The sequence below is a fragment of the Pelecanus crispus genome, chromosome 5, assembly GCF_030463565.1.
Source record: "Pelecanus crispus isolate bPelCri1 chromosome 5, bPelCri1.pri, whole genome shotgun sequence".
In the NCBI taxonomy this organism is placed as follows: domain Eukaryota; kingdom Metazoa; phylum Chordata; class Aves; order Pelecaniformes; family Pelecanidae; genus Pelecanus; species Pelecanus crispus.
In genome coordinates this window covers 70,501,707-70,573,566 of record NC_134647.1, presented here as the reverse complement: position 1 = coordinate 70,573,566, position 71,860 = coordinate 70,501,707, and the positions used below count along the sequence as shown (strand labels likewise).

Sequence of the window (71,860 nt, the reverse complement as noted above, 5' to 3'; positions counted from 1 at the left end):
CTCTTAGGGATGCTTTTTCCTTGCAGTTGGTTGCACTGCCTAGAAAATCAAGCAGGAGAGTGAGGAGCACAAGGCAAAATGAATACAGACAGCCTTGGGGCACACGCAGTGCCAGGGTAAAGGAGAAGGTGGTTGGAAGAGTGAAAGAGGAGGCAGGCCAAATGCTTACTGAGTGCAATTATTTTAATGGGTCTGTCTTTTCCAAATTCCACATTGCACACATGTTAAGTAGTAATTTAAAAAAAAAGACTCACACCAGAAACTCTGACTTGGAGCACAAGAAACTCTCCCTGTCTCCTGCTACACAAGGAGGCACAAGATTCACAACATTAGTCACAGCTGATCACGGAGGTGGACAGACAGACAGACACAGAAATCCCAAAAGACAGAAAAAGGCAAAAGCAGGGCACTCATGCTTCAGAAGGCAGCAGATGTTCCCATGGCCACCTTGCCGTGCAGGCAGGCGGCTGGGGTCACAGCTTGGTGTATAGACCCACCGCACCAGGCGATCAGCATCTTGCCAGTCCTACACCTCTGCTTTCCCAGGTGCCATCTCTGGTGGTTGTCATCTCTTAGGTCCCAAGGGCATCAGCTCCCAGAGCAACACCAGCTTTACGGCAACCTGTGTGTGCAGCACAGGATGCGCCAGGTCCCAGGGCGGTGTTGGGGTTCCCTGTATGGTACTGGCTGTGATACCACAATGCAAGTGTGAACCACACTAAACTCCTAGCTGACCCTCAAAGTCCTGCTTCTGCCCCTGTTCATGCCCAAGGGGCCTTTGCCTTCAGCTTCTATGGCATCTGTCACTGTATTATCCATCACTGGTAGCATTTCACAGTGCAGCTGCAATAAGGAGTGATTCTAGTACACACACTCCAGACTTGGTTTTCAGGCTTTCAGTGAGTAGGGGAAGGAGTTGTATAGTTACCACTTGATTTTACTATTTTTTTGGCTCCAAGCGCTCAAAGAAAAGTGCTGCAGGAACCATATTCACGTGGGCAATGCCGCTAAGGGACTTCCAGCCTGTTGCATGCTATTCCAAGAGCCTGGTGAGCCAGCAGCCTGGGAATCAAACCTACATCAGCAAGCTATTCTGTTTAATTGCTACAGCAATCACTGGCAGGCAAAAATCACAGGATCCTTTTGTTCGGTACAGCAGTTCCTGCGTGCCAAAAGTCAACCAGTGCTGGAGGCAGAGCTCACCCATGAAAATGAGCTCTAAAGGAGATCATGCAGAGATCAGACCATACAGACTCATCCACCTTCAAGCAATCTCCAGACTCAGGCGTGCTAATACCAACGCTGCTGCTTGGCAATGTGTTCATTTTTAAAGCAGCTTTAAGCAGAGTTGGGAGCCGGTACTTTCCCTCCCACACAGGCAGGGAGCTGAGCAGTAGCACAATTAAATGATTTTCCCAGGACCTGGAGGCTGTACCAAAGACTTAATCCCACATCTTCCCAGGCCAACACAAACATTCTTCTCCTGGGCCTGCTTCTGCCCCTCCTAGCCAGTAGATCATCCCCGCTAAAATCACACTGATGCAATTCCTTGATGTAGAAGAAGCTGTTCAAGGCAGCAAACTGTTGGAGCACTCAAAGAGGACCCACATGAAGACAGAGTGTTTGATTTCCTCTCATCAAGGAATGAAATTCAAGCTCATCCTACCTGAGCTCATGAAGGGGCCATCAGCTGCACAGTGGCTCCTGAGAGCAACCAGGACACGTCATGCATGGACTGTACAGCACGGTGGCTCTTCTCTCCAGCTCCCCCATGACCCCACATGCCATCACTTAACCCAGCACACCAGCCATACAGCCCTCACACCCTGGCCATGCAGAGGTCTGCTGGTGGCTCAGCGAGCCTTGGCCATGTCACAACCTCTCCCTCTCTTCCAGTGTTTCCCCTTCAGCCTGTCATGTTTCCTTCAGTCATCTCTTTCCTATGGTACTTCACATCTCTTGTAGACAGAGATGACTGAAGGAAACATGACAAAGGCCCCAAAAAACCTGAGTGGTGGTGGTGGGGCACAGACTGTTTGCTGACCCTTCTAACCTGGGAACTTGGGGCATCAAAGAGAATTAATAGAGTGCAGGATGAAAATAAGCCAAGGACAGAGAACTTTACAGCCTCTCATTAAACTGTGCAACTCCCTGCTGCAGGATCACAAATGATGAAAGTTGACAGACATTCAAGGTGCAAATGGATTATTTCATGAAGAAGAAATCCATTCAGGGCTACTAAATACAGGCACCACTTCCAGCTCAGGAAGCTCCCAAGCAATAGTGCATTGGGGACTGGGAGAGCATTTTGGGCAAGCAATACCCTGGTTTTGCCCTGTCTTTATGCTCTTCTCCAGATCTTGCTCTTGGACTTGTCAGAAATGAGTTGCTGGGCCTTTGGAATGAGCTCGTATGGTCACTCTTGTGTCCGTATGACTTCCTAGTCACTCAAAGTCTCAGGAGCCCCATTTCACATATAGGATTTCCATAAACAGAGAACCTACGTAGCTGTCCCTACTCAAAATCCACTCTCCTGCTGCTGCCTGCACACACACACTGTTCTTCCCTAGCCCAGCTGTCCTTCCCCACACCAGTCCCACATCTCAAAAAGCATGTGAACAGCCCCTACAGGAGTCAGAGCAAAGGCCGATTAGCACAGCACTCTCTTCCCAGCTGGTGTCGCCCAGGGAAGAACACAAAGCCTTTGCAGCAATAATCCATCAGATCGGGGTCTTTCCGAGGCAGAGGTGGTGTCTTTGCATTGAAAAGCTCTTGATAAATTCTCTTCTGCAAACTCATTGCATGGCTTTGCAAGCCCATGAGCATATTGAGAAGCCAGTTTCCTGCAGCAAGGAGATCCATCCACTCCTGATTGCCCACTCTGTGTAACGAATCTCACAGCCACTTCAGGGAAGGAGATACAGTCACCATCTTCCAGCACAGCTATACTGAAGCCCATAGAGTTATTTGCCCCTTGCCCCAAGCTGATGTGTGTCCCATCCCTTCCACAAAAAGATGGAAAGGAAGCTGCCTAGCACTCAGTGTATAATCATTGCCCAAATACTTCCTTTGCAGCCCTGCCAATCTCTGGTTACTCCCAGAGTTTGTCCCCAAGGATTCAGCCTGGCTGACCTTCCAAGATATGCAATGCACTGAACAGCACAGCTGCAGCTCAACCTGATTAAAACAAGAGGAAAATACCAGTGCTAGGTGCGATCCTTGTGAGTCGTTGTCTCTTACAACAGGTGGTAAAGTCCCCTAAATGAAGGCAAGACAGGGAAAGGATTTTCAACAGAGGGGAGATTATTTCACACTGCTTTTTCAATAGCAAACACATAGCTTTGTCCCTACTGCCAAGAAGTCTGGCACTAAAAATGCTGAAATCTTCTTGTGACTGAGTGGCAGCAAGCTGTAATTTACTGCATTCCTGCTTCTTCTACGTTCAAGAATTGCTTCACTTCTGAGAAGAAAGAGTTGTCATTTGTCAGCCCCATGTAGCCCCTCCTTCCAGCCATCACATTTCCATGTTACACTAGACAAATTAATTCATTCCCCTCTTCCTATCTGCTCCCCAGAAAAGCTGGTCTATTCCCAGAAACTGAAGGTCATCCTTTCACAGCAACATCATTATGAATTTTCTTTTTAAAGCCATGTGATGGGCGTGTTCCTGTCAGCAATAATCTCGAATTTTTCTGCTGTTGCATCCACCTCCTTTAAATTCATTCAGAGAGACCTGTCTGTCTGCTGGCTTTTCACAAGCACCTTCCCCACACCTCTGACCGATGGTACATCATGAATTTCCAGCCCACCTGTTGCAGCATCTGGCTGGCTGCTAACAAAAGCTCTGCCTGGCTTTAGGATGCAGCCAGGTCCCTGGGTAAGTTGAGCTGTATTGCCTCTCCTCCTGGGGTGTACTTGGCCACTGGCCCATTGCTATCCATGGTGAAGAGCTTGCAAGTCTTTGCGTTCTCATGAACTGGTGTGGACTTTTTCGAGGAGATGGGGGAATTTGTGGGGCTCAGCTGAACAGCGGTGGTATCCTGCACCGTGTGCTCACTAGTTTCAATTTCAAAGGCTGTGTTGCCAGGTTTGATGAGCCCAATGTTGGAACCTGGTTTGGATTTCCTGGCCCCACGAGCTGGGGGCCTCCGGCTGCAGATGCAGCAGGCACCAAAGAACGTGAAGGCCACCACCAGCAAGATGGGTCCAATGATGATGGGAGGGTTGTTCATGGGGAGGAAGGTCCCAAAGGCAAATGCTCCCACTAAAGTGATGTTGATCCCTGCTAGCATGATGCAAAGTCCACAAGCACAACAGAGAGCAGGGGAGGGGAGGCCTTGAGGTCGTGTCTTTTTCTGGATGGGTTTCTGGGACAAAGAGGCACTGCTCTTTTCACTGAACATGTTGAGATGAGTCTCAGAGGTCACTTCAGTTCTCACGGGGTGTACACTGTGTTGAGAAGGCTAGTTCTGGTCTCCTGCTGCCTTGAAATCCCTGGAGAGGAACAGAAAAGCATGCAGCTGTTAAAGTAATGAACCAAAGGCACATTTCCACCACCATTCATGGTGACCAGCATCTTCTCTGGGTTTGCTGGTACCAATAATTAAGTACAAATCCAAGCCTGCTCTCAAGTCTGGACTCTCCCTGTCCATGGTGGCCACATGCAGTCAGCCTCAGGCTGGAGCACTGAGCCCAGTGTGCTCAATGCCCTTTGCCATCCAGACGGATGACGCCCAAGTGAATCTGAGCATGTGATGGCCCAGAGCCTATGCTTGGCTCTGCCTAGAGTCTGAGCCACAGTACAGCATTACAGCAGTGTGGCTGGACAGACAGACCCACTTCATGAAATCAGATGTTTCTCGCATGGGTTTGAGACTTGCTGCATCCATCTCTTGACGCTCCCTCTACTCCGTCCACCCTTCCCTTAAAATACAGGTTCTTCAGGACAGGCAATATGTCCTGCAGCCCATTTTGGCAATAGCTGGTCTCACAGTGTTTGTCATCATGCACACAACACCTGCCCAAAATAACAACAGACCCCAGTACTGCTGTGAACATCCCTCACTGCAATGTGAGTGCAATATATTCTTGGATGGGTAAAGGTCCCAAACTGTAACAGAAAGTGGGACTCTTAGCTCCAAATCTCAGTTGTCCAGTAATTTAAACTAGTCATCCAGGTTGGCTTTCTAGCCAGTGCAGCATAAAAGGTCCCAGAAGATGATTCAGAACATCCCAAAAAGATGTCCACAATGGGGGGCTGAGCTGCCTACCCCTCCTCTCCCCTCCCTCCCCAACCTTGGAGATGACTTGAGCTGTTAACAGTTAGATGCTCAGTGAAACAAACTCCACCTACAAATACTGAATGACTTGCCGTCAGTCGCAGAAGTCTATGATAAAATGCAGTAAGTGTGGGTGTTTTGCCTGGTGGACCATGTTTTCTACCATGCATTACACCACGTTTGGTGTGATCACAGTGGATCCCATAGAAAGGGGCAGGGAAGCTTGTTTGCCTCAGCAACTGTAAAACCAAACTTGTATAAGGTTCGTGCATAGGCAACACCGGCTCCTGGATGCAGGCTCATGGAAACTGAGACGATGAAGCTGGAAAAAAGCCTGAGTGGGGATCTGCCTAGGACCCAAGGCAGGAACACAGAGCCCTGACTGACAACAGCAGCTTCTCCATGGAGGAGATTATTGGATGTGATAAGAGTTGGCTTTGTGTTCACTGTACTTTGCTGGGAAACCAAATTGCCAGAAGCCAAATTGCCAGCAATTTGCTGGTGATGCCTTTGATTTTACAGGCAGGAGAGCATTTCTCTTCCCAGCCTGATTGCAAACAATAGCGGTCTGCTCGCTCCTACTCCCTTGCCTGGCTCCCTAGCTTCTTCCCTCCTCTGCTGTCAAATCACCTTCAGAAGGGTTGCCAGGGTAAAACTGCTACTGCATAGGTTTCTACTGCAAGAGCCAAGAATCACTGTTGTGCTATTAACACTCTGCAGCCACTAAATTAAAAAAAAAAAAACAACCCACCAAACTATCACCCATCACCCTGAAACATGCCAGTGGGATCAGCCGGGCATTTTCAACATGTTTCCCAGGTTATAAAATTTTCCCGCACCTCCAGCTGAGGCAAAGCTCTCTGCTGCTCTACCCGGTGTCATATCGCATTTCCTTGGCTTGGGCTTTTGTTCAGACCTGAATGAAGTGCAGCAGTTAACTTTCAGTGAAGTTCCTATTCAGTGAGACATCAGCTGGAGCTGACAGGGACAGGCACATGGAAGGATTAAATCCTTCCTCATCTGGGGATGCCTGACTGGGGAGGAGTCTCTCTGCAGGCAAAGATTTTTCAGGGGAACTAAGAGCGTGCAAGAGAGAAAGAGCATTTTCTCCATTAGCCAGGCTAACAAATACGCATGTTTCTCCAGCAGTGTCCTTTTGTTCTGCCTGGGAACCCTGGCACGTTGATGTGAGCTGGAGCCCTGATTCTGCCTCCTTCACCATCCCTGGACCAGCAGCAAAACATCTTCTGGTTAAAGACACACACACACTGTTTTCAGCCCAGCTCTTATGGATGCCAGTCTGAATCTTTGGCACACAGAGGCTGCAGATACCCCAGTGTGGCTCTTGCCCTCGGTTTGCCTTACACCTTCCTGCTGCAAAGTGCTCAGCAGGGAAATACATGGTTCCTTGTGGTTAAATCATATCGCAGATTCACTCCACCAGGTTTCTCCCTCCTGACTCCTCAGCACTTACCTGCTCCCACCCTGCAAGTATTGCCCTCCTGGGAGAGCCAGGCAGCTATCACACCTGCTGGGCTCTAGCGGGATGCACAAACAAGCCGGCTGCCTCTGCTCCTAGGCAAAGCAGAGACTAGAGGTCATGCTCCTGCTGAGATTTTCAAGTGGAGCTTCAACCCGTTGCCCATCACATCTGTCAGCAGTCACCTGTAGTCACTCCAAAGAGACCAGGCTGGTTTCTGGCTGCTTTCAAGGTCGCAGTGATATCGCCCAGCACAGTCCCTGGTAGGTCATTTTCTCCGCCTGGCAATTTTTGTTCATTGTTAACAGCTCCATGAGCGTAGGGGGTTAAACTTGTGCAAAATTGTCACTGGACCTGCCCAGGCTGTAACAGGGGAGGATGGAGGCAAGAGGGTTTGTTCAGGCACCATTGGCAATGATAAATCAGGGCAGCCCATCCAAGGACAACTCACCCCAGCAGATAAAAGAGAACCACAGATCCACTCTGGAAGGATAAATGACATGAGAGAATGACCCAGATGGGCTCAGGGTGGGTACAGTCACCATCAGCTTCCCAGGCATTCATGACCGCTTCCCAGAAGGACAGGGGACCAGATCTACAGTACAGAAATAGGGATGTGGCACATAAGGATGGAGACCTCTCACCCTGCAGCTTGACAGTAGGAGGCACTGGCTTCTCCTTGGGCCACCCTAGGACAGGCAGACAGCTCCCAGGTTGTGCCAAGGGACTGGTCAGGCAACAGCAGCTACCTGCCTCCTGGCAAGTGAAGAGGGAAGAAAGAAAGTTTGCAAATAAACCGCTGTGGCTAAAGCAGTGATGAGTAGCTTGTCAGGAGTCATCATCCTAGGAGTCCTGTTGGGTTGGGTGTCTGGGAAGGCATCAGTATCAGCCTGCACAAAAGGTCAGAGACTAGAGCAGGCAGTGTGACAAAACCCAGGGTCCTGGACCTCCTCAGATACATCTGCGACTGTAAAACATGCATCTGTCAGTTTAAAAGGCCAGGTCTAACACAAGGGCCATGACACTGCCCGAAGAGTGAAGCTGTAACAACATGAATCCAAGAGTTTGTGCTGCACACCCTTAGGTGGGGAATAAAAGCACCTGGGGGTGACAGAGGGAGCAAGCCACCGAACCTGCTGAGATGACATCAAAGAAAAACACAGAGAGCCAAATCTGCCTCATCCACATTATGTATATGGAGATATACCCAGACCCGTGGGACAGAGCTAGCTGGAGAGGTCAAAAATAGAGCCAGGGTTGAGATGTCATTTAAACTGTGTGAGCAATTCTGGGGCTTGTCACACCCTTTCTATAGCTGCACCTTAAGGGTTCTGGCCATGCTATGTCCAAGACAAAATTTCTTTTCCATCCTCTTTGCTTGGAGCACCTACATGTGGTAATGGACCTTTCCCAGTAGAAAGCAATGGAGTCTTTGGAGAGTCTAAGGGGAACCCTGCCTGGAGTGGGGACCTCTCCCATCAGCTTGGGGACAGAAGACCTTGGAAGACAGTGATATCACAGGGCTAGGACATGACCTGTGCACGCACCACAGGGTAACCAACAGTACGTAGAAAACAGCATGTTTGGACTGGGAACATTTAGAAAGTGGATTACTGTTTACTCTTGTCTTGATCTCCATATAAAACATCAGGGATTATATACAGGGGATTCCTGTTGTAAAACCAGATGAAATAAGGATGAGAAAGCCAGCTGAGCAGTAGAGGATAAAGCAAAAACCAAATCAAAGTCACAGAATGTCTTACACCATCCTCTACCTGATAAGACTCTGCAGTAACACAAAGTCCATCTTTATTCTGATTGCCATGTACAACAGAAGCATCTTTGTTCTCCTGTCATCGCCTAGAGCACAGGCTGATGCTGTGGGGCAAAGGGTCCCTCTCCATCCCCTTTGCAATTACAAGAACTCACTGATGTGGGTCAGCTCCCACTGCTGACCTACCTGAAGATATCTGGCAGCTTTTACCTTCCACTTCAGCCAAGTTAATGGGTTAAAAAATTTCCAACTTTCCAGCCAAATTATCCTGTCCAAAATGACCAACTTCCTTTCCATCAGGAGTGGAAAAAGTTCTCTTTGGGCTCTCTGTGTGAAACAGGTTCTTTTCTTATCAGTTGGAGTCTAGGTTTCCTCTCCAAACATTTCAGCTTGAAATGCATTATTGCCAAGCACCGCCACACAAAAAAAAAAAAGCTGCATATCCAAGCTAGAGTGATGGAAATCTAGAGGCTACAGTGATTCCTTCAAGGGGAATGAATATCCATCCCTCCCTATATTCTCAGGGGGACAAAGAGAGACTTTAATTCAGAGCTCTGAGAGTTCCTAGAGCTCAAAGGGCATGCTGACATATCCAGCCAGCATTTTAGGAGCATCATTTAAAGCCATACCAGCAGCACCAGCAACATGCACAGCTAAGCATGCTTTCCTCTCAGTTGTAGTGAGGGGGATTGATCTGTCATCTTTCCACACTGCCTCACCGCAGCAGCACAGACAAAATATTTGACAGACCCTAGATGAGTCTCCTTTCTAGAGGTGTGATGGCACAGCGAAATAATGACAGTGATCAGCAAACAGAAATTGCAGTCAGACAGCTATAACCACCCCCTGCACACAGGCAGACACAAACACACACGCACGCACGCACCCTTTAGCTATCAGCAGAAGACAAGACTTCTTCCCTGGGCAAGGTGCTGGGAAACTCTCCGGCAGGGTCAGAGAGAGCCTCGGTGTCTGGAAGAGGAGGACACTTACCTGGGCTGGAGCGTGGAGCTGGGAGGGCGATGGAGAGAGTGGGTGCCCCAGGGTCTCCCCTTCACGCTTCAGTCGGGGATGACAAAGCCATGGCTAGTCCCAGCAGGGCCGGGCTGGAAGCCCAGCTGTGCGCCAGGAGAAGGATCTCACATGCCTCCTTCCCTCTCTTCACCGAGCTCGGGAAACTTTGCTAGGGTGCCAGGTGAGCCCCGGGCAGTCGCCGGGAGAGCTCAGCAGGCTCTGTGCGAGCTTGGCCGCCTTCTCCCCACTTTCCTCCTTCCCCTCGGAGGATGCTGTCCTTCTCCTTAGGCAGAAGCGGGTTCCCACGCAGCATCGCTGCCCCGCCGCATCCTCTCCTGCCTCCTCCTCCTCCCGCCCGCGGTCCCAGCAAGGCTCAGCCCCGCCGCCTCCGCGCTGTCCGGCAGGCTCTCGCCCTCTCTCCGCACCTTCTTTTTCTTCTTCCTTTTCTACTTCAAGGCTGCAGCTCCCGCCCCCTTCAGCTGACAGAGATGCCCGGAGCAGAACAGCCCCTTTTTCCCACGGGGGGAGGAAAAACTCCCCTCCGCCGAGGGGCAGCGCCAGCCCCAGCCCCGCTCCGGCGCTCCCCGGGGCGGAGAACAAAGCGGTCGGAGAGGAGGGGGAAAACACAGCCAAATGCCAAGGAATAAGATGCAGGCTCTCCGCTTGCTGCAGAGAGGCAGGGATCTCTTAAACGCAAGAGGTTTGAAACGCACGTTACTAATTTTAAAAAAAAAAAAAATACAACTGGTGTTCGGGTGCCTTTGGATCCTGGAGGGATGCAGGAGTGACTCCTCGGTGGGCGGTCAGCAGTGAGGGGTGCTGAGACAGGACCTCCCAAAGTTGGAAACATTCGGGGTGTGGGAGCTGGGAAATCAAAACAAAAAACCTGTCCTCAGATGCAAAACTATTGTTTTAACGTGGCAATCAGATCTCAGGTACGCGTAAAGGTACTTACTCTAAAAACAGGCCTGATGCTAGACCCTGTTGCAAGCATAGCCAAGATCTTAGCTCCCACGTTAAGAAGCCAATCACTGTCTGTTTGCAGAGTTGGTGACCACAGGAAACAAGGCAAACTGCAAGTTGTGCACTGGATGGAGTATAGGTAATCCTTCCACAGCTTAAGCAGTGCTGACGCTCGCATGCCCTCATCTGCTCTCCATGCCCACACTGCTGTAACCAGCCTGGATGCTGCCAGTGGCAACTGAACAGAGGCTCTTCTCCAGCTTATTGCAGAAGAATCCTATACGAATCGGACTGGAGCTGATTGAACATGAATCATGCTCCCCTCTTTTGTAAATTATTGCTTTCATGATCTCTAGAGAGACAGAAGGAGAAAGGTAACATAGAGATGGTAAAAAACAAAGGTCAAAGAGAGAAATCACTGAAGAGGAATGAACACTTAACTTCTCTCCATTCTCCAGGCACTACTCCAGCCTGAGTATTCTTAATACAGCAGCATCTTCTACTGCATCATATTGCATTTCACCTTACAGGTCATCCTAGAAATTCAGGCAAAAACAAGCTTTGCAGAAAGGGGTTTGGCCTATGTTGAGGAAGACAACTCTGTTTTCTCCTTAGCTTGGGTAATGCTAACAGGAGACTGAATGACTTGAGCAAGATGGCAGGAGGGTATCAGAAAAGCAGTGCTGATCAGATATGTTGACTCCCTGGCCTTCTAGAAAGAAGTAACCAGGAAATCTCATTTCAGACCTTTCCAGAGTGCAGCATCTCCTCTAGGGATTCCCTGGCCCTGTAACATGAGGTTCAAAATGGCTCAGTGTACTCATCCCTACCAGAAAAGTGATGGGAGAGTGCACGATGGAAGATTTTCTGGAGAAAATCTCCACATGGCACATCTGAGAGAGACAGTTCCACATGTGGCAGGACTGGTGTTTAGTGTTTGCTGACTGTTGCTGGGTAGAAACCGGGGTGGCTGAACTCATTCTTGGTGTGGCTCCATAGAGATCATTGGAAACAGCCCTGTAAGCCGTGTTTATTTAGGAACAGTGGCTGTCAGAGGGAAAGAGACCGCCAGGGTCATTGATTCAAGTCCCCTGCTATCACGTTGTATAATAGCATTCATAAAGTGCTCAAGCTCCAAAGGGGGCCAATTAATACCGAATGACCTGTGAGCTGTTCCCTAATTGCACAAGGCAGTGATGAAGAGGGCTGCGCCTACTTCAGGTTGGCTGTTGCATGGCTCTCCATCACACTTTCTGCTTAATGGTCCATAAACCCAATAAAAAGTCTTTACTGAAACATTACATATTTAGGGCTCCACTGAAGCAATAATTCTGATTTTCACATATGTGGCCCTGACAACCTGGCAGACTGCATTCACATGATTAAAACAACTGCTAATTCAAGAACTAAAATTAAAGGCTAGATTTCCCACTGGTATAAATCAGAGCAGATTCATTGCCCTGCAGAGCTTTGATAGCTTATGAGCATTCATGATTTGCCAAGGGGGTTTTGCCAGGCTGATGGCTCCTAATTTCAAATGTGCCAGGAACTGGGAAGCACTGCCTTCTTTAGAGGCAAGATCCCAACCCTCAGCTGAACTAGAAATGATATTCCTCTAGGAGAAGCTGTTTGTTCCCAGCTTCTGCTGAATTCAGACATTAGCTTAAGTCAGACATTTCTGAATGAGAGTCAAAATTGCCTGCCTGCCTTTTCCCATTGTCAGTTCCTGACTCTGGTTTACATTACTAAGCAATCTAGCTCCAGCACTCTTGCACCCACAAAGGCTGGGCTTCAGTGTCACCACCTCCTGGTCCAAAGCAGGTCAGGCTGGTGACTACTATGTGTGAAGCCCTTAGATATCACGCTGGTTTTGTGGGGTTTTGCTCCGCAAGAATGACTGAAAAAAGGTGGGAAGAGTACGGATGATCCATGCTTTCATAGAGGTTTCAATGGATTTTGGTTGGGACTAACACTGGTGTGAAAGTGCATGAGCAGCATCCATGTTTACGAGAACAGCAGCACGCCAACAGCCCAATTCCTCAGCACAACAGGACCAAAAAGCAGCAACCCATGATGCTGCCCGCTGAACCATACCCATCACACAAGGAGCATGTGCAAGACAGAATACCTGGAAGTTTATGATCCAGTAAGATCATTAGACAAAGGTCACTGCAGAAACATCCTCCTGCAGATTTCCACGAGGTCTCCAGAACTGGGCACCTCTCTGTGCATTTACATTCTAATTGCCTCTTGTCCTGGTTTCGGCTGGTATAGAGTTAATTTTCTTCCTAGTAGCAGGCATAGTGCTGTGTTTTGGATTATTTAGTAGGAGAAGAATGTTGATAACACGCTGATGTTTTTAGTTGTTGCTGAATACTGCTTATGCTAGTCAAGGACTTTTCAGCTTCCCATGCTCTGCCAGGTGCACAAGAAACTGGGAGGGGGCACAGCCGGAATAGTTGATCCAAACTGGCCAAAGGGCTATTCCATACCATATGATGTCATGCTCAGTACATAAACTGGGGGGGGGTTGGCCGGGGAGCAGCGATCGCTGCTCGGGAACTGGCTGGGTATCGGTCGGCGGGTGGTAAGCAATTGCACTGTGCATCACTTGCTTTGTATATTGCTATTACTATTATTATTATATTGTTATTATTATTATTTTACTTTATTTTATCTCAATTCTTAAACTGTTCTTATCTCAGCCCAGCAGTGTTTCTCACTCTTACTCCTCCGATTCTCTCCCCCATCCCATCGGGGTAGAGGGAGTGAGCGAGCGGCTGCGTGGTGCTTAGTTGCTGGCAGGGGCTAAACCACGACACCTCTTAAGCGAAGGAAACGCCAGTCTCAATCTGTTGTTGCTCCAAATCAATTCTAAACGCCACCACATCTATATGAAAGTTTGCACTACAGCAGGGTCCAGGTCTGTCTCATGGCTCTGTGCTCTGTGCTGCCTCTGGCAATTCAGAAGGGGGCAAGGCCAATTTCTGCAGCAATGTTTACCTTTCTATAACATCAAGTACAGAAAGAAGGAGGTAAAAAAGAAATTAGTATTTGCCATTCCTAGAGGCAGCTGTGAAATTACTGTGCAGGAGATTTAAACCCACAAAGGAGACACCTCCTTGTACAGTGTGTAATTAAAATCACAGGACTCTGCCATGGAGATCAACAGTATTAATGTGCTCAGACCCAGAACACAGACACAACTGGACCTGTGAAACACAACAGACCAGCTGCAGCTTCTGGCTCACAGTGTCCCTATGTTTCTGATCGCTGGGAATGGCCTGAGGGACAAAGCTTGTTCTAGGTTTGCCACGGTCCTCATAATCTAAGCCTCTGCTATTGACAGCTGTTAAGGCAGAATAATAGGTAAGGTAGATTTTTTTCACCTGCTCCCATATGACTGTTCTGATGTCAGGGATGAAGCTTTTGTTGTTTCTGAATGTAGACAAAAACCGGCTTTTCTGATCAGAGAGACTTGGCAGCCACACTTCACGCCCAGTCTCCCTCAGGACAACTGCAATGTCCAACTTACTCACTGCATCTCAGCAGGGATGGTTCCTACTTTTACTCTGCTCTTCCCAGGAGCTTTCTCATCATGCACAGCACTGCCTTCATGACCTAAAGCATCTGGGCCTGCTGTTCCCAGATTTGTTAGCAGATGCTCCCATCCCCATACCTGCTCATGCCGTACACCGAACCACTTCGGAGCAGGGGTCAATTAACCTCCAATTAACCATTTTAGCTGAAGACTGTAGGCAGAATACCTGTATTTCCTCATCAGGTTGCATCTCCTCAGTGTGCTGGCAGCCTCTCACCATATGCCTGTAGAGCACTCAGCCCAGCTGAATCCACCAAGCCCCTCCTTTCAAAGAGCTGTGACCTGACATGGACCTAACCTCTCCTGCATGATCCACTCATGCCCAGACTCCTGCACACAGTCATGAGGAAGCTGAAATCAGAAGAGGACACTGGTGGGAGATAGACCGAGAAAGGTGTAAAGAGTTAGCTTCATGCCACATTGCTTGGGATTTGGGCCCTGGACAGAATGGGGGTCTCAGCTAGGCAGTCAGTGGGTACCATCAGCCTGACTTCCAGCATCATTAAAGCTTTGCCTCTATCCTCTGATCAGATGATCTACTTCCATAACACCTTTGTGGCCTGGGTTTTTTTTAATAATCTAGACATAATTTTTGCCCCTTCACACAAACAAAAAAAAAAAAGGTTTCCAGATGTTCAAACATGTTTCTCCTTCCTATGACACCCTCTGAAAATACTGAGCTGAAGAAAGCTAGACAGGAGACATCTGTGCAAGTGGCTGTCCTGTTACACAAACAGTACAGTAATTTTTTTATGAAGCTTTCTCAAACAGGAGGAAATCAGCAGGTCAGTTATCAGCAAGGGGCAAATATTTTTAATTACCTTGCAGGGAGGATTATATCTCCTGTGTTTAATTCTCAAAGGTTCCTACTGGCAAACTAATTAGCAAGCAGCTTCACTGGAAAAGCAGGTCTGAAGTTATGTGGCTTTATTAATCCAGGAGGCAAACACCCAGTTCATTCTCCTCTGTCACATTGTGGTCCTCTCTGCTAGCCAGATCAGACCAAAGGATAGTTGATCTGGAAGAGACAAAAACATGTAGTGTGCCCATCAGCAACTCTACCTCGTGATTTCAAATGCAGTTCATCAGAGACCTCAGTGTTATGTCGTCGTCTTTAAAAGAAGTGCTGGTAGAGATTTTTAGCTAAAGGGTTGTTGGCTCCTCATAAACTGAAATCAGAGTGTGCATTATATATTATACTTTATACACTGTATGTTACATATTACTTATACATAGGGTTTGTGTGGCAAGGTTTTGGGAGCTGGGGGGATACTGGGGTGGCTTCTGTGAGAAGCTGCTAGAAGCTGCCCCCATGTCCGATAGAGCCAATGCCAGCCGGCTCCAAGATGGACCCGCTGCTGGCCAAGGCCGAGACCATCAGGGACAGTGGTAGTATGTCTGGGATAACATATTTAAGGAGGGGAGGAAAAAAAAAAAATCCCTGTGCAACTGCAGCCAGAGAGAGGAGTAAGAATATGTGAGAGAAACAACTCCGCAGACACCAAGGTCAGTGGAGAAGGAGGGGAAGGAGGTGTTCCAGGCACTGGAGCAGAGATTCCCCTGCAACCCATGGAGGTTAATGGTGGAGCAGATATCCACCTGCAGCCCATGGACGACCCCAAGCCAGAGCAGGTGGATGCCCAGAGGCTATGCCTCTGTGGGAAGCCCGTGCTCCCGGAAGGACCTGTGGACCCACAGAGAGAGGAGCCCACACTGGAGCAAGTTTGCTGGCAGGACTTGTGATCCCTGTGGGGGACCCATGCTGGAGCAGTCTATTCCTGAAAGGCTGCACCCTGTGGAAGGGACCGACGCTGGAGCAGTTTGTGAAGAACGGCAGCCCATGGGAAGGACCCATGTTGGAGAGGTTCATGGAGAACTGCAGCCTGTGGGAGGGACCCCACGCTGGAGCAGGGGAAGAGTGTGAGGAGTCCTCCCCCTGAGGAGGAAGGAGTGGCAGAGAGAATGTGTGATGAACTGACCGCAACCCCCATTTCCTAGCCCTCTGTGCTGCTGGGGAGGAGGAGGTAGAGAAATTGGGAGTGAAGTTAAGTCTGGGAAGAAGGGAGGGGTGGAGGGAAAGTGAAGGTTTTTTTAAGATTTAGTTTTTATTTCTCATTACCCTACTCTGATTTGATTGGTAATAAATTAAACTAATTTCCCCAAGTCGAGTCTGTTTTGCTCATGACGGTAACTGGTGAATGATCTCTCCCTGTCCTTATCTTGACCCACAAGGTTTTTGTTATATTTTCTCTTCCCTGTCCAGTTGAGGAGGGGGAGTGATAGACTGGCTTTGGTGGGCACCAAATGGTGAATTTAAGGATGTTTCTGAGGATGGGATTTAGGTGGCATCATAAACCAGCAGCAGTGAACTGGGCTTTTGATCATGAGGAAAACAAGAAATGATGGAATCTGAAAGGAAATAACAACCAAATGTCACATCCTCTCTGAATCCAATTCTGGTGGCTTAGCCCAAAGCACAAGAAAGAGGACAGCCATCTATGCCACCTTCTGACATCAGATAATGTACCACATCAGTTCAGCCTTGGGAACCAAGTGGTTCATTGGCCTGCCCACAGTGTCTTCCTGTCCGTCCAGCCACTGAAGTATCCCCTTCTGAGGAAGATACTGTTGCCCAGCTGAGCCATGGGCGATATCAGAGGCTGATTGCAAGCATGCTCTTAGGTGCCTCAAGTGCAAATACGTTCATTTCACTCATCCTCATGGGGAAAAGCAGCCACATGGTGACTTAGACCATCAAAATCTATTTCCCAGTGGAGGCAGGCTAAGCTAGTTACTACAGGTAAAATGATGGATTAGCTTTCCACATCTTCATGATTTCACTGTTTTCAATGGTGTCCTCATTCAACCTGGCCCTGGACATGGAGACCAAAACCCCTTTGGAACAGATCTGACGTTACTTTGTGAGCCAGCAAGAAGAGACTTAGATTGTGCCTGCTACATCCACCTGATGGTCAACTTGTAGCATGCCAGACCACAAGAGAAACTAATTACCATCAGCATGAATCACATTACTCTAGCCAGTTTGGATTCCTGGAAAAACTAGCTTTGAGGGATGTCAGACTCAATATTATGAACAGATGGTGTTTCTGTCTGAAAAGGAGACATGTCCTTGATCAGACTGTCACTGCTCAGGGTGCCAATGCTCTTATTTCTCACCCAGCACTCTTCACCCAAGGTCTGATGCTTTACATGGCAACACACAGTCTACAGTGATGATTAAGACCTAGAAATACAGCTAGTGCTGAAAAGCAAGGTCAGGGTGAGGTGGTTCATGTCCTTCAAAATGTCTAACACCATGGACACAGATGAGATCTCTTGAAAGTTTTTGTGGCTTGCAAAAACTCTTGGGCCCCTCATGGCTCAATCTGCAGTGCAACAGCAGAACACCTCACAAGGTGGAGTCCTTAACTCTTCAGAGCAGCAAAATAAGCAAGACTTAAGTGAAAATTAAAGATCAGAATTGGGAGTCCGTATTTGTCCTTATGTGAAGGTCTGGAAACATTTCAATGGTACCCTATCCCCTCAACTGCATGGTGCATAAAAAAACCCAGACTATTTGCACCCTTCTGTGGTTTAGCCAGATCTGACATAATTTCATGAAAGTTGTTGCAGTGACTTCAGTGAGCTGTGGACAAGGTCTGTAGGATGTTGCCTTGTGAATATTTACCCTGTGGTAGACAGCAGATGTCTGCGGCCTCCATGTGGGATATCAGGTTATAACATGGCAAAGCACAGATCATTAATCACATCCTTAAATGAAGTGATTATAAGGTCATCACGTCAAACATTGCCTAGCATCATTGTCCCTGCACAAGTTTTATTTTACATAGAGCCTGGGGAAGCATCTGGTTAAAACACTTGACTCCAACTCATTAGCTCTGCTGCAAAGCCTCTCTCCTAATACACTTAATCTTTCTGCCTCTCAGTTCCTACACCACCCTCCCAGTGTCATCACCAAACACAGTGGACAGGTTCTACTCTCCCTCAAAGTACCTGCTGTCAGGATGAATTCAGCTTTCAGACACTGTAGACCAGAGGTGCTCCATTTGTCTACAGCACAGACATGCACATACCCCACACCAGACCCCATAACTACCCACTGGTCCACATGGAGCAACTGCTTCTCACAAGTTTGAGATTAGCTGCATGTGATAGACATCTTTTTGCCTCCAATAGCAGAATCCAGAGGAGGAAAAAAACCCCATGATAATTATGTGCCATGAGAACTAAGGCAGCTCATACATGATTAATTCAGCAGGCTTTGGAATAAGATTCTTAGCAGAAAGCAGTAGTGTGATCATATAATCTTTGAAGAGTTGTATTTGCAGTAGTCGAACAGAGAGGAGAACCCCAAGTCAAACAAGTTTCACCTCCTGCCAAGAGCAGTCATCAGTGTTTGCCCTCAAGACAACCAAACCTTTTCTTTTAAGCAACTGGCACACAACAGAGGCTCCTACTTCACCATGCCATTCACAGACTGACGTGATCCATAAACCAGTGAATTAGGAAACATGCCTCTCTCCTGCAGCACACATCATTTCAGAGACATGCCAGCAGGTGTTGGTGTAGGCGACTTCAGAGCAGTAGGATCTAGATGAGCATCACAAGCCTGTAACTCTGCCAGCAGACAAGAGAAAGCGTTACTCATCTACTACAGCTGGACAACTGATGGGGCAGAACAGGAGCTACAGAGAGGCGCCTTTCTGTAGACAGGTTTTAGAGCTATTTAACTTTAGAAGTCACTGAAATTGCACTATTTGCCTTTCCCCATCCCACATGCAGACAGTGCAAGTACAGGGAAAAGCTGCCTCAACCATCGGTGAGACCCTGCTAACTCCTCTACCTAGCAGACTAAGACCAGGGAAGAATTAAGCATGGAACTCTCAGCTATCATCAACACCAAGATAATGTGAAATTCTGATTAAATCTCACATCCTCTTTAGCCAGACTTGTAGACCTGAGAAATCATAGTGTCATTAGAAGCAGATGTTGGTTTACAGGAGCACTTTTCCAGTACCACAGATGTGGTCAAAGACAGACACCCTTTCCCTCATCACCTTTCAATAGGCTTTTTGTAAGATTCACATTTCACCCCTTCCACAGAAATCAGGGAACAAAGGTGCCAGGTGCTACATAAACACATGGATGTAAGGGATTTTTGTCTCAAAGAGGACAGGGGAATGGTAATACACACATTTGGCAGAGTGGGAAACTGAGGCACAGAGACTATGTCAAGGTGAAGCCCATCCCAAGACCATGGTCAAGACCTGCCTTCCCCAGTCTGGGAGAGGTTTTCCAGGGTTTGTGCATCACTCAGAGACACAGCACAACTGCAAAGTTGCTGTGAACATCCCATCCCGCTGCCCAGGGGACTGGCAGCAATCAGCTGAGCACTCAGTCTCTCTAAGGTCTGCAGAAGATAAGGGCTGCAGTTTTTCTCACTAAATCATTTGTAAAAAGAGAGTAAGGACACTTAACCTGTCTGAGTGAGGAGCCACAGTTTGCCTATTCCTTAGGCAATAGAAGCAGTGCCTAGAATTACTTGCCACTATTTTAAGCAAATAGGAAAAAAATAGTCTGTGTATCCAACATCCTGAAGATCAAACCGTGCAATAAACAAAGCAGCAACTCAGGCTGAAGGTAGGAAACAGGCTGGGAGAGAAAGTCTGGCCAGTGCTGATTTGACTGGGGGAGGTGGTTAGTGCTACAGCAAACTACTGGGGAAAGATCTGCAGGACCTAATGAAGCCAGGGCTGATGTGCAACCATTTTCTCATGCCCAGCAAGTGAGAGACTGCCCCAAAACTACTGCAATGCGTTTGGATATAGGATGAACTCATCAGCTGTTTTCTGAAAAGCCTGAGAAGCTGCAAACAATGATTAAGAAAGAAAAATAAACAAGCCAAACAACTGGAAAGACCTTGGATGAGTGTTTCTGTGACTGTTTAAAAGGAGTAAAATGGTCTCCTCTGAACACAGTGTTCCCCCTCATCCCTCACATATGCTCTTTAGTTGATCATTAATTTCTCTAAAAAAGGACAAGCATTCCCCCTGCTTTCTGGTCAGAAGAGGACTGAAATTTCCCCATTTGCTCAGAGAAAGGGATTGGGATCAGAGCTTCTGCTCAGCATTCATTTGCAATTCTGACCTGCTGCTAATTGCATTCCCTGGCCATGCAGTCCCTGCCCAGCCAGCACAGAGTTTAACTCCACCGAAGAAACCCACTTCTTACTGACTGTCACTGGATTCCCTGCGGATTTGGTTTTCTCAGCTCTTCTCAGGATCTGGGAAAGATGTTCACAAGTGATGAGCCCATGGCATAACCTCTCACCAGCCACCAGCTCAGCCGCAGCTGCTGACTGCACACAGTCCCACCCCCTTCCAATTATGAACTGAATTGTGTTAGCAGCACCACACAGTAATTTTACCCTGTGATCAGAGCAGGCTGGGAGCATACACAGAGCCAGCTCTAGAGATTCAGCTAACAAGGGGCACCTCATTAAGTACCTCAGGGAGAGCTTTCAGCTAATGTGTTTTCCTTCACACTCAAGATGGGCCTGGAGCATTCACACTGGCTGCTGAAAGGAGCCCGCTCACAACCACTAACTCATTAAGTGCAGTAACTCAATGACTTGCCATATCTGATGGTCTCTAAATAATTGTGTCCCTTATTGCTCCTTGCTGCTCCCTTAACAAGTTTTCTAGCCATTACTTTGCTGTCATTCTTTCCTCCAATGAAATTACTGGGGGTACTTCTTGTAAGTGCCCCCAGCCTTCCCCCTCTGCTACCCCAGCTGTCAGGCTGCCTACAAGAGAAGCCAGCACTGCTTTGGCAGGGAAGCAGCTCATCCACCACTCTCCAGCATCTTCTCCAATGCCTCCATCCTCCTTACAAGCTCCGCTGTATCGAGGGCATCACATCTTCTCTAACTCCAGGCTTTTACCACCAGCTCGCCCATGGGGAAGCTGATCCCTTAACTATGCCACGGCACTGAATCGCCCTCAAAGAGGGACTGCATCGCTGCACCACAGGACTGCCACTGAAACCGGCGGCAGCGCCAGCATCATCCCTCGGCTCACAGCATCCCTGGGCATAGGAGGTTCACAGGCTCAGCGGGGTGTTTGTCAAGTTTAACTCAATTTTGTGAAGACTGGAGGCAAACTCTCTCCCCATCCCTATCTCACCCAGGAGAAGTCTTCTGTTGGCTCCTCTGCGTGTTTGAATGGGTGCAATTCGATGCTGGGTGGATTGAAAGCGCACTTCTACTTCCCTGTGAGATTTTCTGCTCGCTGCTGGAGCCCTTACAACACCTACTCATCTCAGTGGGAAATGGTATATGCTTCACAGAAAGAGTAAGAAGCCGAAGTACTGAGTATGTGCATTTCTCACACAGTTCTGTGTGCAACTGCAGCTTATTCCTGATTCAATAACATGGTGATCTCAGCTTCTGGAGAGATGGATTAAATCGATGATTAATTTAAAGTAATTTATACCTTTTAACCATTCAAGCATATTTCCCAGGCCTGAGACCTGCAAGCCGCGCTGGATCAATGCCTGGAAATCTATGAGTATTATTTCAGGTGTATTTATCCCCCGTAGCACAGCAACATCCTTGACGCTAAGTTCACCCTTTGGCTCACCCAGAGTGCTGTTTTCTGGCATTTCAGGTCCAGTGTATTCATTTGCTCCCTCCAGGGACCATCCAGCAGGTTTGCGGATGCACAAATGCAGTGTACAGAGAGATGCTTTTCTCATCTAACTTGCCCCTGTGGTTCCTCTGTAGCTGCTCCTGTACAGCCTTAGTCCACTCTCGATAGGGAACCAAGGACCAGTGCCCCCAAGGTCCACAGCTCCCTGCAGGCAAACACTCGAGAGGCTCCTGGAGCAGCCCAGAGGACAACAGGCAGTTTGCAAGCCTTCCCTGTGTTTATCATGCAAAGAGTTTTTGTTGTTTTTTCCTGACCAGGAGATTTTGCTCAGGTCCTGGTGATTACCACACCATCCACGACACAGGAACAGGGATTCCTGCACCAGACAGGCACTGAGAAAAGGTTGTTGTGACTTAGGAAATGAAGAGACATGCCCTTTCCCTCCTACCTCTGCCCTGACTCCCACGTGGCACCTTTGGTATGACACAGTCTCTGCACCTTTCTCACCCCTTCTGCAAAACATGGTTGATTTTGAGCATCTCAGTCTCCCTAGCTCATCTGTTCAGCCATAAATTCTCCTGCTCTGCACCTTGCTCCAAGTCTCCAGCCATGTGAATGACCACAGAAATAGAAATAGCAGCAGAGGGACTGAGTTGACAATGACCCAGTTTTATAGACAACATAAAGTTGACTCTAATACTCCTGAGTGGCAGAAGTGTCCGTGTGGGGAGGGAGTAGCAGAAGACTTGACTGCAGGAGAAATAAAAATTAAAAAATCTAATGCAATAAAATTTTCCCAGATAGCACTTGACTGGCTAGTTATATCACAAGTGGCATGTTTGTTAGAAAGCATTAATAAAACCTGCAGTATAATCCAGAAGGATTCATAGGAAACATTACATAGGAATTTATGGGTTTGCTGCAAAGTTTTATGCTCTCAGTACTGAGGCTCAGTTCTGGAAGACAGACTCTGGGGTAGGCTGAAAGCTCTCCCTGCTCTCCAAAACAGGCAGGAGGAGGAAACTGGGGGGGAGAGAAGCATCTTTTGGGTGGCAGGAGTCTCTGTGCGACTTAGCATTATGCCAGTAAGGTCTCAAGGCATCCGAATTGGCTGCTGGTCCCTCCAAGGCAGAGGGAATTTTCCCACACATTGCTGCAGAGACTCCATGGCCATTGATTCAGATTTTGATCTGGCCTTTTCATTTGCCAGAGCAGAAGCCAAATGGACTTTTGATTTTAGCCCTCCCAACTGTACCCCCAGTCCTTGCGAGAGCAGGAGGCAGGATGGAGGAAGGGCAAGAGCAGAACATGTCTCAGCACAGAGCAGAGATGAACAGACAGAGAAACAAGAGCAGAGTGGGGAGACGCACAAAGGCACATACATGAACAGCACCATGTAAGCCTCACTTTTTAAGAAAACCTGGCCAAAAAATAACTAAGCCCTATTCAGATCCTAGCCAGCTGAACCAAGCAATAGACATGCATCTGCCCAGGCATTTCAGAGCGCTGCTCCTGCAGCACTGCAACTACGGATCTGTGGCAATGAACAGCCAGGGTCAGAGTTACTGTGCTGGGGATGGGGTGTGGGAGAGGTGGTGCTCCAAGCCTCCCTCTCACTGTGCAGAGGGCAGTGGCCACACAGATGCCTGCCCACACCACAGCTGCATCCAGCCCCACGAGGCATCCAGCTGAGATCACTCTGCAGCAAGGTGGAGGGAAGGGAAGGAAGTCAATGTAAAGGATGAAGAAAAATAGCAGCCTCTTATGGAGTCAGCCAAGAATTAAATACCCTGATCTCTCAGAGAAAGTGCCAGCAACCACCTCTTCTGCTTGTTATCATTCCTTTTTCATTTGCTTTTAATTTGCTCAACCAATAATTTGTTAAACAGGTTGCCCAGTAGGTATCATCTCAGAGCTGACTATTATGCAGGTGCTGCTTTTAGCCGGGAGCAGAGAGAAACATACCAACATCAAGACTGGGGATACAGCCAGGAAAGCTGCTGATTTCACTGAGAAAATACTAAACATAAATTGTGTCCTGCTTCCATCCTGTAACACTTTGAGCTCTTTGCAACAGCGGCATTAAAAATCACAATGCAATCAGGACATTACACAGACCAAAGATGAAACACCACAGGATTACAAAGGGACATAGATCACACAGGGGACCCACTTAGGAACCCAGAAGGACTAACCCACATCAGAGAGTCCAAATTTTTCAAGGCAGGGAGCTGTCTCTCTGCTCTGTGTTTGCAGTGCAGCACCGGATACCACAGTTGCTTGAGTGGACATGTGAGTAGCAGAATTAGGCAGAGCTGATCAGAAGTCTTTCAAACCCTTGTTTCACCAAGAAAACCATACAAGGTTTCACCCAAACCATCTCAGGTTCCATGAATCTAAGCTGATTTTCTTGCAAAGATTTCTTGCCTGCTTTCCTCCTAGACCGACCAAGGACTACCACCAGGTCCCACAGCCTGCTGACATACGGATTAAGTATGGCTGAGCTCCCAGCTTTGCAGCAGAGACCTTGGAGCCTTGAGATGGCTACGGAGATCCCACAGAGCCTGGGGCCCATGGCAGCATGCCGGGCCAGAGCCACCGATCCCCAAAGCCTCCTGCAGCTGGTAAAAGAAACCAGAGTCAGCGTAAAACCCACCAACATCCCTGAGCAGCTACCAGGCCTGAGAGTATTGAGAACAAAAACATGACTCTAAACCAAAGTCTTCTATCCTGCAGAAAAATCGGATTTTTTCAGCCTGCTTTAGACACTCAAGGACAGCTACAATCCCCAAACATAAATAACAAAAGCTATTTGGTTGCTTAGATGTTTTGTGATGGGAGGAAAGTGGCATGACTTATACCAGAACAGCCTGCAGTTAATTTGAAAAAGGAATCCACAATAAGGTATTGGCTTCTGACACCTGCTAAAGCCTTATTTGCCCTGCTGAGCACCCATGGACACCCAGCAAACGTTATAGGTTAGACACCCAGTGCCTGAGGGCGATTCATTTGCGTGTGAAGGACACAGATTGACTTCAGGCCAGTTTGCAAAATGACCCCAATCTCCCATTTTCCCGTGTCGTCTTTTGCTTTCTGTAAAATTCCCTTGGGTAGGCAGCACAACCACCAGACAAGCTGTATTTTAGACCCTTCTCAAAACATTCTCTCCAGCTATTTTTGATGCTTTTTGGAGTGGAGCTTTGCAGCTCCAGCACTGCCGGCTCTGACCTCCCAGTGGGTTAATGTCCCCGGTCGCACTGCATGAGGCACTTACACAGGTCTCCTAAGTCCAGCTGAGGACAAATACTGATTCTAGTATGTCAGAAGCAATTTCTGTCAAACACCACACTGTTCAGCTCACCCACAGGTGAACCCACAGAAAACAAAGGAGTAAAGGCAACACATGGTGATCTTCAAGCCCTTTACCCAGACCAGGCTCCTGTAATGTCCCCCATAGCCCAGGTACTGCCAGGTGCAATCCCCAGAGCCTGGCACCCTGCAGATGTATGAGAAACGCTGCTTGTCTACACCCACTCCCTGATTTTCAATGAAGCAAGACAATTTTGTGGCCAGCAGTTCCCATGAGCTCCAGCCAGAGCAACCCCTTTGATTGTAGGTATAGCAGGGGACACGGACAGTTCTGGCATGAGACAAGACTGTTTACCCCAGAACAGCATCCCACCCCATCCTGCCAGACCCAAGTGCTCTCAGAGGCTCATCACCCTTTTGTTCTCGCATGATTTCCTCCTTTCTTCCCCACCTACAGCCTCCTTTAACCCAGCACAGGTCTCCTTCCTCCACTTCACATGTAGTCACCACCATCCTGGGCCTCTGAGGCTGCAAGAGCAGAGCAAGCCTACCTGGGGAAATGTGCCATTAGGGTGCGGAAGACTTTGTAACTGGTTTTGGTGAAGATCTGGCACTAGAAAGCAGAAGAAGATGGAAATGGATATTCATCCAGGAAAGGAGGTTGTAGTGAGGTGGGTGTTGGTCTCTTCTCCCAAGTAGCTAGCGATAGGACAAGAGGAAATGGGCTCAAGCTGCGCCAGGGGAGGTTTAGGCTGGAAATTAGGAAAAATTTCTTTACGGAAAGGGTGGTCAGGCATTGGAACAGGCTGCCCAGAGAGGTGGTGGAGTCACCATCCCTGGAGGCGTTTAAAAAACGGGTAGATGTGGCACTTCGGGATATGGTTTAGTCTGGTCTACCCTTGATTAGTCTAGAGTGGGCTTGGTAGTGTAGGTTAATGGTTGGACTAGATGATCTTAAAGGTCTTTTCCAACCTAGATGATTCTATGATTCTATGATTCTATGATCACCTGCTGTGCTGGACTGTTTGGTCATGGATTCAGGAGGCAGGAACTCTTCCCAAGATTGCAGCTGACACATCCCACCCGGAAAGCTCTGACTTTGCAAGCGATTATTTCAGGATGAAGATGAGCTGCTGTTTCTCTCTCTGTCTTGTGAGAGGAGAGTGACCCAGTGTTTTTCACCCACTCTCCTCCTGTTTTCATCCGTCAGAGGAAGTGAACATCAGCTCTCTGAGGCCAGACAACTTCCACTCAGGTTTCACCACCAACTAATTATTACAAAGGGGTAGGAAATAGAAACCAGCCTGGGATCATACCAGACGTGGGCTAGGAAAATTCTCAAGTTCATCTTCTATGGTTAAGCTGCCTATTACAAGCTGAACAAGAAAGATGATTAAAGATAGTTGTTATTGCAGTTTAGAGCCAACAGAGACAGCTTGTACTGGGAAGCACAACACATTGTGCCTGAGAAAGCCTGCTGTAAGCATTAGATTACATTTGCTCAGAAAAGTATCAGGCTGAAATACAGGAAGACTCAAATCTTTGGGCCACTGAACAGCAGCAAAACAAAGAGAAAGCTGAATGTCATTTGAAATGGGGAAGATTAGGCAGAGAGATAGGGAGTGTAGCTACGCTAAGTCTTTTAGACACTGCTAAAACAGTGCTGCTGTAGGAGGTGAAGCAAGAGGCTGCAGCAGCATAGGATAAGAGGTAGGGTAACAAAAATATTTAGCTATCTGACCCCTTGCTTCTGATAAGCAAGGCCAGCATGCGTGTCCCACATTCAGGTCTTGCAAGCCCACTGTGGTGGGCATGACCACTGTGGTCAGCGCAACTGCATCTGCTCTTCGGGACAGGATCGAGCCCATACAGAAGATGCTGACAGGCAACTTGGATGTGGCACAAAGGAAATCCTTCTGGCCCTTTCTTACATGTTGACATGAAGAGGCTTGCCTTGGATCACACCACAAGGCTTCAGTAGGGCTGAGGACTAAAACTGCTCTTTTTCCAACCATTCTCTCTCACCCATATCATGCTGATAAAGTCTTTGTCCTCATTTTCTCTCTGTAGTAACCATATACCAGCTGAGCATGGATGTAATCTGAATCTGCAGCTTGTAAAGACACATAACAGTTATTGCATCTAGTAGTGTATAAAACTACATGTACTGATCCTATTACTGTACCAAGCTCATGTTGGGGCAGCAGGAAAGGCTTCTCGAAGCTGATCTCCAGTCCCAAAAGCTATGATTTCCACTATTCTTCCTTAAGGTACAAGCTGGGATGCAGCTGGACAGGTTTTCTTAATCTAGTGAGACAAAGATGCAACGCCAATACCAAGGTCAGGCGCTGAAGACAGCAGGCAAACACAAGCGTTGCTGACCTGCACACAGCACACACATCTTCCTTCCTGTATCAGCTTTTGCTAATTTTACAAATGACTTTTTATTAAAGGGAAATTTTATTTCAGGATTTACTAGAACTGGCCCTTCCACTTGTTCCACCTTTTGCGTTAAGTATCACAATGCTCAGAGCAGGTTCTGTAATAGAACTTAAAAGCCTCCAGGCCAATCTGGGAGACAGGTTGTGTTACACAAGTTTTCAAGAAAGTAGGCTGCTAAGCAGAGAGGAAGAATTGCTCATGCTGAAGGAAGGGCAACAGTTGGCTTCTGTCAAGTGAATCTAGCTAGAAATGAGAAGGTCTAGGCCATGGCAGACTGAAGGTGCTCTGCAAATGCTCAGTGCTAAGACAGCCAAGGCAATTGCATCAATACAAGACACAAGCTGGCACAGGTACCCCCGCATTTCCTACCGTCTCCATCCCACGACAGCTTGTTTTGGTAATAAGCCATAAGCAGAAGAGACAATGCTTTCTGCAGCCCCAATAAGAGGGAGACATCCAGAACTCTGCATTATTGTGGGAGTCCTTAACAGCCCACTTGTGTTAAGAGACAGCCCATTCCTCCCACTTACGCTGCCAGCAGCTGCCCTCTCCTAGCCACAGCAAGAGCACTGCAGAATAAAGGACCTTGCCCCTTCAGAGCTGGTGCCTTATTTTAGCTATTAGCGGTGAAGCCCAGGTGACTAGAAAGGAGGAAAAGAGAACAAAACAGCAGTGAGAGCTTTATGAAGGTACCAGAAAACAAAGTGTCAGGAAACCTACGGCAATGCTCCCCAGGAATTGCACTTGGGGTTTGAGCTGAGCAGCAGGGGCTGGAAGGAGGAGAAACAGCAAGCTCAATAAACAGTCCCGCTCATCCCTGAAGCCAGAGGGGTTCTCCACAGTCCAAGACTCCTCCTGGACCATACAGAGGAGCACATCTTTAATACTGACATTGCTTTGTTACAATCAGGGTGAAAAAGCAACAGCCCCATAGTGTTAAGCTATGTGAAGACACAGGCTAAGGTCCTGAAGACTGGATGTCCGACATAAAGCAAGGAGGCAGAGAAAAATTAATTATCCCATTTCCTTGCTTGAAACTGGAGGTAAACTGAGTCACAGAGAAGTTCCCAGGATAGGTGTCTGTGAGCATGGCTCAAGTCAGGGATACCAGAGAAAGCAAACGTGTTTCGTGCATCAAAATCTCCAGGAATCAGTCTGAAGAAGAGGAATATTGCTTTCAGTGACTACATTTTTAAAATACAATAGGTATTTTATTATATTGAAGGAATCACAGCACATTATGTTCTTGCGTTGTGTAGACTTGGCCCCTGTCAGGCCTCCAGCTTCTGTCCAGAAATGAAACAATGGAAAAAATCTGTATTCCTCTCTGGAAATGTTCACACAAACAGCAGCACAACTTTAATTAATATAATTACCACTCATAATATATTTCTGTTCTTACAGCTGTGACAACACAGATGCCTCAAACTATACTGCTGCCTCTCCAATGCAAGCTGGGACATTTTGTCCTCTTTCAGCATGTTAAGCCACCGCCACAAAGTTAGTTCTTCCTTATGGGTTTTCCATGGGAAACTCAGGATGATGGATGATGTGGTGTTTCACAAGAGCTTGTGGTTCCTCATCCCATGTTTAGAAACAGTCTAGGCTAGATCCAGTGAATCCAGTCCTGACTATGCTGCTGAGAAGCCCTAAGCTGGTTCCAGCTCCCTGAAGCAGACAAGCAGGTGCCATAGTCTGCATCCCTGAAGAAGGCAGCAAGAAACCCTGAGCTGGGCTTCTAGCTGGAAAGACTGAGATGTGCTATCAGGCAAGTTCATGAATTACTAGACAGCAGGAAGGGATGTCTATCACGGCTGGAGGAGAGAGATTGATTTTTACAAGCAAGTTAGACACCGAAGGAAAGGGTGGTATTAATCCTATTTTTCACTCCCCCTTTTTAAAATGCTTTGCTATGGTCTGTGTTTTTTTCAGTCTGTGGCTGAACTAGATACCTAATGCACCTGAGGTAAGCAGGTTTTTCTGGAGGTGGGGGCTTTACATATATTTGTTTGAGAGAAGGATTCAAAAAGTGGCAGGGGACGATGGATAAGAAATGATGTGGGAAGAGTGGAGCGAGAGGCATCCCCCAGACCTTCCCCTCTCACCCCTTTGTTACCAGCAGGCTCACAACCGTGCCCTTTGTGCTGCAGGATGCAAATTTGGGATTGGTGGTAGCTCTGGAACAAATTCTGAAAAGAGACCAAGGATGCAGACTGAAAGACAACATGGATATGCATCCGATGGGCAAGAATCAAAAAGACCTGTTATCCCTGTAAAGTACAAAGGCACACAGCAGCAATCATTAACTGCAGTCAAGTGTATTATCTCTTCATGTGCTCTTCTCCTGCGGACCTGATAATTTGACTCATCCTACACCTTAAAAGATCCGATAGCTGGGAGATGCAGCAAGTGAGATCTCGCACCACAAGACATCATTAGTCTGAATACATCTACTCAAGGCTGTTTATTTTTCTCCAATACAAAGCAGAAACATTTGAAACCTTGATGTACAGTCATGAGAACAACTGAACAAGAGAGCCTAGCAAATCTGACAGTTACCCTCTTTTGCGCACTTCTTTGCTAATTAATGACTGCTGATGTTATGTGACAATTCTCCCCCTCATTAGCAATTACTTATTAGCCATACAACTCCAGTCCACGCACATCCTCTGCACTGATGCCCTGTGAGGCCCTGGCTGTTTCCTTTCCCAAGGCAGCAAATACACCTCTCAGCCCCACTAGCCCCCAGACCAGACTTTTTTCATCATCTTCCTGGTCTTTTTTTGTGTTTTAAGAAAGAAACTGAAATGAAGATGAGATTGTTTCTACAAAGAGATGGTGGCAGCAGCTCTGAAGCTCTTATGAATTACAAAAAGTCGAAGAGGATAAGCCTGCTGAGTGGAAACAGGGAGATATCACTTGCTGTCATCAGAGGACCTCCTGGGAAGAGCTGAACCCTGAGTGTCCCAAAAATTAAGAGTGTAAATTGATATGTGCTTCTTCGCTTCACAGAATCTGTGTGTCATATGAGGCAGGGGTAGCTGTTTCCATGGCAACTAATCTAATCTTTATTTTAATTTTTGCTGTAGTCAGATAACAACAGATAGGAAATAGCCATGCTCAGAATTAGAGCAATTGTATGTGTGAACACATGCACAGAAAACACACATAATTGCATACCTGGCTGTACCTAAATGTAAAAAAAAAAAAAAGTTTTTATATGGGAAATAAACTTCTCAAGGAAATAGAACCAAATTGGACTCAATCTCAGAGACGCACAAAACAGCTCTATATGCAGCCATTATGTTGAGTGTAACTGAGCCTATCACCATCCTAGCAGAAAGGACAGTGTACAACTTCAATGCCTTGCATTTGGAGAAGTACCTTATCCCATCCCAAACTGCCTGTCAGCTCATTCTCCCTCCCATGAAGACTTCTTCTGGAGAAGAAACACAGGGACATATTGGCCATGTCCTAATACAAAAGCCCTGATATCATCCCAAAAAACATAGTCCAGGCAACAATATGCCCTCAACACAGTATCATCACCATCCCAGTGTCATACATCTCAGGAAGGGAAATGCTTGAAATCTTCCTTTCTTGACTCACCACATGGCTGGCAACCAATGCTGCCTATCCTCAGGCAGGGAGACAAACACAAAGTGCAAATAGGCCAAAACCAGGAACCCCAAGTCTGAAAACCCTCAAATTCCAGGCGTCAAAATGCTTGCATCTCTGAGCAGGGAAGTGTGCAGTACCTGAGGCACAAAATCCCTCACAGATAGAGCTGGCGTGCCAGACATTCCTTAATGCCAGATGGCAGACATGGACAGAAGAAAAACCTTACGCACATTCACAGTGATTCAGGTACCTTGGTGGTCACCAGTCATCACCACAGTCTTCCAAATATGGCAAGCCAGATCTTCTCCTGCTCTGAAATGGGATAGTTCTCATGACATCATCAAAAAAGCTAAACTGGATTACATCAACTTTGTTCCTTCAAAGGATCCTATCACCACAGACTCTTTTCAGGTTGGGGATTTTCTTGTTTTCTTTTACCTAGACAGCAGGATTTTCTGTGAAGAGGTCACAGCCAGAACACCAAACTCTGATGCTGCTGCTATCAACGCAAATCCAGAAGAGAGCTTGCAAACTTACAGCTTAAGGAGACAGCACACAGCAAAACTCATCACCTACAGGACCTACCCTGAAACATCCAGAATCAAGAAGAACAACTTCAGCTAAAATTCAGCCTGTCTTCTGAGCCATGAGACTGTACAAGTGTTGTGTTATGTGTGAATCAGACAGGAAGGAAACATGGAATAGCAAGTCGTCCTTAAGTTTTATAAAGACAACAAACATCTCTGCCTTTTGATGACTGCACAGCATGCCTCCAGTTCATGAAGTTTTTAAGCTGCTGATTGCTGAAGGCTGGGGGTTATGGGCAGGGAAAGTATTCTAATTACTTCAGCATCTTCTCCTAGCCACTGACAGAAACAGGATGCAGAGTTAGACAGGATTTAGCTTGACCCAAAACAGCCCTTCTAATTTGCAGCAAGAAGCCAAGATGTTCCAACCTCCAATTTAGAGGATCATGGGATTATCAGCCCTTCCCTTCAGCTATTACCAAACTAGACCCCTACCTTGAGTGACGGATCTCTTGTTAACACAGGAGGAAACAAGCCAGGATTACAGAATAACAGGTTCCCTAAAGGTGAAGTTCTGCTTTGAAGTAGTGACTTAATTTGGGCAGATGAAATAGGTGTTTAGAGAGAGATGGATGTTTGTGCCTGGAACAAGAACAAGCAGAGGAAGCAGCTCAGTAAATGATATATTTTTAGGTATTTTTAGTAATGTAATGCAGCAGTAAGAGGAAAACAAAGAAGGAAGAGCAAGAAACAACAAAAATCAGTTCAGCTTCAACCAAATACAATGGGATCACACCAGTGCATCAAAGTGGGCTTCTGGCCATCACCTTTACAGGCTAGAATAAATCCATTCCTATGATCCTGCTGTCCAACAGAATGCCTAAGCCCAGTGTGGGGCTGAACACACCCCATCCCAAGGGATTTTAATCACATGCCACCAAGACAGATCTCTCTTCGTCCGTCTGCTCCTGGCTATTGCTGGGAAACCTCCCATCACCTCTAACTGAAAAAACAACAGCTGCAATTAATAACATGCAGACACTCTCAATTGCTCATCTTGGCAGCCATCTGGCTTCATATCACATATATCCCTGCTATGCAAAACAAAAGGGTATTTTATCTCCTGCCACAAATAGCTGAAGGATGGACTAAGAAACAAGCAAGACTGATATGAAACAGAAGATAGATTATAAACAAGCCAGAGGCAGAGAGAAGGGTGCTCAGCAATACAGCCGTGCAAACGAAAGGGGAGCCACCTTTCAGAAGCAACAACTGCGAGTTTGCATTCCCTGAGGACCCATTTTGAGCAATGCTCCATGAGATCTCAGGCATTCCTTTTATCTGTTTTCCTTTGTTTTTCTACCATCATCATTTTTGTTCATCTCAATTTCCTTTCTCCAGGCTTTGAGTGCAAACAAACATAACAAGTCAGATCTTTAACCATTCTAATTTGGTGCAGTTCCCTGGATGTCCATATAGCTAGGCTGATTTAATTCAGCCTTGTGTCTTCAAAGGATCCTTTAACAGAAATTACAGGCCAGATGAGTGGGATTTTAATTTCCAATTAAACCACCTTTGCTCAATTCAGAAGTGCCAAATTTTGCCCAGGTCTGCCATTCAGCTCAGTATTCTGCATTTTGTGTAAATGCTGGCAACACAACAGTAAAGAAATTAGAAAGCACACTTCCTGGGATCAGGACAATCTCTTGGAGCCATGTTTGTACAGCACCTAGCATAATAGAGACCTTTGCCATATGTGAGGTTTTTAGATGCACGTTTTTTAAGTCAATATTTGAGATAAGAGTCTCTATCGCATTAAGCATCCCATCCCACATCCACTGCTGAGAATTTGGCCCCAAGACCTATGATGAGTATCTCCCCTGCATTGCAGAAAACATCACACAGTTAAGATAACAATGTTGAACGCGGATGCAGCACTTGGTGTAATTTTAGTTCAGCTGCAGAATTTCACTGGGCAGGGATTCAAGATGAGAGTTCTGGTCTCAGGCAAGCTGCAGGCTTGCAGGAGGACTTGTCTGAGCCACATCAGCTTCTCAAGCCTCTGTTTCCTCATCCCTGAAAGGTGAGTGACATTGATATCTCTGGATGAAAAGCTCTATTTATTACATTTTCTCATCTCTTGGCTGTTCTCTTCATGAACACAGATCTTTGCTTCAAAAACTAAAGCATTGACGTTGTTTGCCTTTTCCCTACCACTAAACTGCTGCTTAACAAGAAAACGGCTATTTGTTAAGCACATATGTTAAGAACACCACCATTATTAGATATCCAGGCAGCTCCCAAAGGGATTTGCAGTCAAATCCTTAAGGGATGGAAGCCTGTTGGATATCCAGCATCTTGGTAGGTGTGTGTCTTTGGTGGGAGATAACCATCTATTCCCAAGCCTTTGTTTCTGTTCATGCTTTGCCAGCTCCCATGTTCTATGGCAACAGGACAAAATGCTAACGCTTCCACTTCTGCCTAGGGTGATAAAAGCTTTCAGCACCGATCTAACACAAAACCAAAGAGCATTTGCTACTGACATGATGTTCATGTATTATTCTTTGACAGTACTTCAGCTGCATATTTAGCACCTACCACCAACACGAGATTCATACCGAGTTTAGGGACCTGCTCCCAGCGCATCATTTAGGCTAACATGAAGTGGGCCCAGGACATGATCTGACCATCCTTACCTTATGCATGTGGGGACACATTACTTTATCCAGGTCCCTGCTTCTCATCCAGCTTGCGTTTCTGCCTGATTCACAAGCTACCACAGTTATTGTCCTGCAAAGGAGATGAGAGACCTTGCAAATGTCCTCACTTGCTTGGAGGTCAAGTGGGACTCTTTAGGCACCCAGAGCTGCTGAGTGCAGCTCTGGTAAGCAGAGGTGCAGATCCAGGAAAGAACAAACACAAGGAGGGCCAAGGACTAAATGTTCATCTGAAACATGTCAGTGTGAATCTTGATCTGAACAAACTCAAGCCAATATGATCTTAATGCTATTTTAAAGGGGATTAAGCAATGTGTAAAAAGGCATCGCATACATATATTTATTCTTTTAAATCCCATCTGTGTCACATAAAACATTCAGATTTAAAAAAAAAAAAAGTTGACAAATTAAAAAACCCACTCTCTATACAAACCTTTATTCACGTAAACGGAAAGAAGCAGAACTGCCAACAGATACACCTACACCATACTGAATTACTGCAACTATGTCTCTCAGGTAAATTAACATCCTTTCTCCCATACAGCTTTCCTGCTTGAAGATATTGAGACAAAATGAGGTTGCAACGAGATTTCTATTATCATCATTACCTTCCGTGCACGCTTCACTTTCATACTTTGTTTTTCCGTGCAGGGCTTGGGTTTCTTTCATTCTGTTTATTTTTATTTCCTTGCCCACTTAAGTTAAGACAACAACATTTTGTTCTGTATTTCCATGGCTATTCCATGGTGATTTGTTAACGATGTGGGGTTTGCAGTCAAATGACGGGAAAGATAAAAAGTTGGCAAGCTGCTTCCCTCATTAGGGAACACAGCTCTCAAGTGTTCAAGTGCCAGCCTATTAGCTGAATTATTCAACAGAAGAAAAAATTCATGAATAATAATAATAATAATGATAATAATAAAAGCTACAATGAGAGTGGGGAGGGAAGGAAAGCTTATTGATTTTGGTGCTGTTGGAAAAGTTTGGCAGCATTCCTTGAAACTCAGCTGTGGGATTAAGCCCATCTAAGGAACGCAGGCAAGGCTGAATGGCTGCACAGAAGCAGACAGAAGCTGGCATTCATAATTCGGATATTGGACTGTATTGTTGCTGTCTTGAAGCGATAATGAAGAAGCCCAAGGGGGGAATATTTCCAAAACCATAATGTAAGGGATCTGTTTATGTGCAGTTTGTGAGTAACTGGTGGTGTTGGAGATCTTCCATATCCAGCCACAGGCTTTAAGCATTGAAACAACTCACCATGAGGATCCACGGTAATAGTTTGTGTGTGTTCTTATTGTGTAATAAATACCGTATAATTCAGAAGAGCTTAGCCACCCATGAGAGAGGAGTTCATTGCCTCGCACGTGCCAATGGCAAGAGGAGCTGCCTTGTGGCAGCCTGTGCCCTTACAGCTATGAACTGGGCCAAAAACTCTGATGGGCAAGTCAGGATTGTCTCACTTCCATTCTCATGCAATCTGAAAAGGGAAAGTGCTTGATTAAGGCACAAAATTAAGCAGGCTGGTCAAAACCTTGAGGATCCTCATATTGCTGAGGAGCTGCATGCGAGTTGGGCAAAACCAGGATCTCAATCTTAACTCCTGAGGGAGATGACCAAGGACACAGCCTCTGGTGAGAGATATCATCCACCTGAGAGGTACAACAGAGTTGGTATCTTGGATACACCTGAAGATTATGGAACAAACTCCTCCACTGGAGAAGTCAGTATGCAGACTGGACTGCAGAGGAGAGCATGGACAACTGTCCATACTCCAGAAGCAGCATGGGCAGGGAAGGAGAAGGGTGTTATTTGAAGGGTTCAGAAACAGGGACCATGTGATTTAGGTAACACCTGGTAATCAAAAGTAGAAGAAATTTGGACTGGTCAGGCTTGGACTCAGAAATGGGGAAGAAAACAGAAAAAAAACCACACATGAGATCTCTACTTTTTCTTACAGCTGTATATTTTCTGTGCTAAAGCAAAAGGCAATGAGTTTTATGAAACTTCACAAGCTATAGGGATCTGCTTATTTTAATTGTCATGTGATGTTAGGAAGATAAAACCTGAATCTGGAGATCTGGGAAGCATGTCCTTTAACTACTGCAGGGACTGAAAGAGCAGTGCTGCTTATGCAGCAGGGTACCACCCATGCATTCATTCCCAGGCAGGTTCTTTTTTTCCACCCAGAAACACTGTACAAGTAGATTTTGTACATTTTTGTGAAGAGATAGGAAGAGATTTGTTAATACATACATCTTGTGTAAAACTTCAGTGATGTTATCCCCTGAGAGGGATCGGCAGAGAAGCCAGAATTTTTATGCCACGGTCGTGCTGACAGGAGAGGATCTAACAAATGAGGAGAAAGCAGCAACAATGGAATTCACCAGGCAATTAAATAATTTTTACTTGATGACCCAAACAGAAAGAGAAGTCAGGCAGTGAGATCTGCTGATAACACTGAGCCATCACTTAGAAGAGGACCAAAATATCACAAGCATGATGCTGAGCACCTCAGTAACATAACAGGGCTGAAATTTAATAGGAGACAGAAATGTCATTAGGGAGCAATTAGAATTTTTGCTGTAAGAATGAAGTCTCAACCTCTGGTCTGTCATTCCCAGAGGAGAGGAAAGGACTGGGTATGCAGAAGCAAGTTAGTGGCTGCAAATACCAAGACACCAGAGAAATCTCAACATAATCGGGTGAGAGATTTCTGGGGAGCAGGGAAGCATCAGTGCTAGCATGTTAGACAGTGACATGCCTTAGTGCACACAGCTGGAGTCAGAATGGAGCAGGGGGTTTCCCACCCAAAGGGCTCAGTGTATTTACCTGGACATGCAAAGGCTGAGAAGGAATGTGAATACAAGGCATAATGTTTAGAAAAGTAGAGATATTTACTTTGGAAGATGAGGTCATTGCATGAACTAAGGGGTAGAGAGTGGCTACAGATGTGTTCAGATGTTCCCTTCAGGGTCTCCTCCAGCCTTCACAACAGCCCAGACCTCACGGCATCCATACATGGCTTTGAAGGTGGGAAAGGCAAGTAGTTCTGACTTCCAGCAGGCAAATTGAGCTAGATGGCTTACATCGCTTCCAGCCCCAAGAAGAGCTCCAGGGAAGCCATGAGACACAGGCTGAACAGATGGAGCAACTCTTCCTGGAGCAGCTCCAGTGCCAGCTTAGCATCTTCCCCAGAGACCCCCTAGATTCATCATCTTTTGGGATAATGTATGTGGAGGGAAAGCACAAAACCAAAATACTATCAGGATCACTTTCAGATGACAGTGTCTGGTGTACATTTGCAATTCCACAGTGAGGATAGCCGATGTATCTGTATTGAGAGGACCAGTACAAATTGCCATCTGATTTCCTAAAAATCCCACCACCATTGCAGTTTTTTATAATCAAAAGCAAATAGTCCAAAATGGCTTCAAATACTTGGATGACACTTTGGCAATTTTTTCCACCATATCAAGAAGGCAGGGGAGAAAAACTATCTATTAGTCTTGAGGCACATTGGGCTTTGTCATTGCTTAAGGCAAAGGCCTTGCTGTTCCACAGACCTCAGGCAATGCTTTTGGTATTAGGAAGCATGCTGACATGGTCCAACAAACGGTAATTAATCAGAAGCCAGTGTAATTGAACACTCCCACTGCTGCTCAATTAATCTGATCACTTCCCTTATAAATTCAGAATTGCAGCCCGTGACTGCAGCAGACCTTATTTATATGCCAGAGAGGCTTCCAGTTCTGAAAGATTCACAGGTGTCTGGGACAGAGCAGGACAGAGACAAAGCTGGTTATAAAACAAAGCACTCGGCAAAGCTGCCTCTTTCCTTCCCCCAAACACTCAGTTCCACAAGAGGCAGGAGGAGAGAAACAGTGCAGGAGAGGAGGGAAACGCTAAGAAATTAAACCTGCCAAAGACAGCAAGAGAAAAAAGGCACTGATTAAAAATGGGGGGAAAAAAAGGAAAAGAAAAAGGAATTTCAGTGAGATCTCTCTCCATTCTGGATATAGGATGTTTGCAAATGACTTCATACCCTTTTCCACTCTTTTTCCCCACTTTGAAAGGTTCCTTTGTTATGCCATTCATTTTTCCCCAAAGTTGCAGGCTGTTACATTAATGAATTATTAATTTTACAACACCATAGCAATTGCCAGCCCTGAAATTCAGAGACAGACAGGAATATGCCTGAGTTTCTAGGGCGAGGGAGAGGTAATGTGGACCGTTCTCTGCTCGCAGCAGGGGCTGGTAGGGAGAGCTGGGACTGTGCGGTGGGTTTAGGATCAGACAGACCGTTCTGCATTTCCATCCCAAGCCCTAGGGCTGTGTTCAAGCTGCTAGTACAGATATCACTGCTGGCTTTCTGCGATGCAACTGCACGGGGAAATCAGATGCTCCAGTAGCGCATTTGGCATGAATAGTGGGACGAAGGGTTGCAGAGCTGCTCAAGCAGTTTAGACCTAAAATGAAAAGAAATGGAATGGCCAAACCTCAGAGGGCCCTCATGGTATCTTCCCGCAGGAGATGGAGCCTGTCCAATTTTCAAGTAAAACTTGAAGTAAACTGCTCAGAACACGGGGAAGTATTACAGACGCTCCTTCCTGCATTGCAACGAAGCTGAGAGCAAGTGCAGAGATGAGAGGGACAGCGCTCTGCTCTGGTGAAACACCATGAAAATGGCTTTGCAGGGCATGATAGCACTGTGAGACAGTTTAAGGCAGGACATGAGGAAAGCTGCATCCAGCTGCTGCTGGGAATACACATGGGAGATAAAGGGGATTTTCCTCAGCCAGGGGTGACACGATCCTTTCACAAAACATGGCAAAGAGCATGTTCTGGATGGCATCCCCCACTTAGCTCGGAGAGCATTGGCAGTCTGCTGTAAACAGCCTGAAAGTACCCCAAACTAGTGTAGAGCAGCAAGGATATGCCACAGCTCAATATAAGAGGAAACCAGCCAGTGTGGGACCAACACTTGCTGAAGTCAGTTGGAAGCTTTGTACCAGAGCTCAGTGCTTAGGATGGGCATGGAAGGCATTTGCTCCACAAAAGGCTTTCATGGCAGGGATACACATTTTTCTCTGAAAACAGCATGTCCCCATGGATAATGTCACACAGAACAAAACACAATACTCACTTGCAACGTATCAAAAGGAGTTCATCCCTGGATCATCCCAACAGTGCTGAGTGCAGCCGTTTCTGCCCACCCTTCTCCAGCATCACTTGTTTTCTCAGCCCAGTGCAACCTCTCGCTTTCATTCAGCTTCCCTCTGCTAGAGGAGAAAAGCCAACCTGCTTCATTCACCATCACCAGAAGCAACCAGATTGTTGCTGTCACCAACAAAAGCTCCCGGCAAAGCTGATGCCAAGCAGGACCATCCACACAGGTGTCCAACAAACAGCTATTTCCGCTCATCACAAAAGAACATTGCAGCTCCTGCATCCCCAAAGCTAGCAGGTAGTACCCGCAAAAGCAATTCTAATTTCTAACACAAAACAGCAGGCACAGCAACCACAAAACAGCCTAGTGCACCAGTCAAGTCAGCTGCAATTAAGCCATGCAAAAAATTACTAGAGAGAGACATAGATATACCTTTTAATTGCCTTCAGTAACTCTTTTAAAGCTGGAACAGTTTATATTGGGATTGTTCCTGTAACCCAGCTCTCTTGACTGAAGAGGACAGGGACTTGACCCTTCCCATGTTCCCAATTCACCAACCTGTGTCTCAGTCTGTGTCCGCTCTCCTCCTATACGTAGCTCCGCGAGTTCTTTCTCCGTTTCATTTCACAGCAGTCTGTAGAGGCCATGGCAGTCTGCGGGAGCACCCCCTGGCTAAGCAAGCTGATCTAAGGCTGCTGCAAGGGCAACACCTGAATGAAGAATAGGGTGAAACTAGGTAATAAAAAAAGGAGCAGGAAATAAATGAGGCAACTCTGCTTTCCCCACAAGCAGCCTGGAGCTGGGTGCAGGCATTATGATTCTCAAGACCGCTAACCAGAAAACGTCTTTGAAGTCCAGAGAGTGATGATTTAGGGTAAGGGAACAGTGTGAGAGACAAGATCCACCAACCCCTCCACACACACAGTGCTGTCTAATAACAGGCCACAGGATGCTGACCTGATGTAGCGCCAGGTTAGGTCCTGAGCTTTGCTCTGGGTCAAACAGAAAGCATAAACAGAAAGCATCAGACTCCAAGCTCCTCTGCACCCTCTGCCATGCAGAGGCCTTGCCCTTGCCCTGCTTCTCGCTTAGCAAAATATTTCAGGAGGCCCCATTCCCTTTTCCCTCCCACTCCAGACTGAATCAGAGCAAAGTTGCTGAACTGGGGCTGCTTGTCACCCTGCCAAACTTTGCTAACCAATCTCGGTGCAAAAGCCGCTGTGACAGGCAGCGACAGAAAACCTAGCGTCAAATTAATCAGCTGGAAGGGACCCAGCAAAACACTGGTACTCTGTCTCATAACCACTGGATGAGTCAACTCTCCCCATCCTCGATATTACAGATGTTGGACTGAGTGCAGAGTCTGATTCCCTGAACCAGCCCATGCCAGCCAGTCCCCACAAAATAATCTAAGGATGAAGCATTTTTTTAGGGTTCTTTTCCCATTGGAAAGGAATTTTTGACTCAGTGACACCTCCCTCCAGACTTGCAACAGATTTTTTGCAAACAATGCCAGTGAAATGCCACCATCACTTTTACAACTTTTTTTTTGTTTTCTTCCCAGAGAAGTGCATTTCTGTGCTTGGAGATTTTTAAATGCACTGATTGAATCTGGCAGGGGTAACCAAACACACACATCGCATGGGAAACAACGAAGGAGGGAAGGAAGGGTACAAGCAAATATTTCTTCAGGATTGTCAGGCCTTTCAGTTACCATGGCAGTATGTTTCCATGGAAGCCAAATTTGAAGCCTGTTGCTGCCACAGGAGTGGCCCAAATAAAATTATTAGTTTTGAAAATTAACCAAGCTTCTCTCTATCTTGAAAGCCAGCCCACCCACAGCCCTCAAAAAAATAACAGCATCTTTCCATCCCCGGTAAAGGATTCAGTAAGCACGTGGGGAAGGAAGAGAGAGCAGAAGAAAATACTACACAATGAAAAACAGTAGCTTCCTTTTATGCAACCAACAATGCAGAAATCGCACTGGTAAGCACAAGGCTGAATGCACTTTATGAAATATTGCACATAAAGGTCAGTAAAATCCTACAGAGCATCCTGTGCCACCAGCTCCTGAGGGGACAAAACGGGGTACTTTAAGACTAGTGCTGTTTGGTTGCCATTTGTTTGGAATTACCCCCCCTTAATCATGCTGATGCCTACCCCTTGGTTTGCTCGCCCACCTCCCAGGAAAAGCTTGGGGCAGGGAAGAATTTTCCTGGGAGCCACCTTAGTCAACAGTAAAAATCAGCTTAGCTGCTCTCCTTGCTGGTCAGAACATATTTCTGAATTCTCAAAAGTCATCTTTTGCCTTACGCACCCCATTTTCCGACCAGAAAGATATTTTCTGCAGCCCCTTTAATGACCCAGAAGCCAGGGAACCCACATAAGCTGCCTGGTCTACTTTATCACCAGTAACTGAAAAAGCGTGGCACAGATTCAGCCCTTTCTGAAGCGGAGATGGTGGGATTCAGCGATGAAGCGGAGTCGTGTTCTACAGGCTGCCTGAACACGAGACGTTCAGACAACAAGAGCAAACCCAGCACTACTTCAAAAGGACAGATCACAAAATCTCCGGATTAGTGACTTCCCACCCAGAAACAAGTGCCTCTTCCCCACTGACATGAAAAAAGCATTATGAAGGCCTACCAAATTAGGCCCTCTGGGGATAAAACACCTAAAGAAAGCTGAACCCTCCGTGAAAGATAAAGATCAGAGGGAAAGAGACACCTGTGATGAGAGACTGTTGGACCATCAGCTGAACCTGACTTCTCATTTTGAGGCAAAGGCAGATCTAAGACCTGTATCACCGAAACATTGCTCTTGTACCACTGCTATGAGGTCTCCTGTGCTCTCTGCTACCTCTCTTGCCCAGGAGGAAAAGGGAAGAAGCAGATGGTTTTAAAGCACAGTTCAAACAAAAGCACTTGATCTGAATATGGCAGGAGGATTTCCTTTGAAAGGAAGGCGAGTACAAATACAGGGCCTGCCACATGGTTTGGGATCCCTGCTCTCTTCAGACTTCACTGGAAAAGGAACGAAAACGCGCTGTGTTTGTCACAGATGGACTGATCTGATTATGCCAGGCACAAGCCTCACAGGGCACTGGGGAGTGCTGCATCCCACCTCCCTGGCAAAACACCCTTTCCCACCCAAACTCCATTATAAACTCTTAGCCATAGTCCTCCAAAGAAACTTAAAAATTACTCTGCAAGAGGCAGTCAAAACTAGACTACACTTGTGAGCAGAACAACTGGCTTAAATCAACGCCTCTTCCCTGTTTGGGGAGGTTGTCTCAGTTCCTAGCATGACACAGCTCTGGCATCTACTGCTGCTTGCCTTCCTCTCTGCCAGAGGTTACTGCCTTGCAGAAGAAGGAAAAGCATGTCCAGATTTTAGCTCTTCAGTGAAAAGCCTGACATCACAGCTTCAGGTCCTGAACAGGTAAGTTTGCAAGCAGGTACCAGTGGGGAGCAAGGATGCTCCAATACAGGTCACATGTGGAGGTGGCTGCTGGCAGCATCTCCAAGGCAGCCGAGAGCACCACAAGAGCCAGGTGGGGCCCTGAGCCATCAGCTGAAGGGCTTGTCATAACCATCATGCAAAGTTTAACCATTTAATGCCAGTCCTGCTGGGCACTTCCAATGTTTCACACACCAGTGCTTAAAATCCTTTGCACTGCACACACCCAACAGCTGAAGCGTTCTCATGCAGGAGAAGGCTTCAAGCCCAGGGGAGTACTTGCTCACCTAGACAGCAGTTCCACTAGCCAAAGGTAATGGCATGAATATCTCTGAATTAAGGTTTTCTTTGGACATTCCACGTTCTCTTCTCAAGCTTTCTTTTGTAAAGGGAAAGCAAATTTGGCTAGCAAGCCAGCTTCGTCCTTGCTGTGCAGAAGACACATGCATTGGATTCACTTTCCATGCTGGGTTTTGGGGAGAGAGAGAAGGAGGCAAGGACTGACTGTCCAGACCAATAGTTCACCCAAGAACACGGAACAGCAGCTTTGGTCTTCACTCCACTAACGTGCTCTCTGGGTCTACCTCTACCACCAGCGAAAAGCAGCAGGTGCAGAGCAAAGTCTGCAAAGGACCACTTACCAATGCTTGAACAAATCTACCAGACCCCGCCATCCTGGGGCAAGCAGCACTGTTAATGTCCCCTTTTCACACTTCCATGCTAATGCTGCTGCTTAGACTTCTGGAGTCTGAAAAGCTTCAGGGCTCTATCCAAGAGGAGTATTTTGCATCGCACCACCACTCCTGGCCAAACTTCAGGATTTCTGCTTCATACACAAATCAAAGGGAAGAACATGAAATGTAACAGTTCAGGTAAGTTCCTGAACTCACTGGCCCTTCAGTTATCTGATCTCTTATGAAGGTCAAAAGGATCACAGGATCCCTTCCAGCCCTCCCTGTGCAGTCATATCCTCATTTTACCTCAAGAAAACTGAGATCACAGCAACCTCCAGAGACTGATAAAGCAATACAGCCATAGAAGGAGGTATGCTTGGTCTTCAGAGATTTAAATTGTCTTAAATCCAATGTCACACAGAGAAGTAAGGAATTAAGTCATTCTCTATTTTTCTACGTCACCAAAAATCAAGAGGAAAAAACCACACAGAACTGCCAAATGTGTTAAATACATAACTTAAAGCATTTTAATAAAAACAAAGCAAAATACATTTCATAATCCGTCCACTGGCACAATGTATAAAATCTTTTAAATAACAACTTTAATATTAGTCACAAAATACAGCATGTTGTATAAAAATAGCTGTATGCACACTGTTAAAAGATAACATAAAACCGCTCCGAATAGGCCATGCAAAGACATTCAGCTTTGACCTTTCAACTTCCAAGCACTTGTTGGATTTGCTACTTTATTCCTTCTCATTCTGCTTGGGAGGGTTCTGTGCTGGCACTTGGGAGCCTCCTCCTCCCCCTCTCCACCCCGCACACAATGCCCTGGCAAAGGTTTTCAGAAATGGCTGGCAAGCATGCATCATGTCGTGCATCTTAGTGGCCCAATTTTCACAGCTTACATTTCAGAAAGTGCTCAATATCCACGTCCTTCTCCATGGACACTTCACCTTGGTCACACAAAATCTTCAGAGTTTCAGCCAGTACCCTTTCAAATTACTCCTGACCCCTGGTGCATCACAGTACTAAAACTGGAAGCGAAAATCTAGACACCCAGACTGAGATCACTGCAGGAGGCAGAATGCAACAGCCACAGCACCATTTTTGCACTGACGTACCTCTGCATTTGATAATCCTAAATTATTCACACACCAAAATTCACTGAAGCCTGTCCATTCACATGAAGAACTCCAGGTAACACACAGAAAAGGACCCGGAGAAATAGGAGTTTACAGAAAGGAAGGTATAACTGAGGATAGCATTAATATAGAAAAAAAAAAAAAAAGATACTAAATATAAACTGTTATATAAGCAGTCTGTTATACTGTGGTTATCAGACTTAAGAACGTAACTGCTAGAGAAGGGGACACACTGGACACACACAAAAAAAAAGATGACATGGAGTACATTTTAGTTAAGAACAAAAAGATGTCAGATAGAGAAATAACACACCCACATCTGTCATCGCACACGCTGACATACAAACTGTCAACAGGATAAAAAAAGCAACCCTGTCCTCTTCATCTCTACAAGCCTGAGCGATCCTTGCACCTTTACAGTAACATCCTCATATAATTTAAGCCCAATGAAGGTAATGGAGACAGAGATCCATGCAGTCATCATCTTTGTTTCCTGAGTCTACAGAAAGAGAGAAGGGCACTGCTGGTTGAAAACAGTCCCTGCTACTGACACTAGCAGCAGCACCTTGCAAGTTGTGCCATCAAGGAGATCAGCCATATTCAGGGAGAGACTTGATGCTCTGCTGGGCAAAGCAAGAAAGTAGCTTTTTTCTGATGTTTTCAAGTCCCCTTTTTAAAGCATGCTCTTCTAAGAAGAAAATAAGGAAAGCTTAGTGATTTACCACCTCAGATAATACAGCAGCAAATCCATCTTCTCCAGTTTAAAAAGATCCATTAAATTACCTTTAGTGCACCAGATCTGACAGGCAAAAAACACTCCCATAAAAAGCTGTCCCCTTAAAGTTACAAGTCACATCACAAGAGCAAGCTTTTAATCAAAGTATCAGAAGCAGAGCATCTTTTATCAGCGCTGAAAATCCAAATAAGAACACAGGCTGATCTTGCCAATCCATAGCAGGAAAGAAGTTTAAAAGGCTTTATGGGGAACTGGCTGAAAGTCACTGTTTTTGGTGGCGTGCGTCATTGCTCTGCGCTTGGCGAGGCGCGACTTGGACGGAGGGGAAAGCTTCATGGAGCACACAGCATGGGCAACGTTCTCCTGCTCTGCACTGAGTTCATTCTCGTGCTGAGACAACTGGCGGTTAAGGGCTATAGCCTCAGCAGCAAAAAGTGTCAGGTCCTTTGTGCTACTGTTCCTTTTGAAGGGAAAAGGAGAAAGCAGTTACAACACACGCAAAGAGTCACTTCACCTGGTTACCCTCCCAGCAGAATATCTATTTCCAGGCATTTTTTTCTCCTATCAAAACATCAACACAGCAGACAAAATGACCAGTTAGTATTTGCATCTCTCCTCATTGTGAGGACCAGCAATAAGTAACAAAAATACTCTGGGATTTTGGAAACAGCCACAGTTCTAGTCCTCCTTCTGCCAAGGACTTCTGATGTAAACCCAGGAAACCACCTGAGATGCCATGCTTAATTCCTACATGTTAAAAAAAGATGGGCATATGGGGCAATACTGTTGTATTTCTTCAGAGAACTGCAATCCCACTATAATTGCACATGTGGCTTGAGGAAATGCACTTCTGATGGGAAGAACCACCTGGAATCGCCAGTGGCAGACACGGAAATAGAAACAGAGACGTGTGATTCAGGCTCTCTGGCATACAGAATCTGCCATCAAATCACTTTAAATGGAGCTGGCCCTGCTTACAGTTAAATTGATACTGTGATTACCCCCAACTACAAAGGAAGTCAGATCTGAGTCTGTGTATATGATGATTATTCACCCATCAGAATGTAGTCTCTTTCGATAACACAGGCCTTTAGGCCTTTTTTCCCCTTCAGGGCAGCAAACTGCCAAAACCATCATTATTTCCTGTCTAAGATTAGCACTGCACTGCAGGAATCCTCTCCAATGCCTTTCCCACAAACAAGCAAGATTAGATCCTAAAGAAAAATCAGAGCTTTAATATTTCTGATATTCTTAATAAAATTAGTGCTGCACATTTATTAAGTCCCACTCTCAACCAGGGATCTTACCCCCCTATTTGTCACCTCCTACCTCTCCCCATTCTTTCAGTAACGATTCTTGGCCAAGTTTACAGACATTTAAAAAAAAAAAAAAAGAAATATTACCTCTGAAGAACTTGAGGTGTAGGTAATCCCCTTTCAGGTGCCTGCTAGAAGAAGCGGTTAAGAAAAGTTAGTTACGTATTAGCAGCTGGGAACCAAGCTTTCCCAAGAAAATAATAAAAAACAGGCGACTTCCCCAAATCTTTACAACTAATGGATATTGCATATAAGCTAATTCACTGTGTGTTTACAAATCACCGTTGGTTTACAAATCACATTTCATAACCTGTCTCCCCTCACAAGAAGATACCACAGTTTGCAGGTGTAAGACTAAAGCTTTGGAAGCTCTCCAGAGGGTCTATCCCTTCTTTCCTGAACTGGAAATGAAAGCAAAAGAGAATACTGCTGTTCTTTTAAAACCCTATCTACCAGCATTCTGCATTACTGTATTAAAGAGTAACATAATAATTTGTGTACTGCAGTGCTTTGTATTCACAAGAAAGCCATTTAAAATGCATAAAGCAATAATTAAAAAAAATACTTAAAGCTTGACGGATTCATCCAAATATTTACCACACAGAACTCCAGAACCAATAAAGCCACTGTATATCATTTAATTAATCAAGATAAGAGCGCTAAAACATGCAACATCTCTATTAAAAGTTTAGAGACAGCGAACAGCTTGTTTATCACTTTTGGAAGAAGAATAACTCTTGAAAAAAAAAATATAACAGGTGATACATACTCCTTGAACCCATGTATGTTGCAAAACTTGAGCAGCACTAAGTCGTTCTTTGGCATCACGAACCAGCAACTTAGAGATGAGATCTTTGGCCTCAGAAGATATATGTGACCAGTCCTTGTCAGGAAATTCATACTTGCCTTCCTGAATGCTCTCAAAAAGCTTGTTCTAGTAAAGGAAATTTTTTTAATTTAAATAGCGACTAGAGTGCAACCACAAGACTTCTCAGGTAGGATTCTTCTCACTCAGTTTTATCCACCTGATGTGGTGGGTGACAACTAAAACCATCCAGTCTGCTTATGGAGTCAATGGAGAGTGACAGGCAGCTCCACAGAGCGAATCAGTGCATCCTACAACAGGCATGTTAAATTGTCTGCTGACAACACCTCTCTCTCTCCCCCCAGTAACAGGGCAGCCTGTGGCACTCAGTTTTTAGAAAGAATAAATTCAGGCCCTGCATGGAGACTCTCCTGGGGCTCAACTTTTATCTGAGGAATTGTGGTGACTACCATAAACCAGATCAAGAATTACAGAAAACAGGAGGAATGGGGGGTTGGGGAGAGGGCAAGGAGAAGCTCTGAGATCTTACATCAAGAAGATAAAGAGGCAGTTACCAAACCTTACTTTAGAAAAGGATACTATCACTCAACTTTTACATTACCATCCTCGCTTCTCAGTGACAGCTTATCCTCCCAGATAACTGGCTGGGTTACAGACACAGCTCTTCACTGCTGACGTTATGGCAAGTCTTACACCCTAAGTTCACGGGGCAAACTACACTCTCCCACATATGCCCAGGATATGCACATTCACCTGGCAAACTCTGCAGACTTCTCCTCTGTCCCAGCCACAGTCTGTGCCACAGTTGCCCACAAATGGGGGATAACCACTGAGCATGATGTACAGAATCACTCCTAGGCTCCAAAGATCACACCGCTTATCATAGAACGTGGCCTCCTCCGTGAAGACTTCAACCACTTCGGGTGCCATGTATTCTGCAGACCCACACTAGGAAACCAAACTCAAGCAAGTTTTCAAAAGGAATATCAAATCAAAGCATTACCCAAGTTTTTTACCATTCTTTACAGTAGGAAGCTTGGTCTAAAAGGAGAATCGGACATCAGAGACTACTGAAGTTTACTGCTTTCACTGCAGGTCTCATTTTGTTAAGCCAAATCACAACTGTTGCATCCCTCAAGGGTTAAATGGAATTGCCAAGAGCTTTGAAACATGCTATGAGCGTACTGCATGGGAAAAAATTAACACATTTCAGGTGTAAGGACTACAGAGATCTAACAGAAGGCAAAAGAGTTCCTACTGTTCTTTAGCAGAATCATAAACTGTTCCATATGAATCTATGATCCTTTATACAGGGTCAAAATATTAATTTATATATTTCAGGTTTTTCAATCTCATCCATTAGTTATCAGGCTTTTCAGAAAGTACAAATATATCATGGGAGGTGATTTCTCTAACAGACTCCTGCAAAACTGTCAGATTTTTCTTTCATAGTAATGCCAAAAGCACAGCACTGTAGTTTTTCAAACTAATGTGTATTATAAAGCCACACACTGATTACAGAGCTTGCATTGCCCTTAGCTCATGGATCTTAGTTACAGAACTCACATATGGGGAAATGAACACAAAACTAAGGTTCAAACTCAGTCCATAAGCACACAAAAAACCTCCACGAAAAGCTTCCTCATTTGATGGGGTAAGAGACAAACAGGATCAGTGTGTTACTTCAAGTGTGTTACAACAGGAGAATTAAATCGATGAGCTCCCGTGCTTTTGTATATTTGTTCTATGACTGGGAAACCAAGACAGTATTTACCACATACATGCCCACTTTAAATGAACTATCCACCACCAGGTGTAGTTGCAGTAAGCCTTCTGGAAGCTCTCCTTTGGAGATAAGAAAAATTGTTTTATGGTAGAAGAAGAAAAAGCATGAAGCCACAGTAGGTCTCTTACCGGTGTTGTTAATTCAGGAGTAGTTATTGGAGTACATGCACTGTTCAGCTTCACCCCACTACCAAGATCAAAGTCACATATTTTTACTGGTGATACCTAAAACCAAGGACAAAACAGTAAGAGGTCCAGAAGACTGGGACTAAAGCAATATATATGAATACAGCGCCACATGGAAAACCCCAGGACAAAACCCAAGTTGTTCTAGCAGGAGGACAAGTGAAACCCAGTCTCTTACAGGTATATTCCACTCCTTGTATTTGCCTCCTCTGTCCCAGTTGCTCCCACATCCCCAGCATCTGACCCTATTACATTAATTTTTTATTTGGCTAGGCAAGTGCCAGTACACACTGAGGCAGTTTGGGAACTATATGTAACATGACCAGCCGGCCTTGTCCATTTGGGTACTGCCTCAGAACAGAGGAGATGCTAAGTTGTAATTGCCATGCCCTCTCTAAGAACAGTTGGCTTTTGATCTCCTAGCCAGATGCTCACATTTTTACAGCTCACAGAATAATTTACTCTCCTTTGGGCTTCAGTTCTATTAAACTTAGTTGAAGATCACTAATGGGTTCAGAAGTCTTCAAGAAAAACACAGAATGCGAGGGCTATCTTCGGAAACCAAGTTAAAAAACACACTTCAGAACGTTAAGAGACAAGAGTAGCACCTTTTCTGGAGATTCACACAGGATGTTTTCAGGCTTCAGGTCCCTGTGAGCAATACCTAAACAAGAGTACAAGTGTTCATTAGAGAAGATACTCTCCCATTTTATTTCTTATTGCCTCTCTTTATTAGAAGGTGGGCTGGGAAATATTCTAGGCCTGAGATTGCTGCACAACCCCCCCCCCCCAATGATACCAGAAATAATTGAATTTCAAAGTGTGTTTGTTAGAAGTCAGTGTTGCATCCTGCTATGTCTTTATCATCCTTAAATGTACAAGAGTCAGTCAAGCAAATAAGAACCTGCTAGCACTGGAACTTTTTGGCTTAGCCCAAATTAATTATGTTAATTAAAACCAGCTTATTAAGATGAGTGACCTGTAGGAAAGTTTACTTGGGTACACAGTTTAGTCAAAAGATTTTTGTGCCTTCTACAGTAAGGTCCTTCTTTCCAGAAGGATCAATTGGTGGTTTGCTGAACTCCTACCAGCACAGACAATACCCAAGACATTCTCCCCCAGAAAACTCCTGAGTTCCCAGGTGAAAATATCATCCCTTTAACGGTGAGGTACATACTCATTCCTGAAGTGAAAAAAAAAAAAAATTAAAGGCTTTGGTTGGAGATGCAGAAGAAAAGGCTAAAGGAGAACAATCAAAGTGCTTCTACATTCATTTAACTGCTACCAGAATAGGCAAACCCATCAGGGAAATGCAAAGTTATCTACCTGTTGAATTCACATGCAAAGGTGATTCTATGTTGTCAAAGCAGTTCTTCAAATGCCTAAACACACAATTTCTGGAAGTTCTCCATTTAATGTGATCACAGTTAATGGGAAGGCAGAAAATAAGAACCAAAAATCAGATCAAATGAGCAGCTTGGCTGTAATTTAGCTGCACTTTAGGTTTGCTTAAAAAAATTACACTCCAGGCACACTTGATACTACTTCAGAGTATGAGAAAAAAAATATCCCACCAAATTCTAGGTAAGGGAGTTTCTAATGTCTTTTCTTCAGCACACTCCACAAGACATAAATTAAAATACAACTTTAATAGCATAGGACTGATCTAAAGGAATCAGAGCTTTCATAATGATGCAGTTCACATTGCTTATGCATGTAAGATGGGAAACGACAAATGAAGATGGCCCGTACTGACATTTACAGCAAGGCTGACAAAACTCCCAACAGCTGGCTTGGCTTGCCACGTGAAACCCAACAGCACTTTTCGTATTATAGTTTGAATTCAAATGCCTGATTATGTAACATTTTATTTTGCAGTTGCACACAGCGCTGAGAAAAGAAAACAACTGCCCTTAAATGCTCCTCCAGTGGATTATTAGCAATAAAGCACACATATCCCAAGTGGGTGTAAGGCAGTATTATCATCCAGCTGAGTTTTAAACTACTCCTGGCAAAAGAATTAGCTGTGCTCATTCAAAATTTTTTTAAAGCATCTAGCTACAGCACTTCACCATTAAGCTGTGCAATAAAACTGCTTTAATTTCCTGTTTACTTTAGTGTTCTGTATGCTACTTACTAATTATTTTAATGTCACATGGAAGAACCATAAAGAGAACAATAAAATGAAAGGGGATGTTGTAGCCGATTCTGCAAGCCATGTCCCCACTGTACCAACTAACAGCAAATGACAAGAAAGAAAGTGGATTGCTGCTCTAAAGCCATTTTAATGAATCACTGCCCTCTTGTTTGGGGAAAAGGGAATTAAAAGTAAGAGCTGAGAGAGAACTACAGAAAGATATTAGCCAAGTCTATGGTTAAACTTCCTTAAACAGTGTTCTAGACTTTCAGCTGTTAAGCAACCTACTATATCCCTAACACATCAAATAAGCATTTCTCCACATGTTCAGGCTAAGTTTCCTGTTCCTTATTTGCCCCATATCTCAAAAGTCAAAATATTCTAATCACAGGTATTCAAAGAGTACATTCTCTGCAGGTTTAAAGTTGAGTTATCGCATAGACAGGCTATGAAGATTACCAAAAATCTTAATCCAAACTAAATTTGTTGAAATCAACTTCTGATAACATAGTCACAACACATGACAAGATCAATATTCCTCGGGTTTACCACTTTATTCCCTATGCATTGCTATACTTTTCTTTTAATGGGTTCAACCTATCAAGGTACCAATGCTGTGATTCCAACTCAAGCATATAAGCAGTCCTGTGACTTACAAGTAAAGCCTACAATTAAACATTTATTGAACTGGGGCCAGTACTAAACAACTTAGACAGCAAACATAGATCTGCTGAGATCTACCTGGCTAATCAGAACAGCAAAATAAATGGAGAGAAAAAGTTATCGAAATAAGTAACAAATAGACATAGCCTCAAAGTACGTGCCATTCTATTCAGAGGTAGTCACTAACAGTAACTGAGGCTGCTTAATCTATGCAAAACCAGACAATCATGACATAGGAAAGATTTTTAAATCTATCACATTCAGCATGAACATAGACTCTGGGACGACCATAATGCACACAGGTATTTTGAAATGAAACAAAAGTACTCCCAAGTAGAAAAAGCAGCAGGAAAACATTTTAACATAAAAGAACTCTCTACAAACAGAACTGCTTTTAAATCTGAGCAAATCCCTAATGAAACAAGGACACCTTCAAACAAGGACTATGGTTCACTTGTAGGCCTTCTCAACCCAACAGTGGGGGTCTAAATGTGAAGACCAAAAGCTGCTACAAACAAAGAGGTCTTGTAATCAGCAGAAATTCTGTGTAAATACAGAAAAGCATCTCTGTAGACCTGAAAAAGGCGGAAATTAAAAAGAATATCAGCTCCCTTTTGAGTAACCTTTACATGGTGGCTTAGGTAACAAGAACAAGCAAACATATTCTCCCTGGATGCCAATTTAACTTTTCTTCTTCAAAAGGCTATACCATCTTAACACAGCTGATTACTAAAACTATCACATTATGAAAATAATATTATAGAGGAAAACAGCATAAGTCTGGCATTGCTGTAAATGGAAATGCTAGCCAAGGCTGACTACCTACAGATAAAATGTGCTCCATAACCTAAGTGTACAATATCAACTAGTAAAGATGGAGACAGCCTTCTCTTACCTTTTGTATGAAGAAAATCAAGAGCAGAGGCAATATCTCTCACCACTTTGCTAGCTTCGCGTTCATTGAAGTGCTTCCGCTTTTGTATATGGGCCAGGATTGAACCTGTAAGAGTAACAGGTGAAAGGGAAAACCTTAGTATGAATTTTGTCTGGGCAGCCTGAGAAAAGGCTTTGTCAATACAAGAATAAAAACGCAATAGCCACTATCAGTCTGCCATAAAGGGAGAACTGATCTCAGTGTGAACAGGGCCAGAAGTAATTTAGAAAAGTCATTTGCAACTAACACTTAGTATCTTTACATGACAGAAACTAAAGTGTCACAATCCCACATTTTTATATGAAAATAGCCTCAGGAAATAATGATGAACTAGTACCAAGTATCATGAATCCAAAACCTCCTTTCTCATATTTTATAACTGCCTGTCACAGCAGGCAACTTCCGTGGACTGAACAGGGGAATGAGTAAGAAGAAAAAGGTACAACTGAACAGCTTCAATACTTAGGCATGCTAGAACATGATTTTCAAACACTGCAGCCCTCTAGTTTAAGCACAGCATGAGAGGCAATCACTCTTTGCTGCCCCAGCACATTGACTGGTCTGTTTTCCACACACTGTGAACAGTAGAGACTTGCTAATAGTACTAGTAAAACTAGTAAAACTCAAACATCAGCTAAGGATGTACACAGCATTTCAGCAAAACCCACACTCCCCCAGGTCACAGGTGGCCATGCTCAAACTAACTCTCCTCATTTTGTGTAATGTGACAATTGAAACCCTGCACTGAAAGTCAAGTATACACGTTTTTTGCCTCAACACCTTCAAAATAAAAAGCAGTTCTACCTTTAAATACACATTAAAATTCCTACTGGTAAGGGTGGACACCCATCAAAGTAAGGCTCATACACTGACTGAAGGCAAAATCTGCCCAGGGACATGAAATCTGACAAAAGACCTCTCAACTATGAACATAGTGAAGTACTGGTAGTTTGCAGGCAGAGCTCCATTGGTATCCCTTTAACAAAGGATAAAGGGAGGTTTGATTCCTTATCTTCTTTATGTGAATTCCATCAATCTTCTCAAAAGATGAAAAATGTCTTTAAAAAACCAATTAAATGTAGTCCACAGAGATCCAAGCCCACTAAATAGCCTTACTACTGTCTTTCATTTTCTTACTCAAAGAGGTATATTTATAAAAGCGATCAGGCAGAGAAATTCAAGAAGTAACTGCCATTTGTTATTATTGCCTAATGCAGTAAATATTTTATATTTTGGGAGATTTAGTTTTTATTCGTCAGTTCTAGATGTGGAAGGAAACCTCCTGTTCTCTATTACAGTAATTCCTATTCTTATACCATCAATGTCGCTGCCACCCCCCACAGCGAGGATTCAGAAAAGAAACAGGAAAACACTCCAAAAACAGAAAGATGGACAAAAGACTCTTCAGATATGCACAGATATGCTGCATCAGATGGGTGGAGGAAAGCCACTTTGGACCAGGTTATCAGATTTCAAATACAGGTTTCCCTTGCCGAAAACAACACTTTCTAGCTTGCTACAGATTTCTTAAGGGCACCGAGTTCAAAGGGTTTTCCTGCTATAGTTGTTCTTGACACCTTTAGAAAGTAGTAACAGTTCTTGAATGTTTCCATCCCTGTGGAAAAGACCCCAGACTTTCCAGGAAACAATACTGAGCCACCTGAAGTGCTCATTTCACTCAGCAGGTTTCTTTCAGATTACCCTTCTGAATAGAGCTGATGTTCCAAACTCTCTCAGATAAGAATTATATCAATATCAATGAAAACATACTCTACAGACTTTATATTCAACCCACATAGAGGAATCCCACAAACAGAAAGAACAGCAGCGCAGTCCTGTCGCAGTTGTTACCAACTCTTCGGTATTCAGAAAGAAAGCATCATATAGCACCTCCCAAAATGCATTTGGGGGGGGGTGTGTGTGGGGTGGGCAGGCAGGGGGAGAGGAAAGGACTCTTAAATCATGCAAGTTCACTATAATAAGCTGGATTTTAACGCTTTCAATTATAAAATGCTGTCAGGCAAGGATATTAAACGGCTTCTGCATATCACGGTGAACTTAACACGGTTAAAATGGGAGCAGAGCTCCTTCAGTTACCACAGCTACAGGAAGGCAAAGCTGAAAATAGAAAGCCCAAGTTATGCCCCAACGTTACAGGTAACATCAGTCTCTGAGACTGGAGTTACTAAAGTAAGGCTTGCATTGAAGATTAACGTTCTCATTCTTGCCAGCCACGCTGCTTGTAAGAGAATCTGTAGCGCATCAGAAGCTGGTCTGACCCCTAATTCCCATTACTTTCATAATCGTTCAAACCCACATATCTAACACTTGAAATGCTGAAATTTTTCAGAGAGAAAACTAGCCTCAGCCCTAACTGACCACTGTAAAAAACAGTAGCTAAGAGAGGGAAGAAGGTACAGCATTATTATCCTCTCAGCAGCCATGCAGGTACACTGACAACCATAGTCTCACAGTCAAAGAAGAGGGTTAACTACTAGAAGAATGAGGAGATGGGAAAGGAGACAAATGCAGATTCATCCCAATCGAGCGCTATTATAGCTAATTTGTCAGAGAAGTCTGTGCATTAAGAACAACAGTGTTAGAGGAAACCACAATGGAATGATGCAGTAATTTTAAGGCAAGGTAAACAAAAACTTTTACTCAAGAAAAAAAAAAATGTGTCCTTCTCTTTTTAGAAAGTTCTGCATCTGTACTAAAAGAATTTGCATTTCTGACACATATGGTTTGCTACTGAAAACCTTCTTGACTAGTGACAATAGATGATGTTCTATGGACAGAAGTATACTCCTCCTGAAACTCAGTTTTGCTTTAAAGGGTGGGCCACACGTTTAACTCATGGTTTTGCACAGCCATGCAATTAATGGATACTGTAATTATGCTCAACCCAGACAAATGTGAGAAAGTCCACAAAGGGCTTGATGTAGCCTTCTCATTCCCCAGGTGAGTGCTAAATGCTGGAGACCAGTGACACACACACTCACTTGATTGGCCCTCACACAGCCACAAGCAGACTGCTTCATAATTACAGCAACCCAAGGCAGAAAAAAAGATGGTTCTTGCAACAGTGCTCCATGAGTTTCAGGAAACAAAGTCAATCCTACATCAAGGGAAAATGCTATCAGAGTATATAGATGCTGTACTAAGATCATGCATAATACCTGACATACTGTGTGTCTCCCCTTGCCTGAAGGTACTAACTATATTCCAAAGCTTCCACTTTAATAGAGCTGACATTTCCATCGCTTAACTACAGAAAGGGATTGCAAATGTATGACTAGACCCATCAATATTCAAGAATAACTGCACTTCAAGTTTTATGTATTATTTCCTCTGCTACTTCTTTGTCTTAAAATTCTCAAGCATTTAAAATAAGCTCTTCATTTTCTACTTTAAAACACTGAGACAAACAGGACCAAGACGATTCAATGAACAAAGGCACAGTTACTGCACAGTACCTCCTCGCAGCTTCTCAAAGACAAGGTAGTATCTTGTGTCATCTTCAAAAAATTCTATTAACTCCAAAATGTTCCTTAAAAAAAAAAAAGGGGGGAGGTGGAAATAGAAGAAACAGGCACAGAGTATAAACAGAGCAATGAAGAGTTTCAGCATGGATAATTAGGAAGTGCCAGAAGTAACCAAAAATAAAAAGTGCTAATTAAACAAGTTGCTTTGGTTGCCTATGGCATTAAAACCACAATTCCAACTCACACTGAAATTTAAGCAGGGAAAACAGGCCAAACACCGCAATCAGACAGGATTATGAAAGAGTTCTGCTACTGCTCAATTGACAGGAAGATAACTGGTAATAGGTTGTATTTAATAATTTAGAACATTGCATTTGTGCTAAAGGCAAGAACAAAAAACCAATTAAATTGGCATTCTTTCTCTCTGGAAATCACAAGGCAGAACACACAGGACTCGAGGAGACAGGCATCTGTCAATATGACATTAAATCCAGTGCCTTAGTTACCATTTTTAGACTCACTCACTCCTGCCTAGCTAGTGTACAGTCTTTGCAGCACAAAAGAAAGAGCCCACGTTGCCTTGAGAATGTAAAACGTGTAAATTAGATTTTTCTATACTTATAGTACACACAAAATCTGAATTCTGCATGTGGTCATGAGAGCTCGAGTTTTTCATCAGTTATGTACTAGATGACCATATGCTCTTAAACACACAGAGAACAAAGATACAATCTGCTTCTCTATAGAACAACTTAAGCCCATGAGTTTGGTAAACAAGTTTCGTTTTAAATTAAGTGTTGTACTAAAAATTTGTATAAAAGGGCTCAATATAAGATGCACAACTGTAGTATAGATAGTAGCTGTTGTATACATTCTAGATTAGTAGAGACATCTAAAGGAGTACTTTCAGAATTGGCTTGAACTCATCAAGAGCATTCTGCCACTGACTGTGTAGGCTTTCCCTCCTTTTCAGACAGGAGTAGCAGCTTTAAAGTTGCTTCATCCTGTGGCTATGTGAAGTCAGCACACATCCAAATGAAAACTAAATTAGCTTGTGGCTGATCTAAGAGTTCCAGTGCAAAAGCAGTAAGGCTGACACAAAGAGGAGGACAAACCACACATTAAGGAAAGGAACGGGAAGACTGCTCCTCTCAACAGCAGCTCGTATTAGGTCAGCTTTTGCTGATGGTGAAACCACAGGGGAGAGTGTCAAAATGTCAATTCCTCATTCGGACAAAAGCCATGCATCACTGAAGCACATTCAGGCTACACTGAGCTGGTTGCTAATTGAGTTATGTGACTTTTAAATTTAAATATTTCCCTAAATTTCACAGGTAAGAGAAGGGGAAATTCTTATTTTGAATAGGTCAAGTCTAAATTTCAACTGGTTTTAAGGAGACTACTGCAAAGCTCCTAACCTAGTCACATGTAAGAGGCTTAAAAATTGGAAAAAAAAATATTTGGGATACTTTAAATAAACAAACACACACACACAAGGGTCTATACTTACTTGTTACCCTGACACTGGTACAGTGTTTCTATTTCACGAAAAACCCGACTCCGACTATGTCCAGCATTTTTTTCAATGATCTGTGGAAAGAGTTAGAGCTCATATTTGAAAAATCACTGCAGCAACTGTGCATGTGGCTCTGGAATTACATAACTGATGGAAAGCTTGAATCTCAGGCATACCCACCAGACAGAAACACTCCACCTTTGTTTGTTTGTTTAATTTCTCATCTGTCATTTATTTACAGTGTCAGCAGAGCACTGGAAGGCATTCAAAGGACAAGAGAAATGAGGAGAGGAAGAGAAGAAAGGAACTAAATCCACGTTACACAGTCACTGACCAGTTACCACAAGCTTTTTGTTGCATCATTTTAACTCTGCAATGTGCAAAAAAGGATATCCTTTGAGTTCCAACAAAAATACATTTGAGTCACATCAGACATTGAGCAGTCAAAAAGAGATTTGTCATTATAGGCACTTAAGTAAAAAGTACTAAATTCACCACAAAATGAGAGTTTGGTTCATAGTGCAAACTTCATGGAGACTGAATAATAAGACCTAATGTATTAAAGAAAACATACATTCAATCTCAGAGCTCTTCTGTACTGCAATCAGAAGTCACCTTCCTTCACACACTCCTCAAACTGAAAGAGGACAAGGGCTTTCCACAGAGGCTGACACTGAATGATCGCTACGTGAACTGAAAGCTCATGACATTACCCAAATACTACCACCATCTGTATCCACTATCAGTTTCTCATTTTAACAGGCAGAGTTCTCCAGTACAGAATGGGCAACCGTTCACCAGTACTAGTACATGGGACTTGGTATCTGATCGCATCATGTAGCTTTGTGTTTATTCCAGACTTTCAACTTCAACAATTCTACAAAGTACACACAAAATTCTAGCATCTAGAGGACTAGATTTTTAAAGGGGCTTAAAATTTTGTGCCTAAGGTTTTTGCAAAAGAATCAAGCATTAAGCTTTCCTATTACTATTATCTGTGTTTGTAATTACATGGGGGACTCAGGATAACCACAAATCTGTAAATGGGCTCTAATACTTAATATAATGGTATTACAGAAGATTCACCTCTATCAAAAAATAAGAGACAGCTTTACATGAACTAATGGCAGTAACTGATGCTCTCTGACTCAGAGCAGCATTCTCAAAAGCTTGCATTATTTGGTAGGCCACGCTAGACAATGACTTGGCCTCTTCTTTCAAAAGAAGAGATAAAAACTGGTAGGACTACAATCGAATCAGGACATGAGAGGAAAGCTTGCCCTGAGATCTAACCATCACACAGTCATTTACCATTTGTGAATTCTTCTGCAGCTGATGTATCAGTTCACTCCAGAGGCACAATACTTAAGACGACAGGTATCTCAATGGTTATAAAGCAGGCTCAATTCAAGCATCAAAAATTTTTTAAAAGCTTGTGCTATTACCCTCTCTATTACAGGTTTTCAATGAGTTACTAGGAGGGAGAAGACATGTTATAGACAGAAGTGATGCTGCTTTTATTCTATACTTACTTTTACTGCATATTCTTTCCCAGTTTGGAGGCTGACGGCACCCTGAACTTTGGCATATGCTCCCTCACCAAGAAGCTCAGCAGTCAGCTTGTACAAATCTGCCAAAGAAATCCAGCAGAAAGGACATATTAGCCAAAGCATTTCAGTGAATAACATCAAAACAAGCTATTTACCTGATCAGCATCCCTCATACGACAGCAACTGAAAAAATTCCCTTGGTGATGAAGACAGAAAACAGATTTAGGCAGCATTATAGTAGATGTGACAGCCTTAATTATGTCTCATTTTTCACTTCCCCCCTTCAAGTTCCAGGAAAATTTAAAGTAGACTTCATTCCAGCACCAAAATTACAAGTTTGTTCATACAAGAAGTGTTTTATATCTCAGCAATTGCTAGGACCTCATCCACCTTCCCCATCTTCATATAAAACTTGGAACGAATTTTTTCAGGTGGAAAACATGCCTACCACACAAAATCTACTTGCAAAGATAGTGTTTTAAGTATAATTGAAATTCAAATGTTGAAGCCTAGAAGACTGCTGCCATCTTGATTTGCAATGTACCTTATAATGCTACTTGCCCACTAAGAAATTTTACACTGGTCAGGTTTGTTGCACTGAACTGTATTTTACCTACAACGCTTCACAGTTTTTGTGCTCACATCTATTCAATCAAAACATTTTGACATCAGCACTGTTCCTACTTAAAAAAACAAACAAACAAACAAACAACAACAACAAACAGATTATGAACAGGACTCAGATTTCACCACTAATAGAAAAAAAGAGACCGAAGACCGAAACATGAGGGATAAAGAAAAAGAGAAATGTTAACTTATAATGTTTGCCAAAAAGCAATGTTTAGCTAAGAAAACTGAGAACAGCAGAGGGAAAACAGACTACTACAATCCAAAGTTTAGAAGTTGCCACCAACCTTCAAACTTCCCAGGGACATGATCTGTGGCTCTGGTTCTTTTCTTCTTTTTCCTTTTCCCACTGTCTGCTATGGGGAGAGGCTGACTGCTGACCATCTCTGTGTGGCAGAACATAAAGGTGCCTTTAACACACAATCAATTACTTTAGAAGAAAATGAACATGCTCTTGTGTGTTTATGTTCTTAAGCTATCCAAAAGTTTCTCTGCTTGTCTTCATCACAGGCTGCCCTCTCTCTGTAGACCGCCATCTCTCCCCCAAATATGAGAGGAAACCTAGAAAGACAATTTGTGTGCGAATTAACAGCTCTGGGGAGGTTTGATAAACAAATATAAAAACAGAAGAAAATAACTATGCAACTGTACTGAATCTTCCTCTGACAGCACAGTAAGGCAAAGCATGGGAATAACCTTGTCAACAACCACCATGAGCTACCCACAATATAACATGTACCCGTATGCAAGCCAGGATTTACAGCCCCCGCAAGGGTGCTATTCTTTGAGCTACTCTACTGTTTTACAAGTAGATTTTTTTCAAGTCAGCTTAAGAAAAGGAGCTTCCAAAGCAGTAGGAAAGTGTGGGGAAGTTTCAAACAACCCAGTGAAACAAAGCAACCACAGGAGTTAACAGGTCAAAGGACCAATCTAGGTCAGTCTATGCTGCCAAAAGGCCAGAAAAAAAAAATTTCTCACAGAACCATGATGTGCCTTTCTAAACCACAGATCAGTGGATAACTTATGCTCCAAAACAAGCAGTGTTTATGGCACCTAGATATTTTTTCCTGCTGCAGATCTTACAAGAGCTTAGTCAGAGATAATAATTCACTGATGCAAGATAATATGGCAGAAAAAGAACACACACCCACATATTCTTATGGAAGGCCTAAATAAAAACATTGCCATACACTTTCTCTACCAGAGGCCGCTTCATACAGCTAACCTATCTCCAAAAAGATTAAATGATTCCACACTGTACTCACATGAGCACTTCTCCATAACACCAGTCACATCCTGCCAAGTTGGACCTAACAGTTAAAAATCACGGCTCAAAGTCTTCTGAGCAGTAGCAAAGCACTGCTAAGACATTTTACAGCCAGAAGGACTTCTAAGTGAATTCGCAATTAAAGATCTTGTATTACAGAAAAAAATAAATCCCTGGAAATAGTGTAATTATGAGAACACTGCTAATGAAAGAAAAGCAAGCCCTAAAAATGACGACAACAAAGTTTTCTGGCAATTCTTGTTTAACAGAGAGCCTTTGTGAATAGCAGTTTTTCTGCCTTTCACTGTTTCTGAAGTACTCTGAAAACACAGGAGAATCTCCAAGGTGGAAAATATTACACAACAATCTACCAATACATTAAATACTTTTTCTTTACTTCGTTGTATTTTTCTTGTCAATATCTGTCATTAATAGTGTCACTTAGAACTCACATTGTCTGAAAATTTAAGACAAGTGTATTTTGAAAGCCCTTTCTCTTTAACAACTTAGTGAAACACTTAAAAATGTATCACTCAAAGCCTCAAGACAATAATAAATCCTCATTTTCAAGTCTTAAGCAGAATGCATTAAGAAATTATTACGATGGATGACATATGAGAGTTCTTAAATACAATAAGAAATACAGAAGCATACATTTTATCAACTTCTGAAGCAACAGCTGCTTTTTAACTCAAACTGACACCCATACAGTTTTGAATTTTAACATAAAGAGAAGGCTAGCCTTTGATAGCTAGTTCCAGCTCTCCCCAATTTCAATTCAGCCTGCATTAGAAGTTATTCAGAATTGGACTCGAAACAACACATATGAAGCTGCTCAGAGATAGAGCTGGTCTGCTTGAAGGAGGTGCTTGATTTCCAGAAGGTGTCAAACAAGTCATTTTAATGACCTGACCTTCTGCAAGTCAACAAGTCATACCTAGACAGGTTCTATTCCATTTCGAATACTACACAGCTTCAGAGCTTGTAAAAGAGACTAAAAATTATGCAAAAAGACAGGAAATGAATCCTGCATCTTGGCACAGCTGACATATTTCTTCACAACCCTCTCCTGCACTCCACCAGTTGGCTATGATATTTAGAGTCTGGTGTTTAATAACTCATTACATTATTTCAATTCCCTTTAGTCTGACTCAATTCCTAAATTACAGAGAACTGCTTCCTTGAAACCAGGAAGTTCACTAGTCATGTATACAGAAACCAAATTACTGAAAAGCTAATGTTTTCAACCTATAGTCTCAACCAAATTTGCTATCAGACAGGCATAAAGCGTTTGATGTACTACATTCTTACCACCCTTCTAGTCTGCTATTTCACATCATTGTGCAGTTCACTTCTGTCAACACAGCTTTTCCTTTAAAGGTATCACAGCTTCATTCTCATTATTCACTTTGTTATAATGAACCAGTACTTAAGTAACAGCTGGTATGAGAAGAAAATGCCTTTAGCCCAGCTGAATGCTTTAAAGGTTTTTCAGGCTTTCAAAGAAATGCTTGTGTTTCGGTGACTGTATACCAAAGAGCTTCTGATCACACTGAAAGACAGCATGCCTCAACCATCCAAGCAATGCTGAGGTGTTTTGCATACTGCAGGACTACCTCTGGCGACAAGGACACTGTGGGTTCTTAGGAAGCTCAGCCTGCCAGACAGAAAGCTCAGAGACTGGATGAACTGCTCTGGAGGGAAATGGCCCATGGACGCGTCAGGTCCAAGATGAATGTTTAACTATTGTCATTTTAAGGTAATTTTTCAATGTGGCCCGAAGCACTGAACCCTGCTTCCACCAAACGAACTTGTCCACCCACTTTGTGATCTGCTCTGGCTGAATGCAGGGAGGTGGGAGCGGAACACAAGTTGGTGTTCAGAGCAGACTAGCCAAACCTTCGATAAAGAGCACTTCTTACATCCCTCTCGACCGTAACAGAGTCAGACTGTTCTCCGAGAGACTACTGCCTGACTAGCAGTCTGACAAAAGCTGAAAAAACAGGGAATGGTTCAAATTCTTCTCTGTCCTCCTCTTCCAGTCAGGTTAGGATTACTTCTTTACAGATAATGTAACCCAGCAAAATCCATACTGCAAGCAAAAAGAGAGCAAGCCTGTCTTAGCTGCAGTCTTGTTCAAGTCCTGTATTTTATTATCATTGTAATTCAGTGTTGAGGCAATATTTAACATACGCATTATTCAGAGCCTACGTGGGAGGTATAGTTACAGCCTTTCCCTTTTGCTATTGTGGCCTCTACAACTATCTTCAAAAGGATGAACAAAAGCACTTACCATAAAGAAGACTTGCAAACAATGCCAAGTGAAGAAGAAAAGGAACAATTACGACAAGTTTCACTTCATCCAGATCTTAAAACACCCTTCATCTTGCTTCCTAACACTCCATATACAAACATGCCAAAATCCAATATCCAGACATAACTCCCCTCTCATTCTAATCTGCTTCCCAAAGGAAGGAAGGAAGGAAGGGTATATTTAGAAAACAAGCATACACACATACAGGAAGCACTTGGAGAACACAGTACAGATGCCTTTTTCTATTAAGAAGATACCTTGTTTGTGCGTTTTAATTCAATGGAAGAAAGCAGTTTAAGCAGAGAGTCTGGGTACTACCACCTGCTTCAAAACTGGGTCTTGCTTGAGCCGGGTTGTTCTGCAGCTGAAAAGGAACACAATCACATTCACATTCAGAAATCACATATACAATGTTACATACATTCTGGTAGTGCCCAGAGTCTCAAGAGATTGCAAGAAAAAAACTCAAAGTTGATGTGCTGGTACAGGATGTTTTCAGACCACTGAGGTGGTACCTGAACAGCTACAATTACAAAAATATTACTGTCCTACAGATACTGCAAAAGCAAAGGCTTTTTATGCAGACCAAAGAAAAGACCACTGAGATCTCTGATGAGGCTTCTCTAATTGAGATCTAAAAATACTATTTTGACTAACTGAACAGGCAGAGCAGTCTGCACCTTCTGAACAGCATCCAACTTCTCTGTTGATTTACAGTTATTTTCAAAGCCATTGCTTACTTGTTCAAACAGCTACTGACTGATTCAATAAAATAGTTAGGCATGAGTAAGTCCCTTGAGTCCACAAGCATGACATACCTGTACCTGTGATTCTCAGACTTCAAATGTAAAAATAAAAAACTTTAAAGTTTCAGACATTCACAGTTTTGGACAAACAAATAAAATGGAAACAGATTTCAGTCTCATTTTCCCCCCCAACTCAGTTGCTCACATCATTCTTGGACCCTCCCTTCTCCACCAACACTTTGATTCCTGTAGATGTGGCTCATAATGAAACAGGACTCACTTAGCAGGTGCCGATTCTGCCAAAACTTGCTAGTTGCAGGAAGTTCAGAATAATCAAAGCTACTTTTATAAAGCGACTACATAGCGATTAGTTGTGCTCGTAATGTTACAGATCAAGAGAAACACAATCTGAAGGATGCCCAATTCTTTAGGACAGCCCTGTGTCAAATCCAGATGCAAATTATTTTAATACTTGTTCTGCATTGCATTAAGTAAGAATATTAATTTCAAATTGTAAGAAGTGAGTATTCTTACAGGTCATTCATCTTTACAGTAGTTTGCCATAATTTACACTTAGCTGTCAGAGTTATCTTCTCATCCCACCTACAAGAAAACTTTTAGTATCATTTAATTCATTAATCTGAATTATCTATGAAGGAAGAGGAACTTAGAAACATCCACCATCTTCCCAATAAGATACAGGAGCATTAACATTTTAAAATGAACACCCAAAAGTCCACAGGAAGCCGAAGCGATCTGATTTCATGAAAGAGCAAGTTGAGAAAAATCATCAATTCTGCCTTATTACAGGCATTACTGTAACAGCTACACAGTATAACAGCTGACACCATCCTTCTGAAATCCTTCACTGTGTAGAAAAGGTTACAGCAACCTTTTTCTTTACCTCTATGCTTCTCCCTGTGACTCCCTTCTGTCACACTTTTAGAAGACCAGAGTCACCTTATCTCCTGCATACGCAAGTTGCAGAGCCTAATTTTTCATACTCTCAGCTAGCCACTTCCCTTGCAAACTAAGCATGGGGTTTCTGAGGTTCTGAGTCAAACCCTCCAGCAATGGGTGGATCTCGGAGAGCACACAAAGTTATTTCAAACAGATTCCTTCCACCCAATTTATTACTTCACCGTGATTACTACTGGGAAAGCAGGGAGAACTTTAATGGAGAGGAGAGCACACAGCATTCCTTTCCCTCTCCTGTTGGGAGAAGATAGCATATTTTAGCACACATGCTGTAGACATGAGATCTTCTGCTGAGGTCTGCCTATGTTTACATAGACACACACGCATTTCTTTAAAAGCATTAGTTACCATTCAGAATGGCAGCAAAAGAACTGTTATCATCCCAACTGGAAAGACAAAGGCAAAAAAGACAAGTGTGCTGACCCTGCTATAAGTTAACAAGTAAGGATAACAAATGAGACTGAAGGTGGCTTAAAAACACACAGTAATCTTTTTGATTTCTTGTTCTAGGACGACGTGCCTCTGAGGCAGCCACATGGACAAGAGGACATAATAGGGCGTATTTCACAGGGCTAACAAATAAAGGCGAATGGTAAGCCTTGTCGGGAACAACATGGCACACACAGCGGTTATTGCACTAAAGACCATCTTCCCTCCTTCCACAGACAGCAGTACAGCCAAACAAGATATTTACTGCTACTGACCACTGGCAGACAATTCGTATTTCAGAGTTTCCATCACAGTGCAGTACTAACTTAGCTGCAAAATTATTCTGAACTCATACTCTAAATGAGAAAGGTCCTTGCAATAGTACTTTGACTCAACTACTCAAAGCTTCTCTAACCCCTAGAGAACTTTTAAATTAAGGAGATATACAAGGCAATTAAGTTCTGAGGACCACTTACTAAACAGCAAGCTGCTTACGCTCCCTTACGTCTGATGGCATCAACAACTCTCAGAAGACTGTCTCTGCATCACCAATTGGCTCCTCTAACCCCACTGAGCTCCCTTGCTAGTTTTCAAGTCTAAACCAAAGAGAAAAACTTCTTAGGAGACTTCTAATTTCATAGAGATACAAGATAAGCATTTCCTGCTCTTACTCCACACCCCACAAATGATCAGATAATGACATTTGTCACGGGAAAAAAACCCTACACAACATACTCCCATATTAGCAAGCAGCCCTGTTTGGAAAGTTTAATCTAACTAAACGTATTTTAAAGTTTGAAGCAAGACTGATTTTTCTTCCTTCCCCCCTCCTCTGTACATCCAACTTTAAAATTAATAGTCATTAAACTACATTGCATTTTCACATTTGATGTCACATAAAATTTGTACCAGTGTTTTAACATTTGTTACCAGGAAGGTACTGGAAGGTAAGAGGAAATTCTTCATAGCAGTAAATACCTTTTTTGAAAGCATTAGGGAGTACTGATAACAACATTCATACCATGAAATAGTGTCATGATGGACAATACTCAATGTCAAGAAACTTTCAAGCGTCTAAGGCACCCAAATCCACTTTACCTGGAAGGCTGCCAATACCAAAACAAATTACCTTTAGAACTGCAGTGGAAGAGGTTCAGCTCCGCAAGTGTATTTTGCCTTGCTTCCATCCAGCACCTGGAATGCTGAAGAGGAGCTCTGTTTTGAAAAAAATGCCAAACTGTAGTCCTTCAAAGTTACCAGAATATATGCCAATCTTTCCAAGCTAATTGTGTGGCATAAATTTGTACAATAAAGAGGCTTTTATAAGCAATAAGCTCATAAAAGGGGGAAAAAAAAAATCTAAAGAGTGGTTTATTTCTAAACAAATCTGACACTTCACAAACAAGTGCCAACGGTGTCAGGGGAATGGGCTAATTTTTGGCTATCACACCTACTGCTGAAGCCAGCAGCCGGGCTGTCACCAGGGCTGTACGCTGCCTTGTGTTTGCTTCTCTTTCCCTCTGAACTGCCTCAGAAGGTCACCCTGGTCAGGCTAACAGATAATGCAGAGGTTAAGTATCGATCAAATCTAGACAGGTTTTCAGTGTTCTCAGGGATTTATAGGTCTCATCATTTTACGACAGATGAAAAATACAAGAACTAGAAGATCACTTCTGATCAAGTCTAGGAACAGGTTCATTCGCCTTTGCCTGCTCTTCTTCCACTCCAGCAATATTCTTAATAGAAAGCAGCCACCGTAGTAGTTTATAGACTTACCACACTTTATTAAAAAACGCACTATGTATGAAATACAGCAGTTTAAGCCTTCAGGGAATAACCAGCTCCAAGCAACAGGAAACTCCCACGTCCTTGAGAGCGAGCCCCGAGCCCCGAAGCTGCCGGCCGGCGGGCTGGAGGCATTTTACCGCCTTCCAGCTGTCCCTAGCCACCGGCACCACCCCCAGAAACCAGGGCTGCCACCGCTCCCGCCGTTCCAGCGTTTATTCCTCCGCCCGCCCCGTGCCTCGGAGGAGCCCGGACAAGCCCCGGTGAGAAGACTCGCCCCCACAGCCGGGAGAGCCCAGCGACCCTCCAGCTGACCGAGGCGGGGCGGGCGGCGAGCCGCGTCTCCCCCTCGCCGCCGCGCAGCCCTGAGGGATCGCCGCAACCCCGCGCCCCCCGCCCTCACCTCCATGGCGGCCGCCGGCGTCCCGGGGCGGGGGTGGCGCCGGGCCGGCCGCCCCTGCCCCCCTGCGCGCCGGGCGGGGCAGCGCGCATGCGCGGCCGGCGGCGCGTGGCCACGCCCTGTGCGCATGGGCGGGGGAGCTGGGCGCAGGCGCAGTGCTGCCGCGGGGGGGAGGGGCATGGCCGCGGCCCTCCTACCAGGCGTCGGGGAAGGGGAGGTTGTGGGGGCGTCTGGGGTGGGGGTCGCTGCCCAAGCTAGGCTGGCAGCTTGCAATCTTCTCCTTCCCAGAAGAGGGATATGCACCTGGACGTATCCCCTCTCGTGGCAGGAGGGTGCAGGGCCCCTCGGGGCAGGTGGGCCGTGCGGGGGCCCTCGGTGGTAGCCGGAGGCGGAGAGTCGGGTGGCTGCCATCTTGTATTGCCGCCCCCCGCCCGCTGCAGGGTTGCCCAGAAGCGCTAGTGAAAAAACGGCAGTAATTAACAAACAAAATTCGGCGCATGCTGTTCAGGTGATAACCTTTGCAGGCAAGACCGTACTGAGTTAAAAAAGCCAGTAAGACTTTCACATCCACCCGCACCAAGTACTGTCTCTCACAAAACTGCTAGGGCACAGGAGGGGTGATAAGGATAACTTTCTAGAAGCTTCTTTATTCAGGAAAATTCCTTTTTGTCTCAGCTTTACAAGCTGAGACTGTATTGTCTATGTAATGCCAGCAGCATAACATTTTGGAAGTTAATTTCCTTGCCTGTTTTCTCTGCTTCCTGTGCTCCCCACAAGCGTTTTGCATGAGCCAGTGATTTTCCCCAAGTTTCCCATTTGGCCTCAGGATCAACTTAGTGCTGAGGTACCTCGGCAGTTGCTCAGGTGACAAGGGGAGAGTGTCCCTGGCCTCTGCCTTCAGAGCAGTGTGGCTACAGCAGAGGGGCTTGGGGATATTCAGTGAGCCAGGTGCACCCTCAGGCAGGCCAGACTAAGAACGGAAAGTAAAGTAACAACAACCAAGAGCTACGGATAAACCTAGGGAGGCACAGCATGAAAACCCTGCTGTGGGACAAAATATCAAAAGGACTCAGAAGGCAGTGCTGTACACCTGACTTGCTGCTTCTCCTCAGTGGTGGCTCTGCAGCCCAGCCTCCCTTGCTCCTACTCCCTTTGGGATAAATAGCAGGCCTTCTACATTAGGATGCATTTTCTCATTTTTTCCACGCGCTCTTGAATAATTTAGACAGCAGCCTTATTTCCTGCGGTTACTTCCTTACCTCCCCAGAACTGCTGCCCTTTTTCATCTGGCATTGAAAGATAAGTCTCCTTTATGGCCAATACAGCTACAGAAGAGGGGCAGCAGTGTAAGAGCAGGGGGGCAAAGACAAAAATGCTACTCAAATATTTTTCTAAATCTTTTAAAATAATTGCTATTGAATAAGGCTTTTAATTTTGCCAGCTTTATCCCTTTTTAGATTGGCTATATTGCTTGCAAATATATTTGACTGGAAAAACAATCGGGTTTTCTTCTCAACAGAGACACAAGGCACCAGCTCTGCACAAGAGCTCCAAGAGAAAAAAAGGCTCACTAATAGCAGAAATCTTGCTTTGGAGTTTGCAGATGAGTCCCTTCTTTTAATTTTACAAACAGAAGCTCAGATCTACTTCTCAGGTATTAAAAAGGCTTGGGAAGAGACAGTTATCAGTGCTATTGCCCACCGTAAGGCTGAGCAGAGAGGTGGATTCGTTTGCAGGAAAGCATCCCTGGCAAGAAATAGCTCTTTTCCTTATCAACTCAGATTGACATTTTATAAGGTTATTCTCAGTTTGGGTGACATTTCAGTTCTCCGCTCATTAGAGTAGGCTAAAGGAAAAGGTGTAAACTTGGTAAATTTAGAGTTCATATTTAAAGAAAAAAAAAAAGAGTAGATTGAAATCAAGTCCAACAAGAACTTCCGCGAGATACTACTCCTTACCTCATTTGTGATACAGTATCTTCTCCATAAGGGTTTCAAACGTCAGTGGAGATGCTAGCTTTGCTGGGAAGCAGGAGATGTTCCTGCCTAGAGACTGCAAGCTTTGCTGCACCGTGCATGTGTGCAGCTTTGCTGCACTGTGTGGCTACAGAGATCAGATAGATAATGGCAAACTCTGAAGCGGAACATGAATGTGTCTGGAAAAATCAAAGCAAATTGCAAGCTATCAAGTTAGCAGGACTTTAACAGTCACCATTTGTGAAGATTTGGGAATTTTCACACAGTGTTAACCACATTTCAACTGGGAGATGGTAACTGCCACATGGCGAAGAGCCTGTAGGACTGTGGATGGCAAAGAGATGTAGCCCTTCCCACCCCCAGAGCACCAGAAACTATCTCCAGGTTGCCATGGAGGGAGAGCAACCTCTTTTAGTTATACTGGCCTAAAACTGTATATTCTGCTGCTACATATAGGGTCAATGACTTGTTGATAATAGTGTTTTTCACCCAAAGCTGTTCAATTCCACTAGTGTTGGCTATTGTTAAAGTGGCTCAAGAGAAACACCAAATTCAGCTTGGTGAATTACAGCTTTAACCCATGAGCATCCCAGCACTGTATGGTTTCAGTCTGGACACGTAGCTTGGTACCCACAACTCTCAAAGCCACAAGCTCAGCAAATCTAAGGCAAGTTAAGACATATGCTACCTGCTCTTGCTACCTTCTCTGCCAAGGGGACAGGAAGATGCACCACAGTTTGAGAGCTGCCAATTCCTCGCCTGGGTTCAAAGGAAACAGCCCAGAAGCAGAGCAGTGCCTGAGACAGCTGGAGCCTGCAGGTCCCAGGACAGGATGGCGTTACTGAACATCAGTGGTGTCTTTGTGGTATCCTCTCCCAGGATGAAAGAATGCTTTGTTCTTTCCACCAAACTGGTATGGAAGGGCATGTCCTATAAACAGCAGAAGCATTGAAGCCTGGCTTCCTAGGGATGCACTCGTGTGCATGTTGGTGCAGTGCTCTGATGTCTAACAAGGTGCAAGCCCCGGTGAATATTTCTCCACAGCAAAGCCGCTCCTGGCAGCTCTTCCCCACGTGAATCTCTGGTGGACCATCCAGGCTGAGGACGCCTCTGTTTCCCTCTCCCCTCAGGGAGGGCATTAGTAGTCTTCGCTCTCCACTAGCTGCCCACCTATTTCCACAACACATCGAAACCTTTTATCCTTGAAGGGTTCAGGACTTTGAACATCTTCCCATGTATACCTCCACTGGAACAGCAGTGAAGGGTGGTCTGCAAGAGTAGCTCAAATCCATGCAAGCACATTCAGACTGTCAACATCTAGGACTGTGTCAGTTCAGGGGAGATCATCTCAAACTT

General features: G+C 44.6%; 2 protein-coding genes across 5 annotated transcripts; both read right to left on the bottom strand.

Annotated features, from left to right (window-relative positions):
* Positions 1 to 3,854: 3,854 nt before the first annotated feature.
* TMEM275 (transmembrane protein 275) lies at positions 3,855 to 4,403 on the bottom strand. The gene has a single exon (XM_075711612.1). It carries the CDS (start codon positions 4,401 to 4,403, stop codon positions 3,855 to 3,857), a length of 549 nt encoding a protein of 182 aa, XP_075567727.1.
* Positions 4,404 to 44,370: 39,967 nt separating this feature from the next.
* MKNK1 (MAPK interacting serine/threonine kinase 1) lies at positions 44,371 to 66,902 on the bottom strand. Of its 4 annotated transcripts, none has more exons than XM_009479831.2 (12): positions 66,893 to 66,902; positions 60,897 to 60,995; positions 59,965 to 60,062; positions 58,427 to 58,506; positions 56,908 to 56,981; positions 53,393 to 53,497; positions 50,306 to 50,361; positions 49,641 to 49,736; positions 48,480 to 48,674; positions 47,670 to 47,834; positions 46,988 to 47,031; positions 45,173 to 46,044 (listed from the first exon to the last, which is right to left on the bottom strand). In XM_009479831.2, the coding sequence occupies exons 2-12, from the start codon at positions 60,991 to 60,993 to the stop codon at positions 45,816 to 45,818; spliced, it is 1,239 nt and encodes a 412-aa protein (XP_009478106.1). In that variant the 5' UTR covers positions 60,994 to 60,995; positions 66,893 to 66,902; the 3' UTR covers positions 45,173 to 45,815. The 4 variants fall into 4 exon arrangements, with proteins under 4 accessions (XP_075566252.1, XP_009478106.1, XP_075566251.1 ...); XM_075710136.1 differs by lacking the exon at positions 66,893 to 66,902 and adding an exon at positions 64,448 to 64,512; XM_075710137.1 differs by lacking the exons at positions 45,173 to 46,044; positions 66,893 to 66,902 and adding an exon at positions 44,371 to 44,464 and having other exon boundaries at positions 60,897 to 61,122.
* Positions 66,903 to 71,860: the final 4,958 nt, after the last annotated feature.

Bases quoted from the DNA above. Each gene is read 5' to 3' on its own strand.
- TMEM275 (XM_075711612.1), bottom strand. From the start codon at position 4,403: ATGTTCAGTGAAAAGAGCAGTGCCTCTTTGTCCCAGAAACCCATCCAG.
- MKNK1 (XM_075710134.1), bottom strand. From the start codon at position 61,011: ATGTTCTGCCACACAGAGATGGTCAGCAGTCAGCCTCTCCCCATAGCA. The intron at 50,362-53,392 runs GTAAGAGAAGGC...ACTCTTGTTTAG, and splicing joins TGATTTTCTTCATACAAAAG to GTATTGCTCACAGGGACCTG. The intron at 49,737-50,305 runs GTGCTACTCTTG...CCTTGGTTTTAG, and splicing joins TGTGTGAATCTCCAGAAAAG to GTATCACCAGTAAAAATATG.